General features: G+C 34.2%; 1 long non-coding RNA gene across 1 annotated transcript; it reads right to left on the minus strand.

The window, feature by feature from the left end:
* Nucleotides 1–29,755: 29,755 nt before the first annotated feature.
* On the minus strand, nucleotides 29,756–30,207 carry LOC149538558 (uncharacterized). Its single transcript, XR_016355907.1, has 2 exons — nucleotides 30,031–30,207; nucleotides 29,756–29,947 (listed from the first exon to the last, which is right to left on the minus strand). It is a non-coding gene; the product is annotated as an uncharacterized LOC149538558 (long non-coding RNA).
* Nucleotides 30,208–72,089: the final 41,882 nt, after the last annotated feature.

Below are 72,089 nucleotides of genomic sequence, written 5' to 3' on the forward strand. Positions count from 1 at the left end.
TAGGGTTGTAAAAATGATTAAAGGAAGGGTTAGAGATGGCTTAGGACTAGGCAAGTGGATGGCAAGTGGATTGCAATTAATGAGGGTGGGTGAAGGAGGAGATATTTGTTAACTTTGGCTTGGGTTAGTAAGTCTTAACCCATTTTTAGGGAATGTGACAAGGTTAGGAGGGGATTAGGATTAGGTTTAAAGACATCTTCTAGAAGAGTCTAGACTTTGGATGAGGATAAAGACTTTCTAGAATAGTCTAGAATTTCCTAGGATAAGATTTTATGAAATAAATAAAGTTTTATTTATTTCAAGGGTTTGGGTTGAGGAGATATTTATTAAAATATTTTTAATAAACATGAGGATTAATATTTAATCTTGATTAAATATTTTGAGTTGGGATTAGGGGTAGGAAATGATGGGATTAGCCTTTAATTAAAATTAAAGAAGGAGTAGAAGATTTTGGAAGAGGTTAGTGGTCTTAAGGAAATTGGCCAAGTTTTGGGCAAAAAATAAATTTTTTATTTATTTTAGGATTTTTGGTCAATTTATTAATTAAATAATTAATAAATAAGGAAATAATGTTTAAATAAGATTTAAACATTTTTGGGAGGGATTCCTTAATTAAATATTTATAATTAAGATAAAGGGATTTAATGGCATAAAAATTAATTAATTAATAAATGATGATGTCATCAGGGATTTTTTCAAAAAATAAAAATACTTTATTTTCTAAAAGATTTTTAGGTGTCTACATTTTGCCCCTCTTTGATGTGATGCCGCAAGTGGCATGGCATCAAAGATAAGAAAATAAGATGCCCAAGGCTAGAGCAGAAGAGGAGAGAATGGATTGTGAGATGCCCCCTCAAGAAGGCAGCGGGGAGAGAAAGCGAGGCTCAATGGCTTCTTGAAAAGTACAAGAATCTCGGATGAGCAAGGAAACTCAGATTGGCAAAGAGAAGGGGCTGAATTAGCTCAAACTCTCACTATGGGAGAATGATAAAGGAGAATCAGATGCACAAGAGGAAGCAAGCTTAAGACTTCAGGGATTGCAGAGGGTGAAGGAATAGAGCACTATAAAAAAGAATCCAGGATAGGGAGATGGATGACAGGATGATAAAGCTGATGCAACAGGATTTCAAAGAGTTAGATTGGCGGAAGATGGGTTTCGGAGATCCCTAGGACTAGGATTGTGGATCTCGAAAGATGAGGCTTGGTGGATTGATTTGGATTGGTGGATCCCTAAGACTAGGATTGTGGATCCCTAAAGCTAAGAGTGATGAGTGATTCAAAGAGATAATGATGCATAAGTTGGGGTAGGAGAGATGGATGCTAGATATGGATGGGGGATAATGGAGATGAAGGAAAACCATTGAAGCTTTTTGAGCGGGGGGATACTTCAAAGAGAAGTACCACCATGTAGTTGAGCACTAGATTTGCTATAGGACTGTTGGTTAATTGCCAAGGTTACCAAGAACATCAAGGCCTTTTCACCAACTGTCCAGAGGACTGACGAACTGACTCAAAACAAACACGCAAGGATTGCCCCAGTATCACACATGAATCCCAGAGGAAGCAGTGTGGAAATGACACTGGGTAACCCACAAGCAAAAAAGAAAACAAGCAAAAGACATGATCAAGACCTTACGCTCTGATTGCCCCATTCACAGTATACCATGATATGGAAGATCGTGGAAACCTTGAGGAGGGAACAAGGAGATTACTTGGAAAAGATATTTCAAGACCCAACAGGGAAGAGTCCAAATCAAAAGAAAGCAAAAATCCAAAAGAGAACCGTTTGCCAACGAGATGGGTAGGACGAGGTACTAACGGACCAAGATCAGACATGAGGAAAGCTATATCCTGCAAGGACCTATCAGAGAGCACCTAAGCTGGTGGATTTGGATGAGTGATGCGTCTGGCAAGCTGAACTAAGAAAGATAACACTTTGGTGATAGGAAATCTAGCTAAAGGATGCATTGGAATAGCTAACCAACATGTGCGATGGGTGCAAGATGCTGATCAAGGACAAACTGACATGAATGCTGGATAGATGCAATGGTACTAAGCTAAAGAGGATGTACAAGCTGATAGACCAAGATATTTACAAGTGAGCTAATCAAGATATGGTACAAGCTAACGGACCAAGATAGTTACAAGCAGGCAAAAGCTCAGGATGATAGGATAGCGGGATGGTTCGATGTTGTGCAAGATGCGAAAGCTAAGGGTGGGGTGATAGCGAAAGATATGGATTTGGCAGGATGCATCCAATGATGATGAGAGATTTTGTGACCAAGGATAGCGAGAGGAGCAGGATGAGATGGCTGGATAGGATGGTAGATAGCTAGGATTATGATGGATATAAAGAGATGACATTGGGTTTGCATGAGGATAGCCTAGATCTAGATACAAATGACAAGGGAGGATGGACAAGACAAGATCTCCAAGGAATATAGTGCCCCCAATCAGAAGATAACATGCGGAAGGAGGTCTTATGATGGATGTGATAGGATTGAAGCTAGGATGGAAAAAGCTGAAGGGGCTAGGGAGATGGATGATAGCTGAGATGATTGGCTGAAGCTGCATAAGATTAGTGGATAGTGTGAGATGGAAGCTGGAGGATGGAGGATAGGTGGATAGATTGGAAGATGGAGGTGGATGTCAAGAGATGACCAAAAGCATGAGAGTGATAGGCTAAGCTAGGGATGGTAGGATTACGCATGACGCTTGTTTGCCAAGTTTTCATCATGGTACTTGTCCAAGGTGCTTGAATTGCCAAGTTTTCACTAGTGGACGCTTTATTTTTCTTTTCTTTTTTGACTTTTTGACTTTGGACTTAGCTGGAATGATTTTGGCTTTCTTCAACTATTTTGGCTTTTTTGGGATTTTTCACTGGCTGTTGGAATGTTCAATTTTGTTGCTAGCTATTGGTACACCGGATGTGTGATTTATGCAATAGATCGGATTAGATGGGATTGATGGTAGGAGATGGAGGGATGAAAATGCTGGAAAGGAGCATGAGATGGGGATGCTTGCAAGAGCAACATTGGCACATGTTGGAACGGGTGTGAAAGGAGCATATGGGGGATAGATGGTAGATGCGGGCGTGATGGAGGATTTGTGGAAGCATGCTTGGGGATATAGGCACCCAAGATGGAGTTAGGAGATGGGGGACATGAGTCACTAGATGGGGGATTAGCAATGGTGGATGCCATTATGCATTGGGTTTCAACTTTTTTCTTGGGGATCCACATGGTTTTGGATTTTCTTTTCATAGGCTTTTGCATTGTTTTGCATTCTTTGATTGGATTTTGCCTTTTTGGAGTATGTCTTTTAGAATAGACATATGATTGCCTAGGATGTGGATTTTTAGCTTTATGCATTTTGAAGTTGGCATTCACATTGCTGTGGTAAACTTTGGGAAGATGGTTAGGAGAAGCTTTGTAAGATGGAGAGGATATGAAAGAGCATGTAGGGGGATGATGATGGATGATGTGCCCTGATATGTGCCTTTGTTGATCTTGCATAGAAATGGATGGAATAGGATTTTTATGATGGCTGAGAGGAGGATGGAGGATGGTAGATTTTGGGACATAGGGACCCAAAATGGATTTAGCGGATGAAGGGGGGATATGGTAGGTTGTTTTGGGTTGCAAAGATAGTGGAGGGGGGATGACATAAGATTTCTTGAAGGAGTGATGGGAGGCTGGCATGGTGGGCTTGGAGATAGGCTTGGTTTGGGGTTGTGGTGTACCAACACCTTTAGATGGTGAGCCTTTGGATACATATCCAAGACCATGAAATCCTAGATTTTTTTGTGCAATAATAGGCTCTCTGATTCCTTGCTCTTGTGGTCCTAAACCTTGACCTTGATAATGCCATCGATTGAGCATTTGAACAAGCTGAGGAAACTTTTTGCTTGCAGAAAATGGTAGAAGTGATTTATTAGGTGTATTGCAATGGGGAGATACTGTTCTTAATTCTTCTGCTGAGAGAGGGCCACCCTGGATGAATGTAAGTGAACCAAGAGGGTAGATTATAGATGGTGGAATAGCTTGGATAGGTGGTAAGATGGAAGCATGGAGCGGGGGAGATGGAAGGATAGGATCTTGATGTAGCTGGTGGGATGACAAGATATCTTGTAGTGGAGGAGATATGGCTTGAGGTTTTGAAGATGGAGGAGATGGTGACTGCACTATGGATGGAAGACATGGTACGATGATATCTTCATTTATGCTTTGGGGGATGTCAACATGCTTTTGGGCAGGATCTTGATAAGATTGGTTTGGAGTGGATGGTGCGATAGGAGGTGAAGGGATGGATTCTTCAAAGGCAGCAGATGGATAGATGAGAGATTCGGTAGTGGAGATGGGTGAGTAGAAGATGGATGCATAAGGGTCATTACGAGAGATTTGGGAAATGCTTGGAGGTGATGTGGATAGGATTTGGAGGGATTTGATAGGTGGTGGGATTTTGATGCTTGCAGGAAGTGGAAGGATTTTAAGCAATTTGATGGATGGTATGGGGATGATAGCTATGGGAGATGGAGGTGATATTATAGATGGGGAAGCTTCATCACTAACTACTTCACATGGTTGGATTAGATGACATGGCTTATCGACTGTTGGAGGCGGCTTTTCTTGTATTTCCTCTAGGAGATTCCTTGGAGACTCATGTGTCAAAGGTGGAGGTGGATTGATAGGAATAGCTAGTGTGATGGGGGTGGAAGATTGGAAGCTTGGTTGATTGGGTGATGGAGGAGAAGCTGGGATATCAGATGGCATGACTAGATAGTTTGGAATAACTCTTGGATTTTGTGGGATGCTTGGGGGAATTTTTCTAAGGCTTTCAATATACCCGTCATAGTCAAAAAGATTTTCATCATCATTGGAATAGGAGGTGGTGGGAGCAAGGACAATACGACCGAACACATCATGATAGGATTGGTACTTCATGCTTTGATGATGAGTTTGATGGGGATGGGGTCTTGCATATGGATGAACACGGAAGCTCATGGTTGGATTTGGATTAAACCTAGATTTTGGATTGGCTGATGAAAGATTTCCTAGGGAGAGTCAAAGCTGCATGACAAACCTAAGGAGGATTGGCTAGAGATTTTTGGCCTTCCTGTGGATGGAAGACTTAAAGGATATGCTATCAAAAAGTGAGAGTTTTGCTTTCCTATGCGCTAGATTTGGTGGTGGTTGTGTCAACTTGAGGATAGACTAATGATCCTATGGGCATGACACGAGATTGATCACTTGTGGATCCCAACTTTTAGCTCAAGGTGATGAGGGATAATAGGTGACAAAGCTAGATTACCCTAGACAAAGATCTGTCAAAAGGATAACCGTGGTGAGGCTGGTGGATTGGTCGGATTGATTGGATAACAAATTCTAGCAGAATGACAACAACTCTCTAAAGGCTTGGGTGTGATTTTGGATTGGGTTTCTAGCTGGCTAGGGGGGATGATTTGGAGAGACTTTGGATTTGGGATTGTTCTAAATCAAGGAACTAGATAGATTCGGTTGCAGCGGGGGAGCTTGGATGATTTCTGATGAGGTAGTGACTACACTAAGTATGCCTTGAGCTAGGAGATTTTTGCTTTTTTGGGATTTTGACCAAAGTTGGCAAACATTCATTCAAAAGCTATGAACAAACAAGAAGACAAAATTTTGGAGCAAGCACGTCAAACACACCAACATCCTAGGAAGCTTTCTAAAAGGATGAAATTTTTTATAGCTAGGGAGTCCTCGATATACACAAGGTACGTGAGGCCCAAATCCATAGATGAAACCAAAAAGATGTCACACAGCCGAGAGGAGCGGTAACCCACTTCTCCTCTTTCACTTCTCAAGGGTATAAAGTTCCTTGAGGCTTAGCTCGAGTGACAAAATATTGATTCCAAGAGAGGTGTCTTTGGATTCACCTCCCAATTTTTATACTTCGTCGGAATGCTGGAGTTGAGGTCGTCCCAAGGGGTGATGAAATCCCCAAGCAGGCCTCCTAGAAAGTGTAAAACAAGACCACATACATGATCTTGGGCTTTAAAAGACACGCATTTATTCCAATTGATGATTTAGATTTTGTAAGCTATGATTGAAGACACTTGTGATTATGGCATACAATGTTCATTCCAATTTGACAGTGTCATTAGCATAATGGAAGTTGAGAGATCGTCAACATAAGAAATGCGAGCGTCATTGAAAATGCATTAAAATCGTGCGATGTTCATTGATTGTTAGGCATTCAAGATTGAGTGTGAGTTTTTTTTAAGCCCAAAACAAAGATGTGTGAAACTCAATTGCCAAGCGTGCACTTGAAGGCCCTCCACGTCAAGATTTGTCCAATTTTTATGCCCAAATGAAGTGTTAGCGAGACTAATGCGCATTCAAGAAATTTTCTAACTTAGTAAAACCACTAAAAACCCAAGTGAGTGGAGTTTGATTTTTGTGGAGCACTTAACACCCTCTTAGGTAGACCCATCCCCATAGATGGTGCTGAGATTGCAACCAATGGTTAAATTGATGGATGATTAAAGAGGGTGAGTCCAACTACAAACTTACTCAAAGCATCTTTATTAGTTTTAATAACTTAGAAGATTTCAAAAATGTGGATTCTTTTTATGCCCCAAAAGATGATTATTTGATCTATGGCATTCAAGATTGGATTTTTTGTTTTAATCATGCATTCATAAAAAAACAAACTTGATTTTAATCCATGGCACTCAAGAGTGATTTTAGCAACATGCATTCAAAGACAAGTGATTAAACATTCAAGTTTTTTCCTTTGAGCATTCAAGATTGAGATTTTGTGTGTTGTTTTAAGAACTTTGAAGTGCTTTGTTTTAACCTTAGATCATTCAAGATTGTTTTGGACTCAAAAAGTGAAAATGACTCTTTGGACTTTGGTTTTCATTCAAAATTTTGTGTTCTAGTTTGCATATTTTAAGCCCAAAAATGATATTCCTAGATTGTTTTGATGCATGAAAAACCTAAGAAACATTCAAGATTTTGCAACAAGACATTTGTTTGAAACAAATAACAAAGCTTTTAGGACAATTTTTGGCAACCATTTAGGACTCTTAGTTTTCATGAGATTTTTAAAAGAACTTTAAAATATTTGCAAATGAGGTTCATTTTATCCTTGATTGATGCTTTGAGTTTGATTTAGATTTTAGTGTGCACTTAGTGTTGATTTTGAACCTTTTGAAATAGAAACTTGAAGTTCTTTTTAAATTTTCAAAAATGAAGTGTTCCTAACTTTGCATGAATGCATCTAAAACTTTGATGTTGCAAGGATGCAAATGATTGAATTGGTTTAGTTTCACTTGTTAAAAAAAAAAAAAAAAAAAATTTTGCAAATTTTTAATTTTTAAATGGATTTAAGTATGATTTGGGGGTTCATTTTAAGCACTAAAAAGAAGTGTGTATGATTTTGCTTCCAAAAAAAAAAAAGGCCAAGATCTCCTACAAGAAGAAGAAGAAGAAGTAGATGGAATAAGAAGAATATAGACAAGAAGAGGAAGAAGAATTCCAAGTGCTTTGTCCACCTATAAGCTTGAAAAATCTGCAAATACTATGAGATAGACTATGATTTCCTTGTCTTCTTCATGCTCATGTGGACCTACAAAACCAATTTATACAATCCTATCAATCACAAAAGAAAAATTAGCCAAAATCAGCAAATGATATACAAAATTTGACTAAAAAAGCTAATGAAGATGACCCATGCGGGGTCCCATCGGGCGTGCCAAAATGTATATGAGCAATGTTAGTATGCTAATAGAAACCAAATTTAAATAAAGCTTCTACAAACTAAACAAAATTCATAAACTTCAAGATAGACTAAGATGAGCTCTCAATTGAGAATATGAGCCATTAATGGACTCTCTCAATAAGAAGCTCTCTTGTTGAGTGGCTTTGTCTAAATAGATAGGATGTATGCTCAAGCCTATGCTTCAAAAAGGGCTTCAAATGGAGTTGGAATTTGGGTGTGAGTGTATGGTTTTGATGTAAAATGGCTTCTCAAAATGGCATTATGACTTTACTTCATGGATTGTGTTAAAATGGCTTGGGAGAGGATTCCTTAAATAGGAAAAGGGTTTGAGGGATCAAGGGCTAGGATGCAAGGATGGGAAAAAGCTTATGGAAGGCTCAGATTGCATGAGAGGAGAGCACATGGATTGTGCTTCCTTACAGTCAATCAAGGAGTGACACATGTCACATGGTGAGAGGATGGAGGAAAGGGGAAGGATGAGTCAACAAAGGAGGCTCAAGGGATAAAATCTTCATAAAGACCCTTCATAAGTGCTTTGTAAGAACATTTATGACTTTGTGAGCTTTATAAAGTTTTGTGGTTGAAGATATTTGTGAGAGATACCATGAAATTTGAATTTGAGGGTCTAGGGGGTTTTAAGCTTGCTTAGGGTTGTAAAAATGATTAAAGGAAGGGTTAGAGATGGCTTAGGACTAGGCAAGTGGATGGCAAGTGGATTGCAATTAATGAGGGTGGGTGAAGGAGGAGATATTTGTTAACTTTGGCTTGGGTTAGTAAGTCTTAACCCATTTTTAGGGAATGTGACAAGGTTAGGAGGGGATTAGGATTAGGTTTAAAGACATCTTCTAGAAGAGTCTAGACTTTGGATGAGGATAAAGACTTTCTAGAATAGTCTAGAATTTCCTAGGATAAGATTTTATGAAATAAATAAAGTTTTATTTATTTCAAGGGTTTGGGTTGAGGAGATATTTATTAAAATATTTTTAATAAACATGAGGATTAATATTTAATCTTGATTAAATATTTTGAGTTGGGATTAGGGGTAGGAAATGATGGGATTAGCCTTTAATTAAAATTAAAGAAGGATTAGAAGATTTTGGAAGAGGTTAGTGGTCTTAAGGAAATTGGCCAAGTTTTGGGCAAAAAATAAATTTTTTATTTATTTTAGAATTTTTGGTCAATTTATTAATTAAATAATTAATAAATAAGGAAATAATGTTTAAATAAGATTTAAACATTTTTGGGAGGGATTCCTTAATTAAATATTTTTAATTAAGATAAAGGAGTTTAATGGCATAAAAATTAATTAATTAATTAATTAATGATGATGTCATCAGGGATTTTTTCAAAAAATAAAAATACTTTATTTTCTAAAGAATTTTTAGATGTCTACACCCTGAACATGTACGTCGTCCGACAGAGGCCCAAAGAATCTGTTATGCGACAGGTCCAAGAACTCCAGTGACAATGCATGGCCCAAGGCGAATACGTCGCTCTGAATAGATAAGACGTGGTCAACGGGGCCAATGAGAAAGTTAGAATGGAAATCTAGTGTTTCGAAGCCAGGGAGACAGAGGATCTAGTGGGGAATGTGGGAAGTGAAGGCATTGTTGGAAACATTGAGGTATGAGAGAATTGTGGTGTTGTAGTAGAGACTGGACATGTTGAACAGCCCTGGCGAAAGTGGTCCGCTAAGCGAATTGGAGGAGATGTCCAGGGTATCCAGTCTGAAACGGCCCATCGTTTGTTAGGGCAGCTCCCCAGAGAGATTGTTGAAGGCGAGGGAGAGGAAGGAGAGGTTGGAAAGCTTTGTTATTGATGGGGGAATTGTGCCGGAGAGGTTGTTGTTGTTCATGTCAAACATGGTGAGGTTGGAGAGGTTACCGGTGGAGTCTGGGAGGTGATCGGGGCCACCCTTAAACATCACACACTAAGCTTTGACTGCTTAGGTGTGATGTGGGCCCTTCTTTTTGTGCTGCTGTGGAGCTCTCAGACATTTCCGTTTCTGTTCTCTTCTCTGTAGCAGTTATGTGACTCCTTACTGACTCCGTAGCAGTTCCAGTTCGAGTAACAGTCACTGCTACACTTTAATTTGAATTCAATTTTTGAACTCTCACAACCAATACTTTGCTAGCGCATGGGTTTGTGTCCAGACTTTTACTTGCTGACACCGCCACATCACCTTGGGACCCACTCCGCCAATTTTCAAGGTTTTTCGGCAAGGTGCTATGTCGCCATCGGAAAACCTTGCCATTTTCCAATGGTGCCATAGCACCTTGCAGGATTTTCTAACTTCTCGGCCTGAGAGTGAGAGCTTCCATGACGAGGGTCTCGGCCCCGTTTTGTCCAGATGGAAGGGCGAGTGTGAAAGCGGAGACCGATTCGATTCGTCCATGTGCAACAGAAAACTCATCGGAGCAAGATTCAATTTCACGGTGGGCTACAAATCGCATGTGGGCGAGGATTTCATATCTCCAAGAGACAGGCAAGGCCACGACACACATACTGCTTCTACTGCTGTCGGTTCCAGTGTAAGGGGGGCCAACTACAATGGCTTTGGCAAAGGAACGGCTATGGGGATCGCCCCTGCCGCGAGACTGGCTATTTATAAGGTTTGCTAGGGAGAGCAGGGTGACTGCGATGCGAGCGACATAGCTGATACAATGGAAAAAGCTTATTTGACAGGGTCCTTTAAATTTGAGTGAGGTCTTTGATGTGTGTAAGTGTTATTAAATGCACCATACTGAGCTTTCTTATCATACTGATAGGGTTTTGCAACATAAATCATGATAATCCATGGTAGCCACATCACATACAACATCATCAATGAATTTGGAACCAGATGCAAAAACATAGTGTAAGTATTTGTGATCTACAAAGATGAATCATTATCCTTCCACCCAATTGAATTTGGATGAGGATGTAGATTCATTGACAAATGAGGTTTATGTAAAGTAGACTTTGCAATTAATTTTTTTATGAGCCATTATTGGTGATACAATATACATAAATATCATTTATCAAATGAGCATGAGTGATAGATAAATTGTCACTTTCACCTAAGATTTTTTTTTTAAAGTATAAATCGTGTGATGACACATAGACATATCAATAAAATAAATATTTGAAGCATAATTATTAAGTTCAAACTTGTTTTGGTATCATAATTGATGATGTCAAATTGACACCTTAGAATGCTCAAATGCTATATAATCTCCTGTACATAGATAAATGTAAAAATTGAATTTCCATAATTTATACAAATTATAAAATGAAATAGCTATGAAAATTAGCATCTCTCAAGACTAATGAAATTCAAGTTGGTTTAATTATGAAGCAGATACATTCAAGGCTTGAGAAATTTTCTTTAAAATATAAGATCTAAGACACTCTACATATAATTTTTTGATCCTCTAAAAAGAATACAATATTTATTGAATTTTAAGAAATAAAATAGTTTCTTTACTAAATACACTAATAGATCATCCTTTGAAAGATTCACCAATTTGAGTTTTTGTTCTTTAGAAATATATATATAGTGGCTACTTTTTAATATATATGTGTCAATTTCTATAAATTTATAAAAACATATACACTTTCACCAAAATAGGACATGAGGACACTCATTAGAATTACACAAAATACTTGGAAAGAAAGAAAAGAAAAGAAAAACAATAATAAAGCTTCCTAAGTCGTAGATAAACACTAGAGGGAGGCTAAGGGGATTTCTAGTCATTTGGTTTTCACCATGAATTTGTGGGGTCCAATGCAATGTTGGGAATGGACTAACCCTTATCAATAGCTACTTCACCCTCCTCTTTAACTTTATCATCTTTGCACACAAATGGAATCTCTAGAGCCAATCCAAGGAGCTAGATAGAGGAGTTTGGTTATCCGATACCTTCTTTAATCACAACCTAATGAATTCCACAATGAAAAGATGGATTTAGAGGAGCTAGAGATTATTCACAATATTAGTGACACAAAGTATGGATAGATTGCAGGAAGAATTATTTTCCAAGGGGTACTTGCCCATAGTGTAATGGGTATGGTCTAGAGATCAAGAAGCTCTTGGTGGCGGAGAACCTCTAATCCCACATTATTGACTTAATCATGGGCCCAGAAGCATAAAATTGTTAGAAATACAAGTTGTAGTAAAATGTGAAATGTAAGTTTCAATAGAAATTTGAGAAATTATAACATCTTATCATTCCATAAAGAAAGATTAATCTCCACCTTAAAAGCATCCTAGATTTGGATATACTTAAAGGGGATGTAAGGCCAATCCCCTAAAAGAAACCAATACTAGGAAAAGGTTTTAGTCGAAAGGAACAAAATTGTCATGTATCTAAATTCACAAATTTTGAGGATGATAACAAAACTAGAAGAGGTGTTTGAAGGAATCTAGTTGCGTGTAGGATGATGACAATCCAAAATACCCATATACCAAAGGTGTAAACCCATAGGAAAGTATCAAAATGAATTTACAACATAAAATGATTTAAGATTAGGATCAATAATACCCAAGCATATATTTGGGGACCATTATTTCCATAAAAATAGGGGTGACTGCAAATACTGGCAGTGTTGAAGACTCAAAGAAGAAACCATGAGAAAGTTTATAGAAAGTAAATGGCAGATCAAATGCATCTTATATTTATAGAAAGTTATCTTAAGAGAGAAATTCTAGTACTTCAACAAACATTGAACAATATAAATACCAATGCTATGTAGCATAATAAAAGGTAGAGAAGAAATAACCATTTCAATATCTCTTGATGTCTCTATGAGAGCTTAAATTGGGTTGTGATAGCTTCCCAAAAGAAGAGATTCATAGTAGATCCAGAGAAATAGTCACAAAGGGTACAAGTATTATATTTTGAAATCACAAGAAATAAGAAATAAGAAAATGGATGAAGAGGAATCCCTTGAATTTGAATAAGAATACACTACTACATAATATATTGATTGCTAAAAAATATGATTTGAAGAAGCCGAGTTAGACCACCAAAGCTAAGGCTTGACAAAATGTAATGCCCCACCAAGGGATCCAAAGAATCAACCTAGAATTTCACTAAGTTTGGTAGCTTTTTTTTTTTTTTTTCCTTAAACATGAAAGTAAATACCACATATAACTCATGCACAATAACGGAAGCAATAGTAATGTCCATCTGAAATTAAACATATCATACATAACAGATTACATTCTTTAAGATCCCTTAACGTTGAATTACATACATGAATCCATCTAGTACAACATCCACATGAAATAATAATGATAAGTCCAATGTTTATTCATTACATTTCAAATACTCCATCATCCACTGTACATGCCACAGGGTATGACAAGCTCAAAGAATATACATACATAGAATAAGGTACATCATCCTATTCTAATCCATGATACATCAAATTAAAGATACTCACATGATACATCATCATAGAAGACATATACATCCATCATAAAGATCAAACATAATAAACTAAGAGCACAGTTCCTCCCAACCGTTAATAGCATCATTAGACCATCGTGGGTCCTAGCCATCCCTCCGTGCGTAACATTCCGAATCACCGAAGAGATCATCGGTATTAACATAGTAGGAATGTCACTCCTAACATATACAACATCATATGTAGAAAGTAATCTAACATGCAAATATAAGCATAAGATAACATTTAGTCCTCAGCATATTGTCATTTAGTGACCATTACCTTAGAAACACGAGAGAGCTTTAATTTTGCAAAAGGAACATTATCTTCAACTACAATTCCATTTTAGGAAAACCAAGTCTCCATATCAAGGACCCAACTATGGAGCACAATAAGATGTTGAGATTCATCATGGATTTTTATTTAGTAACTTATTGAAGCCTCTTCTAGGAGCATAAAGCTACTAAATTACTATATCATCACACTGACAAGTTCAACAACTCTCTCAGCTAAAAATTCAAACATATTATTATGATTTAAATCCAATCAAATAATTTAAGCCTCCCAATAATATAGAAGTAAGAAATCTAATCAGTAGCTTAAGAAGAGATTTGGAGACAAAAGAACAAAGATTTATTGATAAATGGTGCTCCCCTTAATACCATAAACTCATAACAAAAACAAAGAAACAATAGAAAATGCCATAACAAAATATGGACTTCTTATTTGTGTCGCAAATGCATAATTACAAAATCCATAACTACAATATGCTAGCCCACATGGGTGCCTTCATTATGGTAAATCTGCAAGACAAGTTGTGAACTATCACCTAGAGTTGTCATAGATAATGTTCAAGCCTTTCTTAAATAGGCAATTTTATGCCCCCCGGGAAGGTTCTAGATGTTCACACTTAATACCTAGGGCCGAAAAACCCTAACAATACATATAGAGTCGGCTGAATACATTTTTGATAAATTATTTTAGAAATTTCAGCAGCCCAACTTCGAAAAGCCATAACTCTTGAACCATTGCTCCGATTGGCTATTACAATCAATTTTTAGAAAAGTCAGCTTCTGATCTATAGGCTCAAAATGGCACAAGCACCCTTCCATCTTGTTTTTAAACCTAATCTTGGCACTCGAAGGCCTCCAATAGAGAGCCTGAAGGTTTTTTTGCAAAATTTTCCACTGAAAATCTACAATAGCATCTCTCGTACTTAAGTTGAACCTTCATGTACAAAATGAGAACATTCCGAGCTGATATGAAAAACTTACTAAAAATAGCAAGTTCCCACAAATAGTAACCACCCTGTCTACCGATCCTGATTAAAATAGAAAAGACTGAAAATGAAATATTTTTGGGTGATGCAAGATTACTCTTACAGCCAAGATGCTCTTGCATCACTTATACAAAATTAAATTGCAATATTCTCTACAAAATAACATTACAAAGCTTGCACTCCAATATGCCTCTATGTGAGGTAAAGATATATTTACATAAGCAAGTAATATGATTTATTTGGATGAGTTAGAATAACTTACATATTTCACATGAACAACCAAATATAAGAAAAATTAACAAATAGAGTAACAATATACTAAGTTATGCTAGCCTACTAAAACTATGAAACTAACATTTTAGTTTCACTATTGAGTTTTTATTTTTGACATTTACATAGGAGGAATAAAACTAATAAAAATAGTCCCTAGCTAATAACTTGCAATATATCCTATGCACCCTCTGAATCATCATTTAGTTTATTATAGAAATAATACAATTAGTTTTATATAAAGTATCCTTCAATTTGAACTTTGAATGAGTATAAAATAATCTTCCAACATTCCATGATAAAATATTACAATTTATGAAAAAAAAATTAAGGGTAGGATCTCCATCTTGTGGTAACACTCCAAATCGATTAGCTGCATAAAAACTATGTTCATTATTTCATCTATCATTTACAAGATGATAGGTGGGGGTCTTAATATTTGTCTACGATTGGGAGATTCATTATTATATCTATAATTTGAGACTTGAGATTGAAGTTCTCAGCCTTTTTCTAATAATAGGAGGAGAAATGAATTTATATAGTAATTTCAGCAAAACTTGAGAGTGCATGTTATTAGGTTGTTTGGGTAAGTATACAAAATTGTGGTTCCTAAAGTTGGGTACAAGTGGCCTCTTTTATTCTAGAATCAGAAATTTCTAAATTTCTATAAGTATTTGAAGATGTTACACTCAAAATTTGATGATATAACAAAAATAAAAGTAACTTAGTCCTTTGAATCTAGTTTCTAAACTACTAAGTTTTTTTTTTTTTTTTTCTGAAATGGTTTATTTTTAGGCTCTCAAAAAAGGGGACCATAAAAAGTGGTGCTATTTTTGAAGAAAAACATAACATAGTTAACTAAACAAACAAACAAAAATCTATGTTAAAGATGAGCTCAATCTTGATATATTCCTAAATTAGATCCAAGAGTTTGATAAGTACTTTGAGATCAATGACATGAACAAAGATTATCCAAATAGAGAAAAAAATTGTCTCCAAGTTGAATTTGCATGCAATATTATGGTGGGAAATGTGCAAATTTTGAGAACATAGAGAAAAGTAGAACTTCGGCCTAAGATGTTAAGATGTCTAAGAGCTTAATTCTTGTCCTTGCATAATGATTATGTATTGCATGGGTGAGCTCTTTAAAGAATAGATGTGAAGATGATGTGGAAAAATAATGAAATAAAAGTATAAAAACTTAGGCCTTGGTATTAATGAGTAGGGTTTTAAAAATCCTATTCATAATTCTAGCCTCTTGAAGATTATCTTTTTGTATATTCATGTCCTTTCCACTATGATGATTCTCACAATATTATCAATTGTTTTCATTTTTATTATACCCTTGAGATGTTCCAATTTCTACATAATTTCACTTAGTCCCACTTATTCTTTTCTTTCTCATAGATCCTTTCTTCTTCCTATACATAAGCATTTTTTGAAATATTATGTGGGAAGCATATTTTATTGTCTCTTCTTGATTTAATCTTTTATTCTCTTATTTAATGATGTTTTATCTCTATAGTTATCTCTATATGTTGCCTCTCTTTGCATTTCATGAGTGTTTATTTCTTTCTTCTTCATATTGCTTATGTTTATAAGATGTTTAGATGTTATAATGTCTCTTTCCCTTTATAATGTCTCTTTCCATGTAAACAATAGATGTTGAGCATGTTCAGGTGCAGAGCCAATCTAAATTTTAGTAGTGCCGAGCATCAGTATCAACAAGTGCCGAGTAATACAAAATTGATCATATTTGGTGTTAAGTGTTTTTCATGCATGTTTTTACTTTCCATGTTATTTTAATATCTCTCATTGATGCAGAGGTGGTGGATGGTAACCTCCTTGATCATATCAGACAACAATCTACTTCAAAATGTAACAACTTCTTCTTTACAAAATTCCCCTCAAGGCCTCCTTTCTAGGCTACCCAAGTACACCTAGTGCCTTCCAAACATCATATCTTTACACAAGACTTCAACCTTCATTTTAAATTCATAAAATGTCTTCTCATTCCCTACTTACCATTTCCCAACAACCCATTTGATCAGCACAACCAATCTTCTACCCAAGACTCACATTCAGCCTTTAAAGCTAGTAGCCTTTTCACATGGATCAACTTCCTTGAACCCGACCTTAGATCACAACTAGACATTGGTTCCCCTATCAATCTTAATGTTTTTAGACAACCTTACCTTCTCCCTAATACCCTATTCAACCTCTCTAGAAACTATCCAAGCATACCATACTCCTTTCATCCATTAAACACAACCTTGGAAAAAATTCTCATACCTTCTTGTTGTCTCCTGGATAGACCCGAAAATAGATATGTATAACTTTTGAACTAGACAATATTTTCTCAATATAACCATTGATATTCGGAATAATTTGGTCCCAAACAACATATAAAAATATGAGATAAATCCAACGGTGGGGTTTGGAGATATGACTGTCGCAACAGGACCCAATTTTCTGTGACAAAATCTCTCTCTCTGTGACTATCATAGACCCCTTTTCCACACTCAATCCTTCTCCAGACCACTCCAACTGATCAAATGCATCATTATGGATACATACAACAAAAATAAATCACCCCATATCCCCAACATTAAGGGAAGTCACTCCATGGTGACTGGTTCCAAATCAGAGCATGTTCTCTGTCAGCAAACTTCACTACAACCATTTGTAGTTCTTCACCCACTTCTTCTCAAATCCCCTACATAAGATAAGTATGAACCAAGAATATATTACATCTTCATCCTCTCCCACCAATCATAGGAATTACAGAGGGTGGGAGAGATTCAACATTCTAAGAACTTCAAAACAATAAAAGGTTGACTGTGTCTAATCAGTCACTGGTTTTGATACAACAATCTAATATTCTTCAACAAAAACTCAATGAAATGATAAGAAGAATGAAAGGGAGTGTGGGATACCACTGATTCCACATTCTACATCATTCCTACATTAATATCACATTGCAAACAATTACTACAACTCACTGTCTCATACTTGTACCGTGAATAAAGAGTAAATTGCAGAGAATAGACTTAGTTTTATTGATTAAAACTTCACTACAATACTTTTCTCGGTATCCACCATCTCTCCATACTATCTAATAACGCCTACATTCCCTCTATAAAGCCTTTCAAGGCCAGATATTCTCTACCCAACCATAAAAGTCAGTTAAATGACTGTTATAAGTTGGTTACAATTTAGCCTTTTAGGTACATTTTGACCATTTAATACCCTTAACCACTATGACAAGCTAAATATGTCAACTACAAAATGTCATCATAGATTCAATTACATTCAACTCTAGATATATCAAGACCATTTGTTGTTCATGAGTCTATATGACTCTCCTTTCATGCTTTTGCCAAGGTACCCTGCACCATACTCCCAAGGATCAAATCAATCCAAGTCTCTTTTGATTGGGTAATTTTCTTCCTCTTCCTCCATTCTTTTTCCACCTCTTGTTGAGGATCATCTATGTCAATGTAACCCTATACCTAAAAACAAGTATCATGTTCCAAGCACACACTCTTGCATTCTCTATCTCATAGATGTCTGCAACCTTAGTACTTGCATGGAGAACAATACAGAGTTCCTGCAAACCTGTCATAACAATGTTAGAAACAAAACCAATCAAATCTTTAACCAAAACAAATGCTTGGTGCCGCATTCCTTCATCTATTGTTGTCAGAACAAATAGAGGTAAAGAATATAGTTGTTGATGAATACCTAAAAAGAAGAACATTTGAAGATGAAGGTATGATATTGATTGGCGATATATTGTGCCCACTGAAAACAGGGCAAAAAATGGGTCAAACTTTTTTCTGAAAGGCCCAGGTGAATGAAGCTGATGAAATAACCACCAAGGATAAGGTGGAATGCAAAGGAAAAAGGAAAGAGGATGATGATAAATTTTAGAAAATAACAGAGGTTTTCAAGCATGAAGAAGGCAACATATTGATGATGAATGAAGAGAAGATGCATCAAGGAATGTGTACTCTAAATATGGAGATGAAATATTTCAATCTAGTGGATTGTTTTTGTATTCTTATTCTAATTTTGTTGCAGGTACATGGGGCTATGGTGGAAATGCCTAACATGGTGAAATTGTTGGAGTTTGGTAAAGGTTACATGCTAGAAAGCATATGCTACTATTTGTTGTTTCTATTGATTTGGCTTATGGGTACTATACCTAAAAGAAAGAGAAGAAGATCTAGGAAGAAATCCAAGGATGTAGACCTCAATAAGATGTATGAGAACATTAAAAACAAGTCTGAAAAGGTGGATTCAAACATCGATCAGCACATGAAGAAGGAGAGGACAGTCATGAAGAGTTTCAAGGGAAAAGAGGATACAAGGTGTCTACAAGACAAGTACAAATGCATAGGGAAGAAGCATACATTTCCAAAATATGGAGATACATTTTCTAATGCTTATTTTTCAGGTGCACAGTTCCTTAGGGACTGGGAAACATTTGAAGTCAGGGAGTATGGTGCAGGAACACCAGGGCTGAGGACAAAGACCTAAAAGGAACTGAGATCACTGAATAGATTCTAAGAGGAAGGGTGATCCCACAATAATGGGTTCCACTTTTTGACCAATTTTGACACTGAAATCAATATTTTTGCAACAAACATCACATTCAAGTGACTATATCTCCAAAACTATAAATAATTTCAAGATGACATAAACTAGTGATTTTGAGTACTTTGTTCCTACCTTGTAACCATATTTTTTAATCTAAAAAAAAAATTTATTTATGTCAATTTTTTTTATCTCCTCCAAAAAGTGGTACATAATAAAATTCAATATTTTAAAAAGTGACAGTCCGCTTGACACACATAACTTTTTTTTCTAGAAATGATAATGAAGTAATTCTTTCAGCGTTGGATTTGTGACATCAATATCCAGTGTCTGCATTTGGTTTGATTTATTTTTGTTGAATATTGTATAGTTTATGAAGTTTTGAAGTGACATGAACCGTAATTCAGACATACGTTCCATTTGACACAAATAATTTGAAGTTAATTTATCATAAACCATTTTTTTTTTTTGAATAGAAAGGTATCTCAATAAGCCAGTGCCTCCATATTTTTCAAAAAAAATTTGACCTAATTTACTAATTTTCCCGAGGTGTCAAATTCGATTGATGTTCAATCAATAATGAACCTATAATGAGTTAAACTCATATTTGAAAGTCTTAATGATTAAATTATGTAATAAAATTATAGTTGTTGGAAAGCTTGCTCCGAGCATCACATTTTGACATTTTTTATTTTACAGTAGGAGATCATTCTCCTGCAATTATGGCAGTCAATAGAGCAAAAAAAGAAAAAAAAGAAAAAAAGGTTAAAATTTTTGTGATTTTGCATGTTCGTGTGAACATGGCATTCGTGCGAACACCTTTACCATGTTCGCGTGAATGTATGTTCGCGCGAACATGCAAATCATGTTTGCGCGAACATATATATCACATATGTTAAACTCAATTTCTCATTTTGCAATTTTTTTCATTTTTGTTCGTCCCACTAAAGTGGAACCCATTATTGTGGGTTCACCCGAAAGCAAAGGATGAACATGACCTTGAAGGGTCATTTGATGTAATAAGACCATATAATGGTCCTTTAATAATGTTTTGATAGTGCTTTGATAATTTTGTATTAAGATCAATTATGTAAGCGTTAATGGCATTTGGGGGGATAGTATAGGTCTAAATATGAGGATTGAATTCCTAAGAGGATATTTAGAAGGCATTTAAATAATAAATGCAAATATACCATGTATGGGTTGAGTTGACAAGGGTAGTCAGCAACTTGACAACTTTTATAAACTTGCAAATTGTAAACAAACAGTTTTAGACTGTTGTAGGGAGTTGGGAGTTGGTTATTTGGGTTGTTATCAGTTTGTGGGAGTGTAGAGGATCCATATAATGAGGATCCACGTGAGTATGAAGGTAGGGAAAGTGGAAAGGAGTTTAAGAGGTTTTGTTGTGTTGAAGAGGCAATGTAATGCAGTTTTTAATTCAATAAACTTTAATTCTCTGCAAACTTGATAGTTTCTATTATGAGGGTACAGTCAGCCCTTTTGTGGTTGAAAATTATTCATTTCAATGTGAATTTGATTAGAAATGGAGTAATACATTTTTGGTTTAAAGCATTATTCATTTCATGTGTTATTTCCATTTTTTTGTGAAGATTTAAAGGCAAAGAACGTCAATTAGTTTTGACTGTCCCAAATAGAGAATCAAGTGCAATCAACATTTTGCTTTGAACACACCATGAATGGATAGGGCCTCCTCACTTACTGTGATTAATGTGACTATGGGGAGAGCCCATTGCATGTATTATCTATGTCATTAAGTCTTTTATGCAGGGATGACAAGAGGATTGAGAAATGGATCAGTCACTGAAGAGAATGCTGATTGAAGGGATGACTATCATTGAAAATTTCAGTCCTAGTGCGGGGGACATATCTCTAAATTGAACTGTTGGATCGGACCAAGATTTGGATGTGTTGGAGAGGACCAAGTTAAAGATCAAATATTTTAGTTATAACTACAAGTTTAAAGAATTCATAAGAAAGTATACAAAAATTGAAATGAAGCACTCAGATTCCCATGTTTAGTCCAATGTTTAGACAAACAAATTTCAATTCAGAGAGCCATGTACCATGTATCCAATATACCCTACAACCAAATATTGAAACTTTAGATTTATAAGTTACTACTTCCATTTAGACAAACAAATTGCAGAAAACCACACATATTCTCTCTACAAGATATTCAAAAGTTTGTCTACATCTTTTTCATGAAACAGGGTTTCCCAAAAAGAAAAAAGCATATATGACAGTTGAATAAAATATTTAATAGAAAGGATTGAAATATTATTAGAGACAGATGCATGCACTAGATATTCAACAGAAAAGATTAAATATTATTAAAAACGTTTCCCAAGTATGAGAAAATTGAAATTCAGATAGGTATCCCATGTAGCTCACAGCCGAACTATGAAAATAGTATCATGTACCCCACATATCATGTACAGACCTAAATAGCTTTTTTATGAAAATTGGGCATTTTCAGAAATCTTGCTTAAAATCAAAATTGAGATTTGTCCAGATCATCAAAATAAGGATGTTGCATTGCCTTTTTGGCTGAGATTCTCTTGGATGGTTCATAAATCAACATTTTTTGCAAGAAGATACATATTATTTTTTGTTATTTTACTTGCATGTATACAAAGTTGATTGAAATGGAATGAAAATAGGACAAAAATAGGTGATATTGAAATAAAAATGGATGGAAATAAAATCTTGTGTTCTTATAATAGTATCTTGGACGATTTCAAACATGTGTGTAACCATATCAAAATCATGTTCATTGATCTACATTTGTTCCTCATCTCATTCATTTTCCCTATCAAGATCATCAAACCAATTTCGACGCTTGCGATTTTGTGGCAATGGTGGGAACATAGGCATTCTCCTTGAAATACTTGATCTTCTCCTTACATTCATGCACTCAATCAAGTCTCTTTGTCGATGAATAGTGTGACCAAACCCATCTTGTACAATGTGAAATGGATTTGCACTTGGATGGTCTAATCCAAGTTGGGATGAGACATGTCTACTCTCAAGCTTATTTGACAAGTCCTTTAAATTCTTATTAATGAAAGTAAGTGTTGCCAAATCAGACGCGTGAGTTGAAATTTCTTGTAACTTGTCCAACTCTTGTGTTATTTGTAGCCTCATTTCTTTTAGTGCAGTTTCACCTCTATTTCCAGTAGTCTACAAAAATAAAGCAAACATATTTTAGAAATTATATAACCAAATAATCAAAATTGGAACAACAAAGATATGGTTATAAATTCACCTGTATGGGCATAGAAGAATCCTCCAAGGGTTGGCAATTTTCATTATTTACAATCTCTTCAAATTCATCGGTTACCTACATTCATATTGCAAAACATTTAAAAAATTTAAAACACGTAGTTTGCAAATAATTGTATATCAATATAATAAAATACTCAATGTTTTTTAAGTACCAAATAATTAGAGAGATTGTTGGAGCATCCTTCTTCTATAGAACCAATTGTATTGGAAATATTATCAATGTCTACATCCAAGTTGTTAGATAGATGTTGCCTTTGTCTCTCTTTCGTCAAGTTAACCTTCATCACATGCTTACACATGTATCCTTGTATCAAAAATTTGCAAGAGCACATAGATAGACTAGGTGAAGAGCTATACACTTCATATCGAAAATTGGGATTGCTTTCACTTGTCACCCATGCTATGTGATCATTAGTGTCATTGAATATAACATGCTCATCTGGAATTTTCATAGCCCAAACCCAAGATGTATTTTCAAATTTTTCAATATCAAAGTTCCTATAGAAACCATGTTTTTTACTGACTTGCACCCACCAATAATAGACATAAACATGTGTTGAAAGTTGATATACCAACCAATCAACACAACGATTTGTAGCACGCTCAATTGTTTTCAAGAATTGTCTCTTTAAGTGTGAATGGTAAGACTCTATGGCACCATTTGTCTCTTGTCCTACATGTTTAAGTGTATGGAAAAATCTAGCCCACATACTCAATCTATTAGACCATCGTCCCTTAAAATATTCAATGAATGAGGGCTGTGCATCTTTAAAGTCGTCAATAAAATTGTGAATCTCATTCTTTGCTAAATCCTCGCTTTTTGAATGATGCATGATAAATCCAAGTCTATCAAACATCTCTTGTCTAATTGCATTATCTTTGACCTTTGCAATCAAGTTCTTTAGCCACGCACATCTAACATGCCAAGTGCACAGATATACATCACACTGAAAAACTTCTCTGCATCATAAATACTTTCACTCAGTGTCAAATTTTATATTATAGGAGGCATTGAAATATTTTAAAAAATTAAAAAGGGATAAATGATTAAAAAAATATACCTAATAGCTTTGATCTCAGCAGTTGCATCATCCACCATGAATGCATTTAGTTTCCAATTAATATTCTTCAAGTGAGCTCGTTGAAGAAGAATGTGCATCCAATATGTGATATCATGTGCACAAGATCTGGACATAATAATCCATGCCACAGGTACCCCCATATGCTTTGAGTCGAATGCAAGCATTGTATACAATTGAAACTATCATAAGATATCAGCATAATGTATCAATACTATACTTTAACTGTAAATATTTCGAAGTTAAATCTACAACGCAATACACTATATACCTTCATCGCATTGGTACCAAATGTAGAATCCATGGCCAATATATTGTTATGGCCATATTGAAGCATCCAATCAAGTTGCTCTGGCAATTGAATCCCTAGCACAAATGGGACCTCTCCATCTCCATCAATAGTGGCACTATACTCTTGATATGCAAACCATTTGTCAGGGTTTGCCAAAACCCATTGTTGCACTGAAAGAGCATCACTTCTATCATACATGTATTTTAATGACTTAATTTTGCAATCAATATTTGCAATACCATCCATCATAAGAAAATCATCCCTAGAAGATTGACCCTCAAATATTGTCATCTTTTCATGCACCATTTGCTTATGTTTTTATGCACTGCATTTGTAGGCATGCCAAGTAATAGCAATGATTCAACCCATTGATGTAATTTCTTACTAATAAATGGTGCAAAGAAGGACCTTGATCCAAAAAATGCATTGTTCATTTGACCATGACAAGGTATGCCACTCTTGTTCACATGTTGAACTTGATGGTACCATATCAATACATGGTTTGCCCTATGAACCATGATTCAGGTGCTAAAATGACAGGTACAACCACATTGTGTATGTTTGCGACCAGGTCTACTACCTTTCCCTGATTTGGGAATAGAGGAAGGATCAAATGGTGTTGCATCTTTTTCTTTATAGTCCTTTGGTCCAAATGTACACCAATACCTATGGAAATCATGAAGAATCTTCATATTAATAATATGCATAATTAACAAATGATTATAGACACTCTTTACTTTACAATTGAAAGTATAAATAATCTTAGCTAGAATATTACTCTTACATGTTGTATTCCAGATAACTATTAATCCTATCTTTTGTATCGAAACTTTGAGAGGGCTTCCTTGAATGACTTTTGTAAAAGCATGTTGGATATGAGTCCCTTGAACATTCTCCCTCGATAAAATCTTTCAATCGATCAGCTTCAATCCAAGCTGAAAATAGTTCTGAATCTTTAAGTACATATTTTTTCCATGAAAGATCCACATAAAAATATTTTTCGCTACATGGGCATTGAACTGCTTCGTCCATGATGTGAGACCAATCAACATCCATCTAATATAGAACAAAAAAATATTAGAATCCAATAACTCATGGTATGTATGTCGGTTTGTCTTTTGTACCTCCTCTACAAATTTAAACTATCACAACTCTCATGGCAGCTGATTGAGTTTCATGTTTGCCTTAACAATGGTGGGTGGCTTTTACTTTGTGTGATATGCATTCATGGCGGAATACTGATTTTGAATGTTGATGATAAGAATTTGATCATAGTTCATATGGGTAATCAAATTTGGGTTATATTTGAATTGGGTACTTGCAGGTTAGAAGGATGCTGAGTTTGGAAGAGAATGAAATTGGGCCTCCTTGGTTGAAGCCATTGTTGCAGAAAAGTTTCTTCATTCCTTGTAGAATTCATGGAGATTCCAACCATAGCAAGGGCAACATGTATTGCCTTGATTGTATGTCTGGTGGATTATGCACCTATTGCCTTGAACATCACAGTGATCATCACATTGTTCAGGTATAGCAGTCCCTACATTGAAAAGCATTAAAGTTTGAGCTTACATGATCTAATTGTTGCTACAGGAACTTATCAACATTGTATGATTATCTTCTTGAGAGTTGAAGCAATATCTATCATGGATTATGTTTGACATGGTCTCGGCTCTTTTCCAATTATAGCCTATCAATTTCAGTGATTAAGCCAATCTTCAAGGATTCATAGTGCTCCCTAATACCTCTTTTGAGAAACTGATTAATAATAAAAAACCCATCAAGCCTAGTGCATAAAGCAATTTTCAAGCATTCATAGAGCACCGCCTATGTCTATTTTGAGAAAATAGTTAAGATTGAAAAACCCTTCAAGCTCAGAGTTTAAGCCAATCTTTAGCTGCAAATACTCTCTTCTCACCTTTAAAAGTCACTTGAACTAGAGGCTTGTCATTCTTCCCCGGAACAATGGTGAATGACCACAATTGTTTGTCAGACCGCACAGAGGGATCATTGTATCTTCTTCCAATGAGTCTCTTGACATCAAACACGATGTTGGTAGGATTAGTTGAAATCTGAAATTTGGCAGCATTCCCAACAAGCCTTTCATTGGGGGTGGCAGCATGACAGAATTGAAATCTGAAATTATTCTGTAGCATTCAGTCTGAGTCCTCTTTGCTAGCAGCAGTAGAAGATCCAGTTTCAGGCATTGATGGTTGTCTGGTAGCTATTTAATAGTTGTTTCCCTTGATTTAGAAATGGTGGAACAATTTTATTGAGTTTAAAGAGCAGATTAAAGGACATCAAAGAGAAAAATAAAAGCAAATGGAAATAGACACAACGCAGTGAATTACGTGGCTCACCACATCATTTGTGCCATAGGTGGCTAAACGTTCAATATAGAATGCAAACTATCAATTACGGCATCGAGAAATGTTCCAGTTTTTAATAGAAAACACAGAAATGAGACTGCAATTCATTTGCAATACAAGAATTTTAAATGGAAAATAGGATTTAAAATTACTTACCTTGAATTGGCTGGAAAAAACTTGAACAGTGCCCTTGTGAAACGAATTGAAATCATGGTAAAAGAAATAAAAAACCCAGACATGGAGTGGAGCGCGCGGGACGGAGAAGCGATTAAATGGTTTAATGACAGTGGGTGGAAGTAGGTGGTTTAAAAACGAAACAGTCACGGCAGGAGTATGTTGGATTTTACGGTTTACTTTCACCGTTATGGAGTAACAACGTTATAGAGGAACTTGGAAAATTACGGAGGAGATGGGGGACGGAGCTGGGGAGTGGACCCCACAGTACCACACTAAGCGGTCAACGCTTAGTGTACGATGTTTAAGCCGCGCGGGTGACCGGAGATCCTGTTACTGCCAAACTCAACCTGCTGGAGATTGATCAAGTTAAAGAAAGAAGACGGCAGGGGGCCGGTCAGTAGGTTTTCCTGGAGGCGGAGGTATATGAGCGAAGATAGGCCGCCGATTGTCGTCGGTACGCTGCCGGTGTGGCGGTTGGCGTTGAGATCGAGGATTGACAGCTTGGAGAGCTTTTCGATGGAATGTGGAATGGAGCCCGTGAGAAGATTGCTCCCCAGGAAGAGCTCCTCTAATTGGTTGAGGTTCCCGATGGCCGGAGGAATGGAACCGGTGAGAGAGTTTTGGTCAAGGAAGAGGTATCGGAGATTTGTGAGGCCGGTGATGAAGTCGGGAATGGGACCGCTTAATTTGTTGTGTTGCAGCTGAAGCTCTCGAAGATCACGGAGGTTCTCAATGGAGCTCAGAATGGGACCGGAGAGGTCCTTTATGTCGCTGAGGTCTAATGCTTGGAGGTGTTTCAAATGGCATTGGCTACGCAGGGACGAAAATGCACCCGGCCGTTTGGTTGCCGTCAGTGCATTTCCGTCAGCCTCGTCAATCATCACGAAAAGAAATTGCAAATTTCAAAGCAGTTGAACAAATCACCGTCACATTGCAGTCAATTGCTCTTTGTATTTAATGTGTGATGTGACTAAGAGCCGGCCATTCTTGAATCTTCTCCCATGTTGCCCATTGGTTAGAGAACTAGTTTCTCTACCAAAGATATCCACAATTTTTAAGTCAATTAGAGTGTTTTCGATTCGATTCAATAATGGAATTTCTTTTAAATGTGACCAATTTAATGATAATAGTTGAACATATACATTTTTTTTATTTTCTTTAAATGAATATTGACTTTGTAAGTCGTTTGAGTTGTTTATTTGTAGGATTCATTAATGTAAATTTTTCTTTAACATATAGAGATTTGAGCGGACATTTTATTACTATTATTATAATGTGATGTATAATGTCTTATAAATATTTATCCATTAATTATTATTATATGTACAAAATTTTATATGTATGCTTTTATTTTTTTAGTTTTATGCATTATATCAATTGTTATCTCTTTGCCATTTACCAATGAACACGATTCTATAGATGTATTTTGGTTTCAAGTCTTGATAGTCTTGTCTTAGGTTATTATCAGGACATATAAAAAATAATTATAAATGATGTAAATCTAACTCAAAATTGTGTCAATTCTCACCATTTCCTAAGGGTGTAGTATTTTGATTAGATCTTTGGATGGAGATGTGTAGTGATTCTTGTAATTGGATTGATATCCACGCATTCCAGTGTCAGTGCTCTAGTAATTTTCAAAGTAGTTGCAACTTAGTTGGGGACTCCCAACCTTTTATTCCAAATTTTGTTTTTCATACTACATTTGCGGGTACATATATACCTTCAAAGATTCTTATTAATCTCCTTGATCTTGTTCATATTTGTTGTCCTCCTTACTATGGCCACTTGTTCTACATCTAGGGTTGATCATTATGTATATCTTCGTCTCCTCCTTTTCTAGGATCAACGAGGTTTTATTCAAGTAGAACTTTGTGCATTGGTGTGATTTTGACATAGTGGTGCCCATTCAATTTTAATACAATGGTGCTTATTTGGTGCATATTCATTTTTAGGATGGCAAGCTTATTTGGTATTACATGTGATTTCTAATAAGAGTATATTGATAAAAGTGTCACCAACTCTTCAAGTTAGATGACGAAGAAGTATGGTAGGTCATTTCCTATGTAGTGCAATATTTAGTGTTGGTGATTCTCATACTCATGATGGGTTAATTTATGAGCTTTTAATTAAACAGAAATAAAATAATCTTATTTAATATTCATAAATTTAATTTCATATATAACATCATTTTAGTCTTATAAGAAATAATAATTGATTTCATTAGTTTTAGTTTAAAAAATAAGATTATTAAATATTATAAATAGGAAAAAAAATTATTATTCTTAAATAAATAAGATAAAAAATATTTTGACAAATTTATAAAAATTTTAAATTATTTAGATAAAAATATTAATTAATATATTTATCAAAAATTTAAATTATATATAATATTACTTTAATATAAAAGGAATAATAATTAATTTTATTAGTTTTAATTTTAAAAATATAATTGTAAAGTAATATGATTTAATATAATTGTAAAGTATTTATTAAACTTATTTAATGACAACAAACTAAGCAAGTATCAATTTCTGATATTCCTCTCAAGATTTAAGTGTGTGATTTTGAGTCAAACTCATTGACCCATGTTTCATGAGTAGTGATTCAACATGAATCCATCTCTCATGAGTATAAATGTAACACTTAGCACTCATTGGATCTAGGTGATGCTCATAGGGGTGAAGCACCAAGACTTTCTGAGAGATCACCCATCCTAGTACTACTCCAGCTTGAGTGCGCTTAATTACAAAGTTTCCTCGATCGAAATGATCTCCTACTTATCAAGTATCAATTTTTTGTACAAAATAATTCATAAGACAACCATGTTGAATATAATTTCTTCGACAGTTAACCTACTTAATCATTTCATTTTATATATTCTATATCTTGTCATCTTATTTTCTTCTAAGTAAGAATGAGAAAAATTATGTGATTCTTAACCATATAAAATGTTACAAAAAAATTGCTTAATTTGACCATGTTATTCATAACCATACACATATATGTTATTTCAACATTTGTGTTATTGCAATACTAAAGTTGGATCAAACATTACATGCTAACTTTATTCAAATAACACATGCAAAGTTCAAGACAACATAAATATATGAAGATGATGAACAACTATTTTACCAAAATATAACTCAAAGCATCATAATGCTTTCACTACAAGACAAAATCAAATCCCTTGTAAAAGCACAAAATCAAGGATGTAATATTTGGATGATAAAATAATACAATATGTTTTGAAAATCCTTCATAATGAAGCTCTTAGTCTTGACTTATATTGACCTCTCTTCTAATTAGAACCAATTTTATCACTTTGATAAATTTACAAAAAAGTGTTGATCACCATCCTCCATATAAACATCATCAACACCTGCAAATATATTGTGTTAATAATAAAATTCATTTTCAAACTAAAGATAGAATTGATTGAAGTTCATTTCTTATTTTCCTTACCATCTCTACTTTGCATTGTGTTCGTTCTTGCTATTGTTTGATTAAGATCAATAAAGTATGGTTGCATGCTTTTTTGAATTTTTTGTTGATCATCTAATTCAAAAAAAGCATTAACATTTAATATATATCATCAACAAATTTAAAATATAGTTGTCAATTTAATACTCATAATTATGTTTATTTCATAACTTCATTACCATATCTTGCTTCTGTTGCATCATTTTTGTTGATGCCTGATTAGATTCAATGGAATCTAGTTGCATGTATTCTTGATTTTTTTGTTCATCATCTAATCCTGCAATAATATGAACATTTCGTATGTAAACTTTGGCAAAATAAATTTACAAACTAAAGACTCATAATTCATTGATTTATATAATGTCATTACCTTGTCTAGTATTTATCACATCCATTGTTGTTAATGTTTGGTTAAGATCAATAGAGAAGGGCAACGTAAGTTGTTGAGCATCTTGTTGATCGTCCAAATCTACATAAAAAACTTATATTTAACATTTTAACTTATATAAAATGTTCAAGTATAAAATTAATTTATGTAAATAATCTAAACAATATTAAAATTACTATCTACCTACAATAACTTGTTCAAAGGTATGGATAGGGATAGTATTGGTCATTGACGGTTGATCTCTAATAATTGTATCTTGTACATAAAGAAGTGGTTAGAACTACGAACCAAGTATTTTATTATAAAAGTAACAAAGACACTTAATAGCTAAAAGCTTACCATTTGGAAACTTCACTTCACCAATTGTTGTATGGTTTAGATCAATGGAGAAAGGTAATTGACGTCGTGGAATACTTTCTCGATCACCCAAACCTACAATGATATATGATTAATACATGAAATGAAAATAAGAATTATTGCTATGTAATTACAAAAATACTTTTTCTTAAAAATACACTCACCTTGTTGCCTAATAATATCTCTTTCTTCTTGAATAGCTATATTTGAGCGATTTGTGACCTTTTTCTTTTTCTTTTTCTTTTTGCATCCTATAGAGGGGAACTGGAAATTTTCATTCTCCTCAACTCTACTATTTAAGTTTCTAGAGAGGGATTTACGCTTTTTGTGAATGGAACGACTTTTTTTCATTTTACTTGGACTAAACCATGGTCTTATTCATCTCATAGATATGTTATTTGAGCCAGGGATTGGTTTAAATTTGGAAGATGAAGCAAGAGATGAATGAATTTCTCTAAATTTGTCAACAGATTGACTAAAGATGTCTTTGTCATAATCACTAGTTGGTAAATTTTTCAGCAATGAATTTAAATAATCAACAGATTTTTGAAACTTATCATTGATAGTAGTAGATAAATTCCAACTATCTGCAATACAAATGTAATGACAAAGTCAAAATTACTGATAAATATTGAAATTTCATTAAAAATGATAGTTTTGAAATTTACCAGTTTTGTCACCTTCACCAACGTTAACCTCAAGCACATCTTGATTTCCAGAAAGTATACAACCATCTACAATTGAAATATTACGTAATTAATGTTGAGAATCATAAAATCATTTAATATTTAACTATAGAGATCATATTGATCATTACCAATGACATTAATGTCATGACTCGATCTTCCTATGACTTCCTCATCATCAACGACCAATGGAGTAGAAGCTTCTTTAATTTTAAATGAGACTAATATAGTTAACATAGATTTTTTTTAATAAAATGTAAATAAATTAATGCTAGATTTTAAATGATACTTACCAACAACTTTATCGTGTGTGTTTCTCTTTAGAATATATAAGATCTTCAACACATGCTTGCATGTGTTTCCTCTTTTTGCCCATTCACAATCACATACATGCAAATTTTGTCCAAAATTCCTTACGAAATACCATTTTGCTGGAATAGTTTGACTTCTAACTTTATATGTGTTTGGTAGCTGGTCATCTTGATAGCAATCAACATCTGGTATTAATTTTGATCTTTCTAATGCAGTTATGTAATATCTTTCCTTTTTGAAGTTGGTTAAAAATCCAGATTGTTGCAAATATCTTTTATTTTTATAGAATGGCTCTACCCTATGAACAAGTGTATAGATGAGCCAATCCATTCTTCTTGTGCCTTTCCTAGAATGATCACTTAGATGTTGACTCTTGATGTGGGAGTGATATGACTCTATCGAAGCATTAGTTTCTTGATTTGCATGAGGGAAGCTTCAAAAGTTTTTTGCCCACATCGCTAGAAAAACAAACATGACATCTTAGCATATAGAATAATTAATTTAAATTATATAAATTCATAATAAAATATAAAAGATAATCTTGATGGTCGTACCAACGCGACTCTCATCATGGCACCAATAATTCTGAAAGTAATTAATGAATTCCTTCTCTTCTTTGAATTCCTCTATGAACTTCATTGTCAAATCAGTAATGGCATCTTCATTTTCATGCATTGCATACATTATCTCACCCAGTCTACCAAATATTCTTGTTCCAACATCTTGATTTTTAACAAATCTGGATTATATACAACGATATAGAGTTATGATGTTATGTATGTGATTTTTCATATATTTTAATAAAATATGTACTTACTTGTACACATTCTTCAGCCACGCCCTACGCACATGCCAAATGCATAACAAGATTCGACACTTAAAGGATAATCTACAAGATAATTTATTATCAAAGTTCATAAGTAGTATTCTAAAAAAAATTCTTAAATTGAAACTTGTTTATGCTAAAAATTGGAAAACATATATCTGTATAAACTAAACATTAAAAATTTGCATTCTTCTAACTATAAACTAAGGTTGGAGAAAACCTTATTGCTTCAATCTCGGCGCTAGCATCATCTGTCATGAATGTGTTGACATGCCAATCTTCTCTATATTGTTTCCCTCTTTTATAAATCTCTATTAGCTATTCATTTATATCCTCAACTTTATTTCTTGAGGATATGGCCCATGCAACCGGTACACTGGCTTCTTGTTCATCAAATACAAGCAAAGTATAAAGTTGATACTACGCATGAAAAAAACAACGATATATTAATTTTTTAGACAAATAAAACTAATGGCTAAATTAAAATCCATAAATAAAATTAAAATCGTTCTACTCACACAGTATTTGTTTGTTGAGAATGTGGAGTCCATCGCAATAATTGAATCATGTGAATGTTTCACCATCATCTCTTGCATCTATGGTGTTTGGATGCCTGTGATAAATGGAATATTTTCTTTATTTTTTGGTGTTTTATAAAAAAAGAAGTTCTCTTTCTCCTCTATATGCCGCAAACATACACTTTTTGCATCATCCTCATTTTTTTGTGAATGTAGGGAACTTACTCTTTTCCATGCATTTAACACATCCTTTCTTAGCAAACAAGTATCCCTCTTATTCATCAACTTTGTCAAACCAGAATCTAAGTAATGTCGTTCACATATTGTGTCAATCCCCATGCCCATCAATAGTAAGGATTCAATATATGATTTACATTCAGTTGATAACCTTGGTGCAAAACTACTCCTTGGATCACTAGAAGGGTCATTTTTTCCATGACAAAATTCACCATTGGCATCTTGATGACTAAATTCATTATATATAATTATTGCAACATCTGGTCTACCATACATAACCTTAACAATAAAATGAGTTTGACAACCCCTTTTTTGAGTAAAATTGTGACTTCTTTCCTTGCTTTTTGGTGCATTTCTTTTATCTTCTGGCCCAAAAGCACAATGATAACTATTTAAACATGTGAAAAAATATAAGTTAATGGATATAAAAAAAAGTGACATGCTTAATCAATTTATAAAGCTAGACAAACCTTGAATACATCTTTGTGGCTTGATTAGTAGGTTCTATCAAATTATTCTCCAAAATCCTTTTACGCATAAATGTTGTTTCAGTACTATCCAATAAACCTTCCCCTTTGACAAAGTGAGGGAGCCTCTCAAGAGGGATAGCAGCACACCGATCATCTCCAATAAGTTTCCATTCAAGTTCACAACTTGAGAAATGACTTCCTTCATTTGGGATGTCTTGCACATCTAACTTGATAAGTGATTCCCACTTATTCTTTCTACAAATCCTAATTTTTTTTAATATTGTTAGTGACAACCTATCAACAAAAAAATAGAATGACATATCCCATGATTGAAATGTTTTTTTATTGTTATTGCAAGAGATATATGAAGATGTTATGATGGCATAAGTGATTCCCTAATGTATGACATAAATATTTTTGTAGATGCCATATGAGTATGGATACTATATGTGATGGTGCCCAAGAGATATAAATGTTCATAAAAGCATGTTAATATAGATCGTAGACAAAAGAATATTTTTCTTAGTATAAGTGTGGACTAAAAAGAGAGATGACATTGGCCCCACTAGGCAAAGCTAATACCTTTTTCAAGTATAAGTTAAAATAAATAACTAGTTATTGTATTTTTCACAAAATTTTGAACTTTTTAAAATTAATATATGACTTTTTTGAAGTACGCAAAAGTAAATGCAATTTGAAGATTTAAAAAAAATACCAAGATGATTCTAAATAAAACAAAAACTTTATGAAAACATAGGTATTCAATTCCATTTCTTACTTCAAGGAAGTACAAATTTATGAAAGTAGAATGGATGTAAAATTTATATATATCTTAAGTATCTTAGTAATTCTACATGGATGTAAATATACCAACATGTGTCAAAATGAAATAGTTAAAAAGCTTTTGGAATAAACTTTGTATATATTTTCATTTGTCATGTTTTATTATGCTCTAATTATTTTCATTTGGCAACCCCTTTTTTGTATAAACTTTTGTATCATTTTCACCTTTTTAATGTCTTGAAGTTTTTTTCTATTATCCTTGGGCCCAAAAGCACAATGATATCTATTTAAGGACATGTAGAAAACAATATATTAATCAACATGATAAATTGTGTGTGTGTGTGTGTGTGTGTGTGTGTGTGTGTGACATGCTTAATTATATGGAAAATGTTAAGCATACTTTGAAATCATTATGGTACTATGGTCAGTAGGGTTTTCAAATTTGGGCTCTCTATGAGCTTTACGTAGAAATGTTGTCTCTATGCCATCCTGCAATATACCTTCTCCTTTGATAAAGTGAGCAAGTCTCCCAAGAGGTATAGCAGCACATAAGTCAAGCTCCTGGATATTTTCATTTCCGATAGGTGTCCATTCAAGATCATTCATTGAAAAAAGATTTCATTTTTTTGGAATGTCTTGGACATCTAATCAAATGAGTGATTCCCATTTCAATCCCCTACTCATTCTGTACAATATTTGGCTAATTAGTTCAAAGATTTCAAGTATTTCTGTAACTAGAAATGTCCCTAATATAACTCATCAACAGTATGCAGATGATACCATCCTACCAGGTAAAAGTTCAATCTAAGAGGCTGTGGGATATAAAAATATCTTGCAAACCTATATGGATGCATCTGGACAAAAAGTGAACAAAGAAAAATCAGAGATTTTCTTTTTGAATACCAGTACAGAAATGGAAAATTCGATACGTAGGATCATGGGTTTTAAAAAGGGCCTGTTTCCTTGCAAATATCTAGGAATCTCTTTAGAGAAAGGCACAAAACACTGCAAAATTTGGAAGGACATAATTGAAAAAATAGATAAACGGATTGGGAATTGGAAAAATAAATGGCTATCGAAGGCAGGTAAAATCACTAAGATAAGATCAGTTCTCTCAGCCATTCCAATATTTCCTATGGCCTGTTTGCCCCTTTCTAATTGGATGTCTTCGTCATTTGAATCCAAATTGAGGAACTTCTTATGGAAAGATAAAGAAGAAGATAAGAAGCTAGCACTTATAAAATGGGATAACATATGTAAATCCAAAGAATATGGGGGCTTAGGTATTAAAAAACCTCAATGGAAAAATGACGCCTCGGGGGCAAAATTAATTCAGAGATTATACAAAGAATCTGATAAAAAATGGGCTAAAATCTTATTTAACAAATATCTCAACCCTTCAGACCCGGAATCCCTGTTCAGAATGGATACTCTCCCTAAAGGATCGGAATGTTGGAACTTTATGACTAAATGTCGGAGTCTTATCAGCAAATTATGAGGAAAAGGTGTAGATACGTGTTCTAGCATCATATGGTGGTTAGTTGTTGGATAGTTTCTGTGGTAGGGATATTGTGTTGTAGGTTGCAGGTTACTGATCATTCTGAAGACAAAAGCATTGATATGGAACTAGAAGTAAAGAGGTGGACCTCTTTCATAAAATAACTATTTCCTGTAAAATGGTTGGTATAAATTGTAAAGAGTTCTACTTGTATTGATATTAATGATATTAAATAGCTAGTATGTAGGTCACTGGGGTATGCCTCTTTTATAAGATGTAATAATATAGGACTTTTGTCCCGGGCAAGAGTGGAGGTTTTCTTCTCCGTTCTTTCCTACCAGTGCCCGTTTGAATGGAGAAAGCTGTATTTACTTATGTTATTAATAAAAATATCATGGCCTTGGTCGTTTATCGATAAAAAAAAAAACTAAGATCAATTTCAGATTTATAAATAATAATCAGGCACATAAAACAACAATCAGGGATTTCAAGCAAACGTCTACAAGCAATGGGCAAGGGACAAAGCAACCTTGCACATGAACAAAAATAGTGTCGTAGTATGAATCTAATCCCTAGAACCACTACTATGTATGTTCTCAAAATATTTTTCAATCATGCACATAGTCTTAAAAAGGAAAATTTGGCAGCACTAAGGTTCTTAGTAATGGTCAACTCTGCAGCTTTTGCAATCTAGAGTGGGCGAAATCCAATCCTGGTGTACCAGGGTTTTGACATATTCTGAGAATTTAATCAATCAGAGATATTGAGGAGATCCGACAACCCAACAAAAGACTACACTCGTGAGGATTTCCCCCACAAGGACATTTATATAGCGGTTGCTACTACCACATCAAAAATGGCTATTACCGCTTGAGGTACCATCCACGTGGTTGACCCAATAAAGGGAATGTCCACTACGGTTTAACCCTCTCTAATCAAGAAATACTCACAAAATATTACCACATGGGGACTTGGTTTGGATTCAAGGGTTCCAAGTTTCTGATGTGCCCAAAAGGGAACAGAGCATACTCCTCTAGCCTCTTCACCTTACCCAAACATAGCAAACACAATTTTTTGACACGCTAATTTGAAATCACCCCACTAACTTTTTGAAAAATCCAACAACAAACACCACTAGTCTCAAAAGAGAAAGTACTAATGGATGTTGATGAAAAACCCAAGCAGAATAGTGAGACAATGAAAAATATCCTTCCCTACCTACAAGGGGATCCGTCATCAAGAGGAGCTTCGCATGTAAAGCAAGCAAATGAAGCTCAATCTCTCAAGATCTCCCAAATAGTGTTCATAGGGCCTAATTACTATGTGAAACATATATGCGTGAAAGAAAATCTAGATCCAATTTTAAAGCACCAAATGAAGTGTGAATCTATGAAAGCATGTAAAAACACTCAAGCCAAACACATGAGATATTCATTTTAGTTCCAAATCCAAATGTTATAGAGATCCAGCAAAATACCTAGTAATCCTTGCAACGCATTTTTCTCTGTTGTACCTTTCATTTATGCTTGAACGCTCGCTCGCAATGAACAAAGCAACAAGAAAAACAAACAAACGCAAGATATGTAATACATATACCAAAGCCAAGAGGCATTTCCAAATTAGAGAAAATTTAAACCTTATTATAGCACTAAAATTTAAACTTTATATGCAAGCCACTTCCCGACTCTACACATAGATAACCTACCCTAGGCTCATGAAAATACAAATCAAGAATCATAATAAAACCACCTCAGTCCTATATGAGCAACTGAAAAGACATCATAAAAGATAAGCCACAAAACTACATCAGTTCTTCATGAGCAATAGATAAGCACCAAATAATAATCATATGACCACGACAGTTCTCTATCAGCAACTGAAGGCATCAATGATAAGACACAAAATCTAATGGTTCTCCAATGAGCAACCAGAAAGTATCCCAATAGTAAATTACAATACTGATCGAAGACTCCAAAATGGTCAAGTCAAAACATGACATCATCAAGAACATAACAAACACTTTAGTCCTCTCAAGCGACCGAAAAGCAATTCAAGTATAACTGATCGAGACTCAAAAATGGTTATCAAATATAACTGATCGATGACTCAAAAATGGTTATAAAAAATAACTGATCGATGACTCAAAAATGGTTATAAAAAATAACTGATCGAGACTCGAAAATGGTTAAGTCAAGTATCTCAAATACGTACATCTCAGCTTCACACAAGGAAATTGGAAAGCAATAACAAACAGTAAATACAATCATATCATAGAGCACTTCATCACATTACCATGGTCAGGTTAAGAAAGATCGAGACCAAATCATCATGACATCACATTCACAACCCCGAGCCTCTGGTAACAACCTAAACTGGTCAATGCTCTAGAACCACCAAAAACTCCCAAAGTATAAATAGTACAAACTAAATAGTACAGTTCAAAGTCTAAGTTTGATATGAAAGCATACAGTTGAATTAAAGGTAAGGTTCCAGCTTCTAGTTAAATGTATATTACAGTAAATGAGTCTCGTAATTCACCCTTTCAATTAACCCATTCTTCTTTTTAAATAACATATAAATTTACCCCATTTATATTTAAAGTCAACTAAATCTAATTTAGTAAGGCTAATGATTAGTTATTTATAAAATAACTAGATGATTAACATTTAATTAATCATTATAATTTAAATCTTTTAATAAATTTAATCATAACCTACAACCATATTAATATTTTATGAATTATTAATTACTTAATAATTAACTTATTATTTAATAAGAATTATTAATAACTAAATTAAAATAAACTATATTAAAATTTGTTAACATTAATTAATTTAACACTTATTTAAATAAGTATTATTAAAAACAATATTAATAAATTTATTTTAATATAACATAATGTAATTTTTTATTAAATGTAATAATAAAATTTAAAAAAAAAAAAAACAAATACCCACCATACGTTTAGGGCCCGCCGGCCAAAGCCTTGCGGCCCCTTTAAAACAAAGGATGCCGCAGGCTTACAAGCCGTGCGGCCCTGCTTTTAAAAGCAGGTACACTGCGTAATTGCAGTACAGACTGACGGCGACCCCAAAAAAGGTATGTGGGGATGGGGTCAACCCCCTCCCCACCATATATTTTATTATATAAATTTTATTTTTTTAATTTTATTTGTTTAATAAGATTAAATTTAGTTTCAAAATTTTATTAATTAATGTTAGGAGTTTTTAAAACAATCCTCTCAAATAAAAATATATAATTTAAAAATTTATTTTTAATAAAATTTTAACCAAAAACAATCCCTCATTCATATACTTTATTATATTTTAAATTAAATTCAAACAACCTCTCTTGTAAAAAGTGTTATTATTATTACTTATAATATCATTTACAAATATAGTCTAATAGGAGAACTTCTATCAACGATTCAAATTTTCCTATCTTAGCATTTTCTTTCTTTCAAACCCCACCTAGATTTAATTACAATTCTAATTCGACTGAGGGAGAATTGCAACGATATATATATAATCTCGTAACTAGATGAAAACAACATACATGCCCGGATTCAAGTTTACAAGATTGAAAGATTCGTTGTAATGAAGTACAAACAATCAGATGCACAGTCACGAAGAAGACAAGAATATCAAATTGCATAATTCAATCAGTGATCACAACACAAGATCCTACCTCAATCTGATGCTAACACGTAACCAATCGAGAATTGTGAGAAGATTCGCTTCCACAAATTTGCATCCAGATTCGTCCCTAAAATTTCTCTCCCCAAAATTCGCGTCCAATCTTCATGTCCCCAGAAATGAACCTTCAATGTTGTGATAAGCAAATTTTCTCCTCAAATCGGAGCACTAATTGTGCGTTCACTCGAGAAGACTCTTTGCACAACTGAGTTAACTCCAAATTAACTTTTCTTATCTTTTCTTTTAATTTGCATTCATCTTTTATGCACATTAAGTTGAATTATTAAATAACTTTATTTAATATTCCACTTGACTTCTATTTTTAATCTTTATTACTTTTAATCTCATGCGCACTTTATGAAATTAAAGTAACATTATTATTTTCACTTATTTTTTTATCTTTTAATAAATTTCTTTTATTTAATCTTATGCATAAGTCATGCGAACTAGAATCTTTTATTAAATAATTATATTTTCACTTTTTAAATTATTTTAGAAACTAAATTGATAAAAATATTTATTAACTCAAATAATAATAATATTTAGCATTTATTTAAAAATGAACTCTAAATATATTATTATTAAATTAACTAAATATTATCACGTTCTAAATTTAGACTTAAAGCTTTTATCTCAAAATTTAATTCCTTTCATTTAATTAATTTCTCAATTTAAATAAAAATAATAATTAAATATTAAAATGTCATAATAATCTTCTATTAAATTAAATCATTAATTAATCGTTTTAATTAATTTCTTTTATATTTAAACTCATGCGATCTAGAAACCTTTAATAATTTAATATCTTTTCCACTTTTAATTTATTTAAGAAATTTTAATTGATAAAATATTTATTAATTCAATTAATAATAATATTTAGCATTTATTTAAAAATGAACTCGAAATATATATTATTATTAAATTAAATTAATATTATCACATTCTAAAATTATACTTAAAACTTTTATTTCCAAATTTAATACTTTTTATTCAATTAATTTCTCAATTAATTAAATATAATTAAATATTAAAATATCATAATAAATTTCTATTAAATTAAATCATTAATTAATCCTTTTAATTAAACTTAATTAATAGAAAATACATCAAGGACTCATAAAGCAACCTATGAAAACCCATCATAGAAGAATACATACTAAATCAAACAAAAAGGGTTATAATCACGAAATAACATCATTTGATGCATTCGGAGGGTACTTAACTCAGATACTTGTCCTAATTATCAATTAGGACAATTGGCTAAAGGGTTTAGGATTTGGACTTAAGAGTTTATCTCCCCTCTCTTACCATTGAGATAATGCGATAGGGTACGCTCATCCTGGCAATTCAAGGAAGTCGATACCCGGTACCTGCAACCTGCATAAAATTCACGCATGTACAGACACAATATTCTAAGCTAAACAGACAATGGCAGGAAGTGGTGCATCGTGTAGATCCCGACTAGCAGGTGACTACGACTCCTTTCCTTAACCACATCAGAAACACCATACATAAAGAAAACAAACACGCACACCATACACATGCAGTATGGGGTAAGTATCCATAAGAAAGCACGTGTGATAATAAACCATCTAACTAATCATCATCGATAACTGAAAATATTGAATAATCATCATACATGCATGAAATATAGAGTACCAAGTAATCTCATCATATAATAAACTGAGTGTACAACAACATCTGATAATCTCTAAAATAATAATACTAATCATCAAACATAAATTGGCCTAAAAGAGTTTGGCAAGGATGACAGAAACGCGACTTAGGGGCAGGCACTACAGATATGTGGATAACATGACACAATTTAATTAGGTATTTTTCAAAATTTAGTCAACTCAAGATTAGTGATCCTATAAATTTTAGAATATATTTTTTATTTGCCAATTCATATCATACTCTAATTACCCTAAAAATTAATTTAGTTAAGTTATATACAAAAAATAAGACTTTCATAATAAGAAAAATTAAAGATTAAAACAAATAAAGGTATTTGATAGTTTTTGTTTATAATTTAGAATAGTTTGCTTTTAGATGTATGTTAGTGACATAATGACATATTTTACATTTTGTTGTTCTAAAATTTTGTTAACTCAAACTTAAGAAAAATGGTGGGATAGTTATACTTGAAATTACAAGTTAGGTATTATTTAAATTCAAATTGATTGTGACATAACCATAATAATAGAAGAATATAAATTAAAATGATCAATTTATTATTATTATTTAGAATGATTTGGTTTTAGATATTATGGGTAACATAATAACACAATTTAGATTTAGTCATATGTGGGTAGCATAATGGACGAAATTTTAATTTGTTTCAAAAGGTTATTTGTAAGATTGTATATTTTTACATTGATGTAGAAATTGATTTCTAAATGATAATTTTAGAAAGATAGTAAAGTGTATGTGATATTAATATTTTTATCAACATAATATAAATAGAATTATATCCTCAATACAATAGAAATAGAATTACAAGTAGATCTAATAAGTTTTGTTCTATTTTTCTGATCTTGTGATCTAATAATGAGTGACATGTAATGTAAGCCTAGGACACATGATGTATATGGTAAGATTGCAAGTTATGGTATATCATTAAGCTTCAAAATTTATTGTGTCTTTAGATCTAATTTTTTTAAAATTAAATTTAATATAAAGGTAATTAAGAAATATTGTAATATATGCTTACATTAAATTGAAATAATAAATATTCATTAAATTATTTATTTCAAATTATTTTAAATACAATATTGAAATTTATATTAATACATTAATTTATAAGCAATTATAAATTTGATATATAGTATAATATAAATAAAAATATTTAAATAAAAGTTGTAATTCAAAAATAATATTAATATATGTATACATTTAATTTAAATTATATGTCAAGAATTTTATAGAGGATAATCTTAAAATTAAATTAGTTGGTAATCAATTTATTTAATTTATAAAAAAATAGAATAAATAGGTTATCAATTTTTATGTTGATATTCTTTATTTAAATATATATATATAATGGGTTTCTTTATGCACGGGTTCGAATCTCTGCATTAGGATTTTTAATTACAGTCTCCACAAATTTTCTATGGCTAAATATTGTTTCTGCAGTATAAATATTGTTTCTATGGCTAAAAAATTTGGAGGTTATTGAGAGGCATTATTTATATTGCAGAAACAATATTTAGCCGTAGAAAATTTGTGGATTTTTTAATCTGCATTAGTCTATGGTTTATCTGCATTAGGTTGCTAAAAAAAATTTGGTTTACAATGATAGATAACCAAGATTGTGTGGTTTTCCATAAAACAATATGCATTTTATATTTGTAAAACCTACAATTATTTTATGTAACAATTCCATAATTTAAATGCACTAGCAAACAACTAGATGTGCATATGTGCAATCCTATTAATCCTCTGAAGAAAATATTTTGTACTAACCTGTGTGTGTGCTACTGAAATTTTGCTCACAAAAAATTGATAGTTTCTCTCTGACGAAGCTTGAAGATTGCAGTTGCAGATGTGCTTTTTCACACTCCAGATTGCCACCAAATTCATTACAGACAGCAACATCAGTTTCACCTGCCAAGAATAAATAGATTGTTTCTCCCGCCATAAAAAAAGATTGTTTCTCCCGCTGTAAATAAAGATAGGTGAAGTGTTTAATGGAACATTAATTTGGAGAGCACATAAGGCAGGCACGGCAAATTTGATAGCTCTGTCCAAAGATTTGACTTTCGCAGCACATAACGCACGGCAAATAAACTTCGGCGCTGACGTTGCAGTGATTTGACGTTGATTGACTGCCATTGCCATGATTGACAAGGCTGACGGAAATGCACTGACGGCAACCAAACGGCCGGGTGCATTTTCGTCCCTGCGCAGCCAGTGCCGTTTCGGATTGCCCACAGACTCCGACATGGTGCCCGTCATCTGCGTGTCCCACAAGACTTGGATGGTGGAGATCAATCCCGGCAGACGGAGCTCCACGACATGGCCGCCCTGGTCGCTGCATGTGACACCCTCCCAAACGCAGCAATTAGAAGTGTTCCAGGAAAGCAGGCGGCGGGAGGTGTCGTTGGTGATGTGGGACTTGAAGGAGAGCAGCGCCTGCCGCTCTTCATCCGGGCACTGCGAGGACCTGCCCTTCACAGCGATCAATGAGATGACCAGAAATACAATAAGCAACTTCATCTTCTTTGTGTTTCGCAGTGCGCACCAACCAGAATGTAAAATCTCGCATAATAATTTGCTATCATCAGGTCGAATTTATACGCTGCGTTTCAGGCCGACTGGTAGCGAAATAAAGTCTGTGCCCAAAATAGGTCGCCGGGACCAAGACATCAAGTTTTCAACGGTCAATAAATTTTATTTATTTTTAATCGATCCTTTTGTTGTTATTGGCTTTTCCTTTTTGGTTATTTTCCTAAACATAATTTGAGTTCCGATATTTACCGGAACTAGGTGTATAACAGTTTGAATTTGTAATTTTTGTTTTTCACTTGAATTAATCAATAAACTCTTCTTATTTTTACATCGAAGGCCTAGGAAAACAACTAGGCATTGTTGATCAATAGTTCAAAGTCTACTAAATGCCTTGCAAGATGATTGAAATGATTTTATACATTGATTAGATCTCTATCGTTTTAGTCACACAATATATTACGGTGGGGTCATTCCAAATCAATTCACTGACCACGTTCTTTAGCCTCTCTTTTTTAGGGACCAGTTCCTTTTATGCATTCAATGACAATTTTTATTACTCTTTATCTTTACCTGTCATTGCATATGGCATGATGTTTTATGAACTACTCTACATTTTTGTCACAAATTTTTAGTGCAAGCAATAATTTGCCTACAACATGCCTCTTTATGGGGACATTTGAAATCTGAAAGCCCCATATTCCACAATTTATTATGGGTAGATCTATTCCTTCTTTTCCATTGCTCATCATGCCATTATCATGAGTTATATCCATCCTGCTTTTCTCACCATATGGGACATGTTTGATAAGTTCTTTGTTTTTCTTGCATCTTGGAATGCTCTCTTAAATTCCCCAAATTTTATGCTGTAGTCTTCCTTGCATCTTCAGAAGTTTCATTCCTTCAATATGACATTTGCAAGTGCAACATTTATATTTGGTAATGTACTAGATGAATGTTGACTTTTTTTTTTGGTCCCTTCATCGCTTTTTCTTTTGAGATGTTCATGAGGGTTTCTATTTCAATGTCTCTCTAAAATTAATTATCTATATAATTGTTTTATGAAGTTATGAGATTTTTGAATTTTTTTAGTTTAGTCATTTTACCACAGTCATGTTTTTAGTGTATAGTGGAAAATAGAAAGGCTTTCCACTAGAACACTTTGATTGTGGAATAGAAAGTGAAACCATAATGTTGTCTCCTATTTGATTCACCTAACTTTTCCTTACATTTTTATAACATTTGAGGGATAGAATTATGATATTTGCATGCCTTTGTAGAATCTTACCCATTTACAACAACCTTTGTTGAATCTCTCAGCAGAGGAGTTTGTGTTTCATTTTCTATAGACCTCTATCCCTATTCTTTTTATAATCACAACCCATAGAAGTCTCTAATTTTCAACAGACGCGGGTAATTCTCTTATTGTTGTACACTTGAAATCGAGAACACACAATTCTCTCAAGGTGGTAAATAAAATTATCTGGAATGCTTTAAATATCCTTCTTCTTTGATAGTGGGAGTGTACGGAGATAAGAAATGATGCCTCTATAAAAGGGGGCAGATATGTTTTACGTATTTGGGTTCTATAATTGGGAGAGCATGTTCAACCAATCCAATTAATGAACTAATTATGAGTAAAATAAAATAAAAATATTTTTCTCTTTACTCAGATGCATTACATTTAATATTTTTTCTTTCTTTTATACTTCTATATTTCTATCATCGTTTAGTCCCATCATCTTGTTTTTCATCATGTCAAAATGGGAGTTGTGTATACTTACATGACATAGCTATCAATGTTGAAAATTTGCAGGTAAGATCCCAAAATTTTATCCTTTCAAATGGATTGTTGATGAGAACCTTTTGGGTGATTTGACTATAGAACCTCCTAGAAACTTGGAGTAGCCCTCAAAGGAGGTATTGGGGAGAAAAAGGTGCTTTTATGTGCATTTCAGATTTACCAAATGTGAGTATATTTTGGATCTGGATTGAATAGAAAATTAAGCTACTACCTCCAAGGAAAATCATCAGATCTTGTGTGTTTTATATTTTCCTCATCTATTGTTCACAAGTTTAGTGTTTTTTGGGTTCAAGGTATGTGGGACAACATGCTACAACAGTAGTTTTAATTATAAAATGAAGGAAACAAACTACTGTGACCACTTACAAGTAATTAAGATTTAGTTTTTGCATGGCCTAATTGATGCATTTTATCAAGTAAAAAATATGTTTGGTTTGTATCAGTTTATTAAATTCCTTAATGATTGTGTCTTTCATAGGTGTCAAAAAGAAAGACTAGTGCGGATGCAAAGCTTTTCATTGTTCAAAGATACATTTTATTTTTTAACTTTTAAAGAAGGCAGTTAGATATATTATGGATGTGTTGTATCTTTGGTTGTGTTGTTCTTGTATGGTTTGTTATTTTAATTTTGGGGATTAGAAGAGCTTAGCTATGCAAGAATGTGCAAGTTATCACATGGAAGGTGTCTTGTCAAGGATTTTCACATGAGAGCATTGATGATGATTGTCAAGCAACAGTTTGGTGGAAGGGGGCTTACTAAGGTTTCTCTGTGGGAACTGAATAATTTTATAGAGTTATCATTAAAATAGTGTCATGCCAAAAATAATTTATCATTGCTCTCTCAAGTTTAGATTGGATTGTTGCTTCATAGCTTTCTTAGATATAATAAAATATTTATTGAAAGGAAATCCACTTTGGGAAAATAGATTGAAAAAATTAGTGGGTGAATGACTAACCTCTATGTATATGTCTACAACACTTCCACAAACTTTGCTCTTAAAAAATGGATGCCTCTATTTTTTGGAGTCAACATTAGATATGGAGAGTTTTCTTGGAGATATGATGGCCTATTATGCAAAGTACCATGCATGATATGTCCTAGAGATATGATGGTCTATTGATGCAATTGATCTTCAACAGAAAGTTGAATATGATTTGCAGTATGCATTTTATCATTGTTGTGAATGGTTTATGGTACCATCTCTTTTGCAATTTTTTCATGTAAAATCAGAATTATTTATTCTTCTTATGGTTTTATCATTATGCACATAAAAAACTACAACACTTTCATATTTTTATTTTTCAAATTAATTATAGCCGCAAAGCAATTCTAGCAAGTTAAATTTACCTATTTAACAATGATTATCAAATTAGTATTGCCACAACTTCCTTTTACATCATCAAAGATGCACATTTATAAATCTCTACTATGTTAGACACATTAAATCTTTGGTTTAAAACTAGGAACAATTAATTTCACAGCTGCCTTCTAATGTTGATATGTTGCCTACTTTGTTCTTGCCACATCTCTTTGGGGTAGCTATTGCTTTAATGTTTATTCCTTCCCATAATATGACTATCATAACTTCCCTAATGGTTGATAGCTTTTTTTCCTTCAAATTTTCATATACTTGGAATCACAATTTTATAGCTCCTCAATAGATTCTAGTTGTTTATGATTCTCTTATTCTTTCTTTAACTTGTTCAAGAAACACTAAAAATTCAAACTACTGCAACAAATCATCTTCCACCAAATGCTCGCAAAGGTAGATATGCTACATGAATTTTTGCCTTATCTCAAGCTTGAGGATATGTATAAAGGCCCATTTTGCATTTTATACCTCTTACCCTTGAAATGTGGTCTTCATATTTAAGACAAAATTCACTTTCGTTGCTATAGATAATGCCTATGTTTGAGGCTTGAATTAACACCTTCATATACAAGGCCAAGTTGTCTCATTCTACTTGTATGGAAGACTTAGCAATGCTTGTAAAGAACATGTTTAATTCTATTGAAAATTTTTTTTGACAATGAGACTATATAATTTTTTTAGCTAATTTAAACGTACTAATGTGTTTTAAACATATGGAAGTTTAATTTTTCTTCTCCATAGTTAAACTTTTTATTTCCATAGATTTAACTTACCATCAAATGTGTTTCAAATCTTACAACTATAGAGTTGATTTATTCAAATTATAGTGGAAGATGCTCAAAATAAATTAATGTTCAAGACAATTAAATGCCTTTGTTTTCAGTTTATAATTCCTTATTAGCAATTTCATGAAAACTAAAACTAAATAATCGAATGCTATATCATCCTAAAACTTTACATTAATTTTATTTAAAAAAAATTAATCCTCACTAATGGAGCAACCCAGATTCCTAAAAAAGATTACTTGTAAAATCATTTCATAATTAAAAAATTCTTAGAATAATTACAGTTATTGAATATCTATCAATTATTATTGTTAACTAAAAATGTTTCAATTCAACAACAATATTATTTGGCGTACTTATTGCACCCTTAGGCGTGATTCCTAGTGTTCTATAAGATGGTATTTTGGTGGATTATTACTTGTCTTATACAACTAGTCAACTTATAAGGTGTGTTTTTAACCTTACACACTCCAAAGTCCATATGGTTGGCCATGGTCCCTCATAAAAAAACTCGACAATTAGTTTTTTAAAATTTCTTTTCTTTTGATTGGTAAGAGGTTGAAGCCAATATTCATTGTTATTATGTGTAATTAATTATTATCAATGATTTAGTTTGTGTAGAGTCAAACCCAAGACCTCTCAGATAAGATGCTCACAATTTACCGTTGTGTTGTAGGCTCTTGCCTTAAATAATTTTAATTTTAATCATAAAAATAAATGTACTTTTAATTTTAATAAATTTATCTAATTAATTATTTTTTATCAGTAAATAGTTGAAGTATTATTATTTTATATTAATAAGATAAGTAAAATCACAATGGACTCTGTTCAACAGGCACTGGTAGGAAAGAACAGAGAATAAAACCTCCAATTTGGTCTAGGAACTAAGTCCTATACTATGATTTTCTTATCTAAGTATTTCTATGGAATTACTAAAATCTATGGATGAAGCAAAGGGAGTGGTTGTACAGCCTAATGGTAAGACACCAATAACTATAATTCCATCCATATGATAGATTAGCAAGACTATAGTGACTGTATGATAAGAAAAGGATGGTGTATAGTCAAGGTTGAAGTCATACGGTAAGGGTATGGAAGCTAAATGGGAGACATCAATGAAGTTGTATGGTATACATATGAGGTTGTGTAGTATCTATATGGAGGTTGTACGGTAGGGTTGAGGACAATATAGATGAACTCTAAGGATGTATGGGTAGGTAATGTGCCAATACAAAAGTTTCATTGAGTGTGGTGAGTGGTGGATGGGGTACAAATGGAAAGAAAGTCTAGTCATTCACCATAAACTATCAATCCTAAATTCATCAAGTAATGCCAAACAAGAACAAAGACTTGAACAAGAATATCCTTCAATTAATATTTACCAAAAGATAGTTCTCTGATTTGCCAAATCTGAGTGAAGAATTATAGGTGATGGAATAGGGTGAGATTTGAATCCCACCAAAATTGCAATAGCCAAATAGGAAAGATCTTTCACTTCCAAACTAGTGAACAATCCAGAACTCCAACAAGAATTTGTAGTAAAGAAAATAATCAAATCACATACCAATAACTACCTACAAGTCATGCTTAAATACCCATTAGGGAAACCTTTCTAAGGGTATACAAAGATAGTTGATAACAACATCTACCTACAAAAACAAACAAAAAATGGGTCCAAGATATATTAAATCAATCGACCCATTAACAATGTTTGATTAATGAAGTCGAGGGTTTGACCAACATTCTACATGTATTGAATCCTATAGCATGGCAAGTGAAAGTGGACAGGGAAGAGGATAGGGAAGTGTGTCTTTTCAAAATTTGAATCCTATCTTAGGTGGGATTCCTTAGGGAGGAGGGAATTGGAAGCCTGGATTGCAAGAGGGGTTTACAGAGTGTCAGGGGATAGTAGAAAATGGAGATGCAATAGAGAATTAAGATGGGGACCCATGTGACAAGAGTAGAGATATGGAGAAGCCTATTATGCCACCTAAGGTGGATCGCACTAGGGTATTTCCCACAAAATGGTCTTCTCCTATTGGAGTTAAGCCTATTGGTAAGTCTTCCTTTCCTCCAAACAAAATTTTGTCAAGCTTGAAAAAGGGTTCTTGTGTGATTGTTATTCTGGATGAGTTGATAGATCATAGCATTACTTCAATGGCTTCCACCTTGGTGGGAAATTTTATTGGGCCAAGGTCAAACATAGATATTGTAAGATCCTTCACTCAAAAGAAATGGAATCTTAAAGGATAGGTCATTGTAATAGCGATGGAAAAAGGCTTGCTATCTTTTTATTTCTCTTGTAATGAGGACTTGTCAAAAATCTTGTGTAAAGGGCCTTGGAGCATAGGTTGCTCAACCCTGGTGCTCCAAAAGTGGTCTTCAAAGATGGATTTGAATGAATAATTTTTTGTGCAAGCACTTGTTTGGGTTAGACTTCCAGAGTTGTCTCTCGAGTTCTAGAATGAGGATGTCTTTGTTGGGGTGGAAAATTCCTTTAGAGAGCTTTTTTTCTATAGACTCGATAATAGCTTCTAGAAGGAGACTAACATATGCAAGGATCTATATTGTTGTGAGGGAAGGGGCTGATATGCCAAAAGTTGTGTGCTTTCACTCAAAACTTGGGACACATACTTAGAAGTTGGATTATGAAAGTTTTCCTTTTGCATGTTTTTACTGCTTGAAAGCTGGGCATAAGGTGAATCAATGCCCTAAGGTTAAAGCTAAAAGGAAAAGGATTCCAATTCTTTCTAAAACTAGAAAGGAGAAAAAGATCTAGAAAAGAAAGGATATAAAGGAAGGCCAAAAGCCCTAGGAGATTTCAGAGGAGGTCTTGGTGGCTCCTACCATAGGATGAAACTAATCAGTCCAGAATGACCTAAAGGTTGACGAGATAGTGGAAAAGGTCAGGACTAGACCAAAGATTATTGAGGTGGAAGATTCAGTCAAAATAGGGGTAGAACCCATCAAAGTAGAAGACAAGGCAGAGGATAAGGTTTTCCCTGGACCTAGCGAGGTGGTTGATCTAGTCATAAACCTTGGTTTCCCTAGAGTCAAGGAGGTGGATTCTCCAACTAAGGTGGCTATTTTGGAGAATAAGATAGAGTATGATAGTCTATCAAAGAGTAAGGGGGGGCTAGTGTTGAGAAATGAAGGGGATTTAGAGAGGGAGAACCAAGAGGTAGTAGAGGGAGGTCCTCCTTCTAGGAAGGACAACTTTGTTTCTTGCAATTCAGAAGAGATATTTGAGTAGGTCAATTCCTTATCTCCAGTTAAGATGGGAAGGGTTGATGATTTTTTGAAGGATAACTTAGGAAAACCTTTAAAAAAGAAAAATAATCGAGAGCCCTCCCTGGCTTCTCTAGCATAGACGAGGAGTCATGGTAGACTAGATGTGGGAGGGAGGTCAAGGTTAGTAGGAAGGAGGACTATTAGTCACGTCATTCAAGATGAGGCCAGAAGGAGTTTGGTGGATCGGAGCCAAAGAACTATTTTGGAATGTACTTCTAATTTGAAATGAAGATAATTTCTTGAAATATAAGGGGCCTAAATGGGGTCCATAAGTAGGAAATTCTTAGGAATATGATTAGAGATTAGAGACCTAATATTTTGATGATTCAAGAGACAAAAATGAAGAAGGAGATTCTATGTAAGATGTCCTTTAGCAATAATATGGTAGGTGAGCCAACAAACTCTGAAGGTGCGTTGGGAGGTTTGTTACTCTTTTTAATAATAAATAGTTCAGATTTACTACTCTATTAAATGATGATAATATTCTCTTTTGTAAAGTGATTCATTTGCACTCCAATGAAAATTGGCTCCTTTTGAATGTCTATGCTCCTACTTCTAAAAGGGAAAGGAAGAATTATTGGACTAAGATTTCTGATATGGTCCACTCTAGTAATTTGAATAAAGGTATTATTATGGGGGACTTCAATACTCCTCTTATGGATGAGGAGAAATTGGAAGGTTTGGATTTGGATTGGGAAAGCAAGATGGATCTTTCCAATTTCATTAATAGCTTGGCTTTGTTGGATGTGGATTTGTCAGGTGGAACTTACACTTGGTCCAACAAAAGAATTGGAAGTGATTATATCCAAGTTCGATTGGATGGAGTTCTTATTTCTCTAGACTGGCTGAATTCTTTCTCTTTTAGGTTGTCCTTGCTCTGAAGGGTTGGTTCAAATCACTCCCCTATATCCCTCTTCATTGTCTCTCTTGAACCTAGGAGGAACTTCCCTTTTCAGTTTGAAAAGATGTGGACCTCACATCCCGATTTATTGCATAGGATATACTATTAGTGGGAAATGGAAGTGGAAGGAAAAGCTATTTTTAGAGTAGCTAATAAATTGAGTAATGTGAAGCGAATGATTAAAGTTTGGAATAAGACTGACTTTGGCCATATCTTTCAGGACAAAGAGGAGCTGTCTGTCAAGCTCACTTCTATCTAGGACACCATTTAACATGATGGGTATAATGATTTGAATAGGAATGTTGAGATGTCCATTTTGACTAACTTGTATAATATTATTAGCAAAGAGGAGAACTTTTGGAAGCAAAGATCTAGAATGAATTGGCTTAAAGAGGGTGATCAGAATACCAAGGTTTTTCATATCTCTACTCTTAAGCATAGAGCAAATAATAGAATATTAGGTTTTAAAAAGGGGCAAGATCTTTTGACAAGAGAGAATGATATTGCTACTAAGGGTATTGCTTATTTCTCCTCTCTTCTATCTTGGGATCCTTTACTATTGAAGGTGGATCAGAATGAAATTGTCTCGTCTCCCACAAATTATTCAACCCCATCATAACAAAGTGTTGAGGGTGATTCCAAAAGCATACGAAGTTAAAGAAGCTTTGTTCTCTTTTCCTATTAACAAATCCCCTAGACTTGATGGTTTTCCAACTTTCTTTTTTCAAACTTATTAGGAGGTGGTTATGGAAGACGTGGTGAAGGCTGTCTAGGAATTTTTGGAGCAAGAAGCATTCTTAAGGAGATCAATTCTACTTTCATGGTCCTCATTCCTAAAGTCCTTGGGGTAGATTCTTTGGATAAATTTAGGCCTATTAGTCTTTGTAAGTCTTTTTACAAGATTATCTCAAAGGTGTTAACCTCAAGAATCCTCAAAATTCTCCCTTTGATTATATCACAGCAACAAACAAGCTTTGTTGCTAGAAGGCAGATATTGGATTCTATCATGATGGTTAATGAAGTGATTCATTCCATGGAAATAGGAAAAAGAGAAGGTATGCTTCTTAAGATAGATCTTTCCAAAGCCTATGTTTGAGTGGACTAGACTTTCCTTGGTTTGGTGCTTTAGGCTTTTGGATTTGATTAGAAAGTTTGTAAGCTAATATCTTAGCTTATTTCTACTTCTTCCCTTGCAATCTTGGTAAATGGGGCTCCCTTAGATTCTTTTAAACCTTTGAGAGGGTTAAGAAAAGGGGATCCTATTTCTCCTATTTTTTTCATTATCATGGCTGAATGTATTGGAAGGTTGATTGAGAGAAAAAAGAAGGGAGACTTAAAGGGATCAAACCGTCTTCGAGGATTACTTCTTTTTCCCATCACTAGTTTGTGGATGATACTATTATGAGAGGGGAGGCATCTATTAAGGAGGCTAAAGTGATGAAGTATATTTTGGATTTGTATATTAGAGGATTAGGACAACTTATTAATTGGGAGAAAAGCTCTATCTTCTTCATTAATACTCCAGAGGATAGACAAAGGAAAATAGCAAGAATTCTTGGTTGTGGAGTGGGAAAGCTCCCTTCTACTTATCTTGGTCTCCCTATGGGTTCAAAGCCTCTTGATTCTTTCTAGAATAGGATTCTTGATAGGTTTAGGAAGAGTTGGTGGGGTGGAAAGGGGCTTCTCCTACTCAAGTAGGCAAATGTCTTTTGGTGAAATTCACTCTTCAAAATCTCTTGATGTATGCCCTGCATCTTTTTGGGATACCAGTAAAGTTTTTTTAAAAAATGAAAAAAATCTAGAGAGATTTTCTTTGGTCTAGCCTTGAGGGTCGAAATAGATATCCCCTTGTGGCTTGGGATAATGTTGGTCTTCTAAACTACTATTGGGGCCTAGGAATTAGGAAATTAAAGCATCTTAATAAGGCTCTACTAGCTAAATAGATTTGGCACATTTTTAGTAGCACAGGGGAATGGAGAGATATTTTGTTAATAAGTATATTCAAAGACCTACTATTCAATTCCTACTCAATAATGAAGACATCCTGAATGGATCTGTTATTTGGAATAGAATCCTTAAGGTAAGGGATTTGGCCAAAGCTAAGATTAAGAGGAAAGTGGGTAATGGTGAGGATATTTTATTTTGACATGATACTTGGTTGATTCAAGGCCCGCTTATAAATAATCCTATCTTTGAAAACTGGTCAAATGTTTGTATTAGGCAATTTGGTTTGAAAGTTTTTTATTATAGAACTTATTAGGGCTAGAGAGACCTATCTCTCATTTCAAATGACCTCAAGCTTGTGATGATAATGCCAAACTCTTTGATTCTTAATAATAGGAGGGATGAGTTTATTTTGGGAGACAACCCAAATGGTTGTTACTTGGTTGCATTGGGATATAAATCTCTTTGGAGCTTGAATGAGAAGCACCCTTGGGCTAAAGCCTGGATACCTGGTCTTATCCCAAAGATCAATAATTTTTTTTGGCTGGCTTTACAAGAAAATTTTCTTACCCAAGATAATTTAATTAAAAGAGGATGTGAGGCCTCACCTTGACCCATCATAGCATAGATATTGTATTTCCATTTTGTTATTTAGATTGGATATCTCAACATATATATTTTGATACTTGATGGATAGTAAATTTTGATACTTATCCAATGATATTTACCTTGTGACCTTTCATTATGGTATGGATTAGGACTTAATTGGCTTAGTCGATGAATTAATGGATATTACTATTTCACTATCATGAAAGAGATGGAATTTATGATGTGATTTAGTGCTTAATTTGATCTTGTTAGAAAAGTTAGTAATATACAGTTTGTTGTTGAGGGTTAATGATTAAATACTTAATATGTAAATGATGAGAATAGGAAGTTAATTATGAAATGTGTTGTATGTGAATGGTGGAATAACAAAGTTATCATGTACTTTTACTTTCATATGTATTTTATATGTGGCTTTTCATTGGACTACTGATGCTTGAATTTAGTGTGCAGGAAAGAAACCATACAAACATAATGTGGAAACAAGGTATAAACACATGTTAATATGAAACTGCCAAGGTGAATCTTTATAAGATTCATAAACCTTGTTGTGATGTGTTTATTTTGTAAACGTGAGATGTATGTGTGTGGTATGTATTTGATGTGTAGGTCCCGAACATGTCATGTGTGATGTATAGTAAATTTTGTGTGTGTCACTTGACACTTGTACTTGTTATGTGAAAATTACATGTTCATAATGATGGATCATGTGGCCACCTTATCTTGAGTTAAATGCATTAATTGATAAATTTGACTCATTGCCTTAAATTAGTGAAGAGAACAAGGTTACCACCATAGGAAATTTGAAATTTGAATTTACCTGGCATTGTGAGAGCCATTAAGTAGTTCTAAGGTTGAATTGTGACAAAAATAAGCCCTACCCATGTTAATACTTTAAGTTAGCGGACTAATAATGACCACTAGGGTGCCTAGAAGACCTAGGAGACCCCAAAAAGAATGCATTTTATATTGAATCCGAAAATGAGAGTGATATATAGAGGCTTGACCAAATTGGAAACTCACTTGGCCACTCTCTATCTTTAGAAACAACTAGGGTTTGGAAGAAGAGGATAAGGAGCTCTACTACAACTTTTCATTTTCCGTTGCTTGGAGTGAGGTTGGTATCCATGATTGATGGTGTTCTTTATTTGCATGTAGAGTTGATATGGTGTTCTTCATTTCACGGTAGATTTGGTGTATTGTAGATGTGGTTTGTGAAAAAGGATCTTTTGTTTGAGTATTGCATGTGATGAAATTTATATGATTTCTTTCTTGAATCTTTTCTTGTTCCATGTTGTGTGTTGTGTAATGGGTGTGAAGCATCACTCACCCTTGGGAGGGAAGAGATGCTTGGGTGAAGGGGTTAGTTGGGCTCACTCATGTAGTTGAGGAACTCTCCCATGTGTGGAGATGATTTTTATGTGTTCAATGGAATATGGACTTCTTGTTTACTTGCATTTTGGGAGGTATAAGGAGGTGTGTGAAGAGGGAAGTCATTGTAAGCCTCAAAAGGGTAAGTTGATAATGAGAATATGTGCATATTTGTGAATCATTATTTGGAAATTCCCCTTGTGGAGAGAGCTTACCTTCACCCTATAACTTGATTAATTTGTTGAATCTTTGTGCAAGCTTTTGGTTGGGTTGTCTTGTAATGTATTGTGTAGAGTTTTGTTATATTGTTGTGATCGTGCATAATATGTAATTGTGTAGCATGCAACCATTTGTTCCTTGTTTCCCAAAGCTTAGTGGGTGGCCTCCTTGAGGCCTAGGTTGGGAGGTGAGCCTCCATGGTTCTACGTTTATCTCTTATTTGTAGGTTTTTGCTTGAGGCCTTGGACATTTGGAGATTCTAAAGTCTCACCTTTGCATAGAAGAAGAGAATACTATTATTTTTGTATTGAAATGGAGGACAACTTCATCTTATTATGTGAATTCATTGTATTGTAGGAGTGTTGTTATTGATCTCATGCATATGCAAATTGGAAAGAGATTGTGAAACATCTTGCCTGTGAGGTCCTTCCATTATGTATCTTGATATGTTGATTCCACCACCCCATTGCTTGCTTGATATTGTGATGATGTTGCCTGATCATTATTTAAAAATAGAATGTGTTGAAGAAAAGAATTTGTATTATGATATACCTTGGCAGAATGAATAAGACAGTATCATTTTGATATTCTTATCTCCTCAAATTTCATAAGAATAATTTAGTTGCATTGGTGTTCAGTATTGCTTTCAAATTAGTTGTAAAATATACAATTGATAGTTAATCGATTTGTATATAGTTTAAATTATGAAATTGGATGTCAATGATGTATATTGAATATTTGATGTTTGTGAAAATTACAATAAAAGGATTTCATTTAAGTTCCATGTTAGTGTATCTTGCAAGTAGATTTTGTTACTAATGCAATAGTTGTTTTAGGTTAGATTTTCTTATTAGAATAGAAATTATAATGCATGATGCAATGTTAACATATTATCAACTCAAATCTATACAATCTTAGAGAATACATGAAAAGAACTAGACAATAAGTTAAGCTCAAAAAAGACCTATAGATGCATATTCTTTTTGGAAAATGTATGAGTAAAATCCAATAAGACCCTTGCTAATACAATCAAATAAAAAAATAGGCCTTGAATAAAATAACATTAACCTTGAATATAGATAATATAATATTGATAAAACATTTACATGCATTTAATACTGTCAGACTGAGAGACACCATTCTATAAGCACCTAATTACCCTATCATGTAATAATAGCCCCTACATGAAAAGCAGATAAAATAATATAATAATAATTATAAGAAAAAACAATGCATTACATCATATTATGGAAAATGGATGACCTAACAAGAATTCATGTCAAGATTTTGTTTTTTTTTTTTTTTTTTTTTTTTTTAATATAATTTAAAAGTGCAAGTTGTGGGGGGGGGTGGGGAAGTCCACCCACCCCCATGTCCTGATGGCTTCCTTTTCTAGTGGGGTATTAATTTTCTTGGAGGGGGATGCCTTATTTTTGACGCCACCCTCCTCTCCTCTTTCCACATGGGGAGGGAGAGATGAAGGGTGGGTGGGCAGCGGTTGGGAGAGGGAGTAGTTTAGGGAAGGGGTGCATAGGGATTAGGAACTAGGACATGGTGGGGTAGTTGGGGTAGAGGATAATAATTAGTGTTTTCTTTTAAAGAAATACATACATACATACATACATACATACATACATACATACATACATACATATATATATAATTTAGGATTTTTTTTTAAGGTAGTATAGGATTAGATGATAGTTTTTACTTGATAATTAATTGGACATTAATTGCAAATGTAGTAATTTTAATTTAGTATTAAATAATAATAATGTTAGCAACAAAAATAAAAGATGTATATTCAAATAGAAGGTATAGGTATTTTCAAATAATAATTATAATAATAATTGAATAATAATAATGAAAAAAGAAAGAAAGAAGGTAAACCCAATATTATTAGAAATAAAATGATTAATTGATAAAGCACCTTCTTGTTACAAACCTTAGAACTTTTACCACTACAATAACACAAATTGTATCTCACTTGCACATCAAGGTGACTCATTTTGGGTGCAAAAGATTAAGGGTTCACATCCATAACACCTTAAGTAGCTTTGTATTCAGTAACTAGCAAGCAGGTGACCACCCCCACCTTAGGGAACTTGTAATCCAGATTTCAAGTAAAAAAAAAATTGTTCCATCACCTTATTTCATCCCCTTCAAGTTTAAGGTTAGATTATGTATCTTATCTTCAGTCCTCTCTCCTGGTTCAAAAAAATAAAATTTAGTTATGTTTTTTTTTTCCACATAAATATTTGGGCATGATAGAGGACATTATATGCCTAATAGATGTATTCTATGCAAAAATTAGATGGAAATGACAAATCATTTGTTTATCCATTTTTCTTATTCTAGGGAGGTTTGGGATAGCCTAACTAAGAATCTTGGGGTAAGTTTCTACAAGGGAGGCAACATACTAGATTTCTTTTGCCATTGGAATAGTATGCTTAAAGGAACAAATTTGTAGGATTTAAGTACCTGGACCTTGCCTCATTTCTATTGGGGAGTATGGAAGGAAAGAAACAATCAAATCTTTAGAGAAGAGAGGAATCTACTTTCATTTTGATGGAAAAGATATATAGAGGCATGAAGGAAAATTATCAAGTAAGAAAGGGGGGAGATTTTGAAAGTGATGGTAAGAAGAAGGAGAAAGACAGGGATAGGAGGACTAAAATACAAGAGGTGAAATGGCTACTCCCTCTAGAGGGATGGCATAAAGAAAATTTTGATGGTGTGGCCAAAGGAAACCCTAGACCTTTGGGTTGTGGAGGTATCATTAGAAATAGATATGGTGGAGGGGAGGAAACTTTTTCCCATCCATTGGGATATCAGACAAACAATTATGTAGAAGCTAGTGTTGCATGCCGCACGGTGAAATTAGCTTTGGACATGGGAGTTAAAAAATTATGGTTGGAGGGGGATTCATATAACATCATATGGTGTAGTAAAGGGGTCCCTCAACCATCAGGGTCAATTGGTAATATTATTGATAAGACCTGCTTTCTTCTTGATAATTTTGAAAGTGTCCACATCACCCATGAATACAAGGAGACAAATTGCATGGCAGACTAGATTGGCAACAAAGTAAGTAGGCAAGAAAAGGGGATGATTTAGAAATCTGGTGGAAATATTCTAGAAGAGGCGAAAAGCCTAACTGAGCTAGAAAAAATCCAAAGAGGTACGATGGATATCTAACTATTATAATGGTATTTAATGAGAGTTGGGGTTTAAATAATTATAATAATGGCATTTACAAAAAAATGCAATTAGATGAGGTTATCAATGTCACATTGACACATTTTTTGGGTTGAATTCTTTCTCTTTCTTTACCATTTTGGGGGTAAAGAAAGACATTTTGGCAATTATCAGAGAGGTGATCATCAGGGTTTTCAAAGGTTGGAGAAGGGTTATCAGAAGTTGGGGTTTATGAGAATTGTGAGCATTGAAAACTCAGAGATGGTGGGGGAAAGAATTAGGAAGGAACCTATTGGTGAGGTAGAGAAATGGAAGCAAAGGATGAAAGTCTGGGAAAAGCTAGTGAAGGGTGGTATAGCCAACTACATTACAAAACTTCATGGTTTTGACCCTGCAATCATTACTAGTATGGTGGATTCTTGGAAGGATAGAAGGGTGAAAGTAGACGAGGTTTCACTTTAGGTCATCGAGGAAATCGTTTCTCTAGTTACTAAAATATCAGCAAAGGGGATGAAGTTTTATAGGGACAAGAAGATGTTAGCAAACATTGTGAAGCAATTTGCAAAGAATACGAAGGAGAGAAATGAACTAGTAAACTGTGAAACTTACGAAAAAATGGATTCTATCAAGAAGCTATGGAGGTATGTTTTACAAGCCATTATAGAGTATATTTCATTGGAAACTAGATTTAATAGAGTAAGAACACATCACTTTGTTTTACTCAATCACTTTCACTATGGTGTCAAGATTTCATTCCCTTTCTATTTATATACTTCAATGTGTAAGAGTATTTCTGGGCATAAGAAGAAACCCTTAGTGAATTTGGCCCTACATGAGGGGTTATTGCTTCTAATTTATGAGCATTTCAAGGCTCAAACCATAAACAAAACCCATTGCAGGGCACTGATGCTTCTATGGATACAAGAAGCTCTAGTTTCTTATCTAAATTAGAGGATGTCCAAAGTATTAGTTCAGAGGGTGAAGAGAACATTACACTTGCAAAAAAGGCCAAGGATTTAGAGAAGAAGTTCCCTTTGTCAATAAAAATCTTGAGCAGGGAGAGCCCTAGAGGACATAGGTCTAAATCATCTGGCCAGGTAGATGAAGAGTATAATGAGGAAGGGGATGATATGAAAATAGATGAAGAGGTTGAAGAGGAGGCAAAAGCTGAGGTAGTGGAGCTAGTGGCTAAGAAATAGAGGAGGTCAAAAGAGAAGGATGTAGAGGGGATTGTGGATTCTAGGGTGGAGATTCCTACCATTCCTCTTTCCCCTATTCATTCTCAGGAAAAAGACATTGAGAAGAAAAATGGTGAGAGGGGAGAGGTGGTTATTAAGGATAGGTGCATGGCCTAGAGAAACTTTAATGTAAGAACTTAAAAAATGGGTGTAGTAAGAGAGGAAATGAACCCACAAATTTTAGAAGAAAAATAGGGTTAGGTTGAGTTAGTGGATCTCATTGATCCAAAAATGGTGGCCATAATAGATAATGCAAGTGTAGAGCCTACCCTCGTTCACATATTTTCTGAACATTCTTGTTGTTATTATCAGACTATGATGGACTAGTTTTATGTTGATGGATTAGTGGTATTGCTTTGAGACTATCAGATATCATGTTATGGATTCAAAGATTATGTGATGAGATCATTTAGACTTTACATTTCATGCATACATGATGATCATTATATTTTTTTCAGCTATTGTTGATGATTAGTTGATGGTTATTACCTCATGTGTTTTATTATGGATACTTACCCCATACTTGCATGTGTATGGTGTGCATGTTTTCTTATTGTATGGTGTTTCTGATGTGGTTAAGGAAGGGAGTTGTAGTCACTTGCTTAGTTGGGATCTACACGATGCACCACTTCCTGCCATTGTTTGTTTAGCCTAGCATTATATATTGTATGTACATGCATGGTTTTTCTGCAGGTTGCAGGTACCGGGTATCGACTTCCCTGAATTGCCAGGATGAGCGTACCCTATTATACTATCTCAATGATAAGAGAAGGGAGATAAATTCTCAAGTCCAAATTCCAAACCTTTAAGCCAACTGTCCTAGTGAGGTAGGACAAGTATCTAGATATTTTACCCACTAAATGTGTCGGATGACATGATTCGTGATTTTTTTTAACCCTCTAGACTAATTTTGAGTGATTTGCTCTATGATGGGTTTTCATATTTTATTTTGGAGGTCTATGGTGAATTTTCTATTAATTAAGTCTTAATAAATAGATTTAATTAATAAATTAATTATTTGAGAAAATTAATATAAAATATCATAATCTTTGATATTTTGATTATAATTAATTAAATAAGAATTAATTGAGGAAAAAGAATTAAATAAAAGAAAATTAGAAATTAAAATTAATAATAATAATAAAATAATAAAAAATTAATAAATAAATAATAATAATAAAAGTTATAAATATTTAAAAAGAAATTATATAAAAAGTAAATTGGAGTTATAAGCTTGCATGGGAATTAATGCACTTCTCTATTTCTCATGTGTCAACAACACGGGGGTTAGTGCATCAATTAAGCACATGGTGTCTACAACCCTATGGCTCATCAAAAAGGTTGGAAAAGACCCAAGCTTAGTTGGTGACACCTTCTAGCTATTTCTAGAAGTATTCTAGATGTTTCCTGAAAGCTCTTTATATTCAGGCATTCATAGAAGCTTAGATATAGCGGTTGGAGTGCAAATTGGAGCATTGGAGGACTCGAGAACTCTGAAGAAGGGAGGAGCTTGCTCTGCAAGTTTTTGAGGAAGAGCGAATTAGCATCAGAATCTGGGTAGATTCTTGTGATTTTACTTATGCTATTTCTGCATCATGCATTCCCTGTCTTCATCGTGTCTTCCATATGTCTTCTGAAGAATTTCATAATTTATTGTGCATATGGGTAGATTAACTTATTTGAGAATTTTATATGCATGGATCTAAAAAGAACACGGGGCTACAGTTGAGATTCATAGTCAAACCCATTAGATTAATTATTCGAAATTTTGGAGATCAAAGGTTTATGGGAGAATTCTTAAAAAATTGAAGTTGTATTGATATATTGTCAATTTGCTTATATATATATATATATATATATATGTATATATATATATATATATATATGTATATGTATATATATATATATATGTATGTATATATATATATATATGTATGTATATATATATATATGTATATATGTATATATATATATACATATATATATATACATATATACATATATATATATACATACATATATATATATATATACATATATATATATATACGTACATATATATATATGTATATATATATGTAATTACATATATATATAATATATATGTAATTACATATATATATATACATATATATATACATATATATATATATATATATATACATGTATATGCTCATATATTGTGATATTATTAATTCTGCATATATTTGTATAAATATAAATACATATATATATATATATATATATATATATATATATACATATATATGTATATATAATATATATTAAAAATGGATAACATACCCATGGGCAAAAATGTTTTAATAAACGTTTTAAGCCAATCGCGTTAGCGATTTTAAATATAAACATTTTATAAGCATTGAGTCGGGGGGGGACAAGACCCACACCCCCCCACTACAGTTGCAGTGTACCTCGTCGTAGGTATTGCAATGGTAGTGGTACGTAGTACCACTGATGTCACAGGCCCTGCGACCACAGGGTCTTGCGTACCGGCACTCATATCATATAATGTGTGTCATTTTTTTAAAACGTTTTCCATGTTCAATTTGGCATGAATCAAATTTTATTAATTTGATTTTGTTAAATGATAAAATAATATATATATTCATATATGTATTTATATGTATATATTTTAATAAATATATATATAAGTATGTATATAATATGTAAATACAATTATATGTTTTATAATTGTAAATTGATAATTGATTTATATCAAGGCTCATGAATAAAAATTAATTGTTCTATTAAGTATATTAAATAATGAATTGGTTGGGGACGTTTGGATTAAAATCATAATTAAAGAATGAATTTGTATTCATGTATAAATGTACTTTCAAATTCTTTTTCTAAACTTGGAAACATAAACCGAGAGTTTTGCATTTAAATTCAAATGGTAAATTTGATAAAACCAAAACATGTGTTTGCATTGTGTATTCTTTATGCTATTGTTTTGGGTTTTAGGTTGACTAGTGTTGACCAGTATAGGACATCTACCAGAAGCTTGAGGGTTATGTGATTGGGATGTCATGATGATGTTTTAATCTCGATCTTTATAAACCCAACCATGGTTATGTGATGGAATGCTCTATGTATTGTTTGTAATTATTGATTGTTATAGTTGAGATTCTTATGTATGAGACACTTGACTTAACCATTATTTTTGGTCATCGATCAGTTTACCTTGGTTATTTTCTAGTCGCCATGATGGGACTATGATGTGGATTTATTCTTGATGATGTCATGATGTGACATGTTTGATTCAACCATTTTTGGAGTCTTCAATTAGCTTGATTGAGATATATTTTTGTTATTGAGAACCATTGGATACTTTGATTATTAGTGATACTTCAGTTGCCAATAGAGAGCTGTTGTGTTCATGATTTTCTATGGATGTTTGCTCATGGAGAATTGATGCTTTTATGCATATTTGATGATTTTATGGATTATCTTTTGTGATTTTGAGATTTATGAGTCCATGAGCATTAGGGTAGGATATATGCATGTAGTGACGGGAAGTGGCTTGCAATGGGGGCCGGGGCCCTAAGAGGTTGCCAGGGTAACTCATTGTAAGTTGGATTAATAAGTGATAACATTCACACCTAATACTAACTGAATGAACCTAAAAATATAAGTGTTTTGTTCTCGCCCATGCCTTGAGTGCTTGTACAGGCTAGGATGGGAGTAGTGAGACGCATGATTATGACCTTGCATTCCGTAGTATGCCTTGTCAGTATGAGAGGATACCAGTGGCCACATGAAATCAGTATGGACCCGTGGAGTTTAGCTAACTGCCAGGATAACTTGTACGTGATAATTGCGATGACACTTTCCCGCTTGCATAGTAGGTTCCTACATGTCATTGTGTGCCTCTAGGATTAGATGTCAGGTTTTGTGTGATGGAAGCTTTGAGTTAGTATACTTTTAGGATTCCTGGACTTATAGAAATTTGTGCTATGTGATTTTGATAGCCTATTTGGGACTTGAGATTATCTCCTCAGCACGGTGGGAGTGGACCACTTAGGTACCACGTGGTTGGGTGGTAGTGTATTTTCCACTCTTATCATTTTGAGATTCATTGAGACATCGTGGCTGTTGTGTTCTTCATGATGGTGGATATGTATCCTTTTTCATTGATGATTAGCATATGTTAGATGATGTTATCTTATGCTTTTATTTGCATGTTAGATTACTTTCTACATATGATGTTGTATATATTAGGAGTGACATTCCTATTATGTTAGTACCGATGATCTCTTCGGTGATTTGGAATGTTACGCACGAAGGGATGGCTAGGATCCACGATGGTCTAATGATTCTATTAACGGTTGGGAGGAACCGTGTACTTAGTTTATTATGTTTGATCTTTATGATGGATGTATATGACTTCTATGATGATGTATCATGTGTATCATGTGATTATCTTTACTTTGATTAGAATAGGATGATGTACCTTATTCTATGTATGTATATTCTTTTGAGCTTGTCATACCCTGTGACATGTACAGTGGATGATTGAGTATTTGAAATGCAATGTATAAACATTGGACTTATCATTATTATTTCATGTGGATGTTGTACTAGATGGATTCATGTATGTTAGACGTTAGTAGATGTAATCTAACGTTAAGGGATCTTTAAAGAATGTAATCTGTTATGTATGTTATGTTTACTTTCAGATGGACATTGCTATTGCTTCCATTATTGTGCATTAGTTATATGTGGTATTTACTTTCATGAAAAAAAAAAAAATGCTACTAAACTTAGTGAAATTCTAGGTTAATTCTTTGGATCCCTTGGCAGGGCATTACATTTGGTATTAGAGCTCGAGTTTCTACATTGGGAGCTCTGGGTATTTTGGAACAACTGGAACTTTGAACAATTAAGTGTATCTGTTCAACTTGAAACTAGGTGAAATGAAACAGAACTTGAACTGTTACTTGAATATTTTCATACTTCAACACTTAGTTTTCAAAATTGGAAATTTTTACTTAAACCTAAACATAGAACTGAACTTAGTACCTTGTACTGTTGTAGGATGGTATCTGGGATTAGGTCTTCTATTAGAGACCATGGTAGAGGCTGTTTTCGTGGCAAAGCTATTAGTGTCCATGAGTCTGCCCATGAGGGATTGGCTCATGTAGAGAGCAGGGAAGAGCACTCTAGTAGGCAGCAGGAAGAGAGCCGTAGAGAGGACCAAGCTGAGTTTGAAGAGGTTGGCTTGAGGCAAATGATGCAGACTATTCTAGAACGTCTACCTCCTATTCAAGAACAGCCTAAAGTGCACTAGATAGAACAAGAGCATAGACCCAAATCTAGGAGTCCTCGGAAGGATCGTCAGAGGTCCATTGTGTCCACTCAGATGAAGGATTTTTCAAGATCCAAGGTTAAGCCTTTCAATGGGCAAGGTTCTGGTTATGTGGCCAAGCAGTGGCTTATTTCCCTCGATAGGATTTTTGCCATGTAGGAGTTTGACAGCAATGTTAAGGCAAGATTTGCGATCACTAATCTAGAGAATTTTGGGGCCATTGGGTGGATGATAGAGGAGAAGAAGTTGGGAATCGATATGAGCAATGTTACATGGGAGTTATTCCTAGAAATTTTGCGTGAACGATTCCTACCAGAGGAATGGAAACAACAAAGGGCTGATGAATTTCATAATCTTAGACAGTATACTTTGTCAGTGACCGAGTATGAGCGTAAGTTTTATGAGCTCATGTCTTTTTTAGGATTTAGTAAAAATTCAGCTCAGTTGACACAACACTTTATTAGGGGTTTGAATAACCGTATTATTGGGGGAGTTAAGGTATTTGAGCCAAAAACCCTCAAGGATGCGGTGCATCGAGCTATCCTTGTTGAGAAAAGTGTCAACCTTGGTCAAGGTGGTTTTGTAGGAGCGCCAGTAGCATCAGGATGTAAAAGAAACTACAATTCATGTAGTAACAAGAAGTTTTATTTCTCTAAGGGGAAACAATATCATCAGCAGTCTCAACAAACATAGAAACAGAAGGGCTAAAATTCTTAGGCTCAAGGCGGTGGAAAAGGTTCTAACACCGAGAACAACTGCAATGCTCAATGCAATAAACAGAATCAGTCCAATTAGCCAGCTCAGAGTAGCCAGTCTTTTTTGAGTAGGAACAGTTGTCAACAATCAAATGTACCACCTATGGGACGAGGTTCTTGCAAAAACACAGAATTTTTTTCATGTGGTCAAATTGGACATTATGCAGCTTAGTGTCCTCAATGAGAACCTCAGTTTTCGAGACCTAGACCTACATTTTCAGAGCCTACAGTTGGTGATGCAGGTAGAGCTCATAGAGTTTTTGCAGTAGTTGATCAGCGTTAGGCAAATCATCAAGGAACAGTGGTTGAGACCACAGGTGCTATTAGAGGTATATCTCTTTCAGTATTTTTTTATTCAAGAGCTACAGATTCATTTATTTCACCATCTATAGTTTCTAAGTGTAAGCTGGATGTGGTGAAGCAAGATCGTGGTTAGCAAGTGGAACTGGCCTTAGGCATTAAGGTCTCCACAAATTTTGTAGTTCATAATTGTGGGCTTAGCTTAGGAAGCTTTGATACGGCAGTGGATCTTCGAGTCATACCCCTTGGTTCCTATGATGTGGTTCTAGGCATGGACTGGCTTGGATCTCATAGAGCCAATATAGATTGTAGGAAGAAGATTATTATGTGCCCAGACGACCAAGGGAATGATGTGCAGATAGTTGGGATACCGAGGCCTATATCTCTATGGATGATTTCTGCTATGCAATTGAAGCGAAGTTTCTGTAAGGGATGTCAGATATTTACTATTATGGTAAATGATCTTGAAGAGGAAGATTCCATGAGGGAGACTTTGGATCACCCAATTTTGCAGGAGCACGCAGATGTTTTTCCAAGTGAGATTCTAGGCATGCCTCCAAAGAGGGATATTGACTTTAGTATTGATCTGATTCTTGGAGCGGAGCATATCTCTAAAGCTCCTTATTGCATGACAACACAGGAATTGGGTGAGCTATGTCTTCAGCTAGAGGAACTTCTGGCCAAAGGGAGCATTCGACCTAGTGTATCACCATGGGGAGCTCCAGTGCTCTTTTTGAAGAAGAAAGAGGGTTCTTTGCGCCTTTGTATCGACTACAGATAGTTGAATAAGGTGACTATCAAGAACAGGTATCCTTTACCTAGGATTGATGACTTATTCGATCAAATCAAGGGAGCTACAGTATTATCCAAGATTGATCTTGAGTTAGGATACCACCAGATTCGCATTAAGGAAGCAAATATTCACAAGACCGCGTTTCGAACATGCTATGGGAATTATGAGTTCACAGTGGTACCTTTTGGCTTGACTAATGCTCCATTGGTTTTCATGAGTTTGATGAATGGTGTGTTCTGATCTTATCTAGATAGGTTTGTACTCGTGTTTCTTGATGACATATTGATATATTCTAAGACTCAGAAGGAGCATGAGGAACACCTGCGGTTGGTATTGTAATGTTTGAGGGACAATCAGCTTTATGCCAATGCAGCTAAGTGTGAATTCTTCAAATCAGAGATTCAATATTTAGGGCATGTTATTTTAGGTGATGGTATTTCAGTAGATCCTACAAAGATTCAGGCGATAATAGATTGGCCTACACCAACTAATGTGTCAGAGATTCGTAGTTTCATGGGTTTAGCCGGTTATTATCGCAGATTTGTCCAGAACTTCTCTAGGATAGCACATCCTATCACTTCTCTTCAGAGGAAAGGAAAGAAGTTCGTGTGGACAGAGAAATGTGAGGAAGCATTTCAGAAGCTCAAGGAGCTTTTGACCAGTGCATCGATACTAGCTGTACCTAATCCAGAAGGTGATTTCATGGTATGTACAGATGCTTCTCTTGAAGGGATTGGGGCAGTGTTGATGTAGAATGGATGGGTGATTGCGTATGAATCACCCAAGCTCAAGGATCATGAGTTAAATTACCCTACGCATGATCTTGAGTTAGCAGTAGTAGTTCATGCTTTGACTAGATGTAGACATTTCTTGTTGGGGCATAGATTTGAGCTACACAGCGATCATCGTAGTCTTTAGTACATTTTTACTCAGCCTAATTTGAATGCTCGCCAGAGGCGATGGATGGAGTTTCTATGCGAGTATGATTTTGAGGTTAAGTATATTCAAGGTAAGGAGAATGTGGTGGTAGATGCTTTGAGTCGCAGGAGACATGTGGTATCATCGATGACCCTTAGTGTGGATTTGAGGAGTCAGATTCTTCAGGCACTTCCTATAGATTCTTGGTATCAGGAAGTGTGCAGAGAGATTGATTCAGGAAGATCTCTGGAAGGAAAGTTTGCAGGTTACGTTCGAGAGTCATATGGTCTTTTGAGACATTTGGGGAGGATATATGTGCCATTTTTAGATGAGCTTCACACCTTGATACTGGCAGAAGCCCATCATACACCTTACTCAGCACATCCAGGTGTCAAGAAGATGCATGCTGATTTGAGACGTTTGTTCTTTTGGTTTGGGATGAAGTGAGATATTGCTAATTTTGTGGCTAGGTGCCTTGAGTGTCAGAGAGTTAAGGTAGAACATCAGCACCCAGCTAGACTTTTGCAGCCTAATCTCATTCCTTCTTGGAAGTGGATATCATCTCCATGGATTTCATTGTAGGATTACCTATGACTTTTTGGCATCATGATGCTATCACAGTCACAGTTGATCGATTGACTAAGGTGGTGCATTTTTCACCAATTAGGTCTTCCTACATAGGAGCTTCTGTAGCTAATGTCTTTATGCGTGATATTGTGAGATTACATGGTATTCCTAGGAAGATCATTTCTGACAGGGATCCTGTATTCACATCTGCGTTTTGGACATCGCTGCAGTATGAACTTGGAGTGCAGTTAAACTTCAGTTCAACATATCATCCAGAGAATGATGGCCAGACAGAGAGGGTGAATCAAGTTTTGGAGGATATGTTACGGATGTATGTGATGGATAGGTAGACACATTGGGAGGATTATCTCTACCTAGTGGAGTTTGCTTACAACAACGGGTATCATAGTTCTATTGGCATGACACCATTTTAGGCATTATATGGATGTCCTTTTCGTACACCATTGAGTTGGGACAGTCTTGAGGATCACATCCTGTTGGGTCCTGAGATGCTTTGTGATATGGAGCAACAGGTAGTGCGTATCTGTGAGCACTTGACTACGACACAGGATAGGCAGAAGAAGTATGCTGATGCTCATAGGACTGATAAGCAGTTTGCTATCGGTGATAAGGTTTTCTTGAGAGTGCGATGGTGAAAGAGTCCAATCTGATATGGAAAGGGTTCTAAGCTAGCACCTCGCTTTGTGGGACCATTTGAGATTCTAGAGAGGATTGGCCCGATTGCTTACCGCCTTGCTCTACTGCCCAGCCTAGCTTGCATTCATGATGTTTTCCATGTTTCAGTGCTTCGGTAGTATATTCCTAATATTGTACATGTTCTTGATTGGAATGTGTTGTAGGTAGAGGATGGGTAGCTAGCTTTGGAGCTAGTTCATATTCTGGAGTAGCAGGAATTGACCCTCAGGGGTCGAACCATCGAGCAGGTAAGGGTCCAATGGGACCCTACTGATGATTCTTCAGCTACTTGGGAGGATGTAGCTAGATTGAGGGAATTATATCCCTACTTATTTGTAGGCTTTGAAGAGTAAGCCTAACAAAAGGGGGGGTGGATGTAGTGCCTACCCTCATTCACATCTTTTCTGGACATTGTTGTTGTTATTATCAGACTATGATGGACTAGTTTTATGTTGATGGATTAATGGTATTGCTTTGAGACTATCAGACATCATGTTATGGATTCAGAGATTATGTGATGAGATCATTTAGACTTTACATTTCATGCATACATGATGATCATTATATTGTTTTCAGCTATTGTTGATGATTAGTTGATGGTTATTATCTCATGTGTTTTATTATGGATACTTACCCCATACTTGCATGTATATGGTGTGCGTGTTTTCTTATTGTATGACATTTCTGATGTGGTTAAGGAAGGGAGTCGTAGTCACCTACTTAGTCGGGATCTACACAATGCACCACTTCCTGCCATTGTCTGTTTAGCTTAGCATTATATATTGTATGTACATGCATGGTTTTTCTGCAGGTTGTAGGTACCGGGTATCGACTTCCCTGAATTGCCAGGATGAGCATACCCTATTATACTATCTCAATGATAAGAGAAGGGAGATAAATTCTCAAGTCCAAATCCCAAACTTTTAAGCGAACTGTCCTAGTGAGGTAGGACAAGTATCTGGATATTTTACCCACCGAATGTGTCGGATGACATGATTCATGATTTTTTTTAACCCTTTAGACTAATTTTGAGTGATTTGCTCTATGATGGGTTTTCATATTTTATTTTGGAGGTCTATGGTGAATTTTCTATTAATTAAGTCTTAATAAATAGATTTAATTAATAAATTAATTATTTGAGAAAATTAATATAAAATATCATAATCTTTGATATTTTGATTATAATTAATTAAATAAGAATTAATTGAGGAAAAAGAATTAAATAAAAGAAAATTAAAAATTAAAATTATTAATAATAATAAAATAATAAAATAATAAAAAAGTAATAAATAAATAATAATAATAAAAGTTATAAAAATTAAAATAAAAGTTATAAATATTTAAAAAGAAATTATATAAAAAGTAAATTGGAGTTATAAGCTTGCATGGGAATTAATGCACTTCTCTATTTCTCATGTGTCAACAACACGGGGGTTAGTGCATCAATTAAGCACATGGTGTCTACAACCCTATGGCTCATCAAAAAGGTTGGAAAAGACCCAAGCTTAGTTGGTGACACCTTCTAGTTGTTTCTAGAAGCATTCTAGATGTTTCTTGAAAGCTCTTTATATTCAGGCATTCTTAGAAGCTTAGATATAGTGGTTGGAGTGCAAATTGGAGCATTGGAGGACTCGAGAACTCTGAAGAAGGGAGGAGCTTGCTCTACGGGTTTCTGAGGAAGTGCGAATTAGCATCAGAATTCGGGTAGATTCTTGCAATTTTACTTATGCTATTTCCGCATCATGCATTCCCTATCTTCTTCGTGTCTTCCATATGTCTTCTGAAGAATTTCATAATTTATTGTGCATATGGGTAGATTAACTTATTTGAGAATTTTATATGCATGGATCTAAAAAGAACATGGGGCTACGATTGAGATTCATAGTCAAACCCATTAGATTATTTATTGAAAATTTTGGCGATCAAAGGTTTATGGGGGAATTATGAAAAAATTGA

Source organism: Cupressus sempervirens, chromosome 9 (assembly GCF_028749045.1).
Source record: "Cupressus sempervirens isolate cs-2001-9-10 chromosome 9, ASM2874904v1, whole genome shotgun sequence".
Taxonomy (NCBI): domain Eukaryota; kingdom Viridiplantae; phylum Streptophyta; class Pinopsida; order Cupressales; family Cupressaceae; genus Cupressus; species Cupressus sempervirens.